Here is a 51,039-nt window from a genome sequence, read left to right as displayed (position 1 = left end):
GTTTGTGTGTGAACGAACGAAGACGAGATTTAATTATTTGTGGGATGGTCGACATGAAAGATTGATATATTTCATCGTCTCTAGGCTGGCATATAGATGCTGGATGATCAATAATGGTGATTGAATCGGGTTGTGGTCCTGTGGCTAGTGTCTCGGATTCACGGACCAAAGGTCCGTGGTTCGAATCCTACTCTACCCCAACTTGATTCCCATTTTCTAATGGTGAGTTATTTACAACTCGTTGAAAATGGCCCTCAAAATTAAATATTCAGGTAAATCATAAGAACGCAAATATTTCTTTTTAAAAAAAAAAAAAAAATATAGATGCTGGATTTGATGCTCAAATGCAGTGTTCTATGCACCATTTGTTGTGGGATGAAAAAAATATGGATTCATTGACTAGACTTGTATGGAGAATAAAAAAAACAGTTCTGTTTTTGAAATATAACCAGAATTCCGGACGACTTTTTTGGCTTGCTGGTAAAAATCCTCAAGTGGAGATTCGGCATCACGGTGTACTGGTAAGTATGTCTGCCTGCCACGCTTGAGGCACTGGGCTTGATTCCCAGCGGGATTGAAGCGAATCAATTGTTTAATGAGTGAGTTTTTACTACTGTATTTTACAATCCTTGGACAGGATCTGAAGCGTAAAACTGATCGCGTTGCCTTTGCGAATTGTATGATCAAGAGAAGCCGCAATAGAATACCAATACAGTGCCCTATGCACACTTAGTGCGGCTTGATAAATGATTGTGCAAAAGAAAACAAAAAATAATACGATAAAAATCGATTCACTGTGATTTTACCGTGCCGTGTGGATTCGTAAGACCTGTCTAAAATAAGCCTAATATTTATCAGTAGTTTTAATAACCCTTGCAAGTCCAGAAATAATGTATTTTATTAAAAACATTTTTTATTAATTCTTTTATTTTATGTTATTTAATTTTTATTTATCATGGTTCACAAACAGTAAACAACACTTACGACGTTGGCATATTGAATCATTATTTAAATTTAAAGCATTTACTTTGTGGTCAAACATTTGACTAAATGTTATTAAATATTTGTATGTAACCACTTAACGACTTTTCTATGTCTACCGGTTTCGAGACGTACCCGTCTCTAGAAAACTAAAGAAAAAATCAATCAGACAATTTTTATATCCTGTAATTATAATAAATGGAAAAGATTTTTTTACGTAAATACTGTATTCAATTTTATACCAAATAATGTCAGTGCTTTTTAACCGATGTTTAGAGGAAAAATACACTCCTCCAGACTGGAGAAGGGCTATTTGTTATGCCTCTATACAAGGGAAAAGGATCAAGGGCGAAATGCGGAAATTATAGAGCAATCAGCCTTTTGAGCGCTGTTGGCAAAATATATGGAAGGAGGATGAGAGAGTAAGAAAAGTTACTAAGGATAGAGTGTGGGATATTCAGAGCGGTTTTATGAATGAAAAAGGAAGTATGGATCAAGTATTTGCTTTACGAAACACGACAGAAAAAAATCTTGCTAAAAACCAAAAGGTTTCTGTACATTTGTCAATCTGCAAAAAGCGTTTTATATTATAGAGTTGACAGAGAAAAAATATGGAAGGTGTTATCGGAGTATGGAGGGAGCGGAAATCTGACTCGAGCTATTGCTTCTCTGTATAAAGACAGCACAGCATGTGTTATGGTAAATGCATTATACGCATCATGGTTTGACATGTAACATGTCCAGCAAAGTTATTGCTTTAACGAAGAAACTCGTTTACGAGCAGCAAAGTATTTTTTTCTGATCACGATCCGGATATTTGGTAACCCGGAGTCATCCGATTGACTGAAGTTAGAATAAACGCACGTAGAGAATATTAAAAAAAAAACAAATTAAGTTTCCTCATAAATATGTCAATTTTCCACTTTTTTTTTCCTGCATAAAGAAATTGAGTGGAGTATAGTCCGCTTCGTAGGTTAGGTTAGTATTTGGCGCGTTCGCCTACCATTCTTGAGGTCCCGGGCTCAAATCCTAGGAAGTTCGACATGAAATATTGATTTGAGAAGTGGATCCACACTGCAATATTTGAGCATAAGCATAAGGCTGATAACCGTATTTTCATGTAACAGATGATTGACATACTCTGCATTTATATGTATTATCAATGCACCATCGGGTGCGGACAGGGGTGTGATGATGATGGTTTTTTTTGTCGGGGGCTCTCTTGAGGCAACTTAATTGGCATAGTCACATTAGACCCCTGGCGGGGCCTAATGTGACTATGCCATAATACAGTCCTATACCTATCACACAGAATAAATAATAATAATTATTATGGATAACTTACATGGCGCCATTTTCGTAATATAATACCTCAAGGGCGCTTTACAAAGTGATTATATAAAGATAAAAAAATAATTTTAACTTTTTAATTTAAGAAAAATAATGTACTTTTTCATATTACTTTTTCGCCACATGCCAAGAATTTATTCAAATGATTTAGAGAACAAGTGGGTTTAAAGTTTCTTCCGAAACATCACTTCACTCTCACAGTTTCGGACCTCTGCTGGGAGAGCATTCCATGCCGTAGGGCCTGCGACCGCAAATGCACGTTCCCCGCATTTAGTGCGCTGTTTGCGTAGATGTATAATAACTTTTCCTTTCGACGTAGATGTAGCTGATGCAAGCGTAAGACGTCTGTCAGCTAGTTCATCTGGAATGTAGAGTTCCCTTAGATATTCTGGAGCAGAGTTGTGCAGTGACTTATACATAAGCCAACAGAGTTTGTATTCCACCCTCTGTGGAAAACGTAGTCAGTGCAATTCCCGAAGTAGTGGCAGAAGCAGAGAAAAAATAGCCATTTATAATATTATGTTGGTACTTTAAATTTATTAATTTTATTTTATTTATTTTATTATTTCTAGCTTACCTATTAAAACAGTTACCGCTCGTAACTGCTTATTGTAGCATAAAAAACGGATAATCTATAAGTTATGACTTTAACCTAATAAATCGCAATTATGTAACACTAAAAACTTTTAAATATATTAATTAGCAAGAACTTATTAAACATGTCGTACTTAAAAATATATCGCACATCCGATAAAATAGAGTAGTAAATTAAAAAAAACGATGTTAAGTTAGATATACCTAAAATAAATTATTTAAAAAACCGAGTATGTAACGCGTCCATTCTCAAACAGTGTCCCATTATTTTATATTATTATTTATTTATTTACAGGCGACGTGGCGCAGTTGGTAAGGCGGCTAACTGTGAAGCTGGCGTTGCGGGTTCGATTCCTGCCAGTTGCAAGAAAAAAAATACAAGAAAGATTTTTTCCCGATTGGTCTGGGTGTTGTGGTGTATTTTTCATAACCTCCTTTTTAAAATTAATTTATTTATTTATTGACGGACTTGTGCAGTCCATTCTAACAATGGTAAATACAATTTATTTTAATAAATAAAGGTCCTAATAAAAAAAAATTTAATGTGCCAATATGTCTTCTTGCCCATACTGATCATTGTGGTTTCGGATGTGACAGGGTTTAAAGAACAACCCGTATTATACATATATTAAAAATCAACAGATTAAATAATCGAAGAAATGTAGATCTTTAAACATACCCAGAATGGTGAATATTACACAGATATTCTACATCTCTGTTGATACTACGACAGCCCCCTCGCTCTGACGGCTCTCCTGGGCATTAAAAGCAGTAAATGTATATATTATTTCAAAAACGCGAATATTTTGTACACAATGAAGTTTTTTTTTTAAACTCCGTTCATTACAGCTAAAAAAAATGATGTACATTTTATCACGTTCTTGTCATATCAGTTCATATCAGAAAAAAAAACAGTTGTGCAGATTTTCGTACTGATAATTCGATTTTACTTTATGGACAGCAATCCCTGGGCCGTGCAGTCTAAACGAATTAAATTACATTTTTCCTATATATTGTTTGTCAGCATAGTGTCCTATGCATTATTATATTCAGTAGTCCAATCACAAATAACTATCAAAGTGGTAATAAGCGACGTGATGACAATTTCTCACCACGGTTGTTTATCGTATTCGCGATCACCATGCAACATCCGTGAACATCTAATATTAAATGTCAAAATATTTACGTTCCTCGACGTATAATCCTGCTGCGCAATCACATATTTGAATTTCACCGGTGTAAATATGGAAAATATTCCGAATCTGCTTTTGTTATTTATTTATTATTTATCATGCTATTAATTGCATTTAGCTGGCGGTTGGCAAGCCAAATGTCAAGAAAAGCAGTCGCCATAGTAATTGTAATTTAATTTTAACTTTTTTGTAAAAGATACTTCTTTTATTTTGCAAATGCAATATATTGTATTATTTTTTTATAGTAAACGCTGATTTTTGCCACTAAACTGTATTTATTTACAAAGAAAACAAAAATCAAACCGACACGAGCGTTGACTTAGAGATTACACACGCGTTGACTTATGACTGCGATAACTTAAGCATGTTCATTATTATTCATTGTGATCGCTTAAATGCTTAGCATGTTTTTAAGCTCGATAGTTATTTGTGATTGAGCTACAGATAAGATTATTAAGTTAAAAATAATGCATTGCCTTATTAATCTGTAAAAAAAAAGTAGTACCCGTGTTTTTCCCTATTCAAATTACGAAAGTGGAGATTATTTGATCTTTGGATTTAAGAGAAAATCTATTTACTTAAGCGAAAATATTTGATAGGAATGTTACAAAATATGCCCATTTTATGATGTATTTTATGGTCGTTTTATGAGAATTGCGTACATCGATTACATTTATTGATTAAAAGTAATTCATTTAAATATGTGCGAGTATTTAGAGCTCCGTTAGTACCGCGAGTGAAGCTGTCGGAAGTACGACATACTAGGACGGTGTATAGTAGAATAGACAGAGAATGGAAGATCCCTTTAATGTTGCAGAGCCTAGAAATGTCGGGGAAGGCGTTAAGACAAGCGACGGAAACGAAAGACCAGAAAATAAAAATAGCATCGGGCAGTTGAAAATTACACGTGAATTTACGAAAGCTGAAGATGATCCAAACAAAAAAAAAATACAAGGTTTATCTGATAAAAAAGCTAAAAGAAACGTAAAACATTATCCCAAGAAGCAATCGAGGAAAAGTTCTGCCATAAAAGTGATTGGATCTACCCCAAAGCGCAGGTGACACCAGATGTACTATTTTAAAATATACAAATAAACGAATTATGATTCTAGGTTTAGTTAGGGTTATAGTTTTGCACAATGTTTACCTATTATTTAGATTAATATGAAATATTTTATTGATAACATTCATAACAACAACGCAGAATAGCTGTCACAAAATAGTTAATGTAGTATTTTGTTGAATCATAATTTGTGGTAATATTATAACAAATACTTCACAGGGAAACAGTAAGGCGTTGGCACGGATGGGGATACAACGATACGGGATTTGAACTCGACCAAGGGATTGCCCGTCTCACTGGAAACAAGTACGTAGCCAAGTTCGTTATCGGTATTTTAAAATTATTTGTTTGTTTAAATTTGTAAATATTTTTATAGATACCTGATTTGCAACAAAGAACTTCCTTATCTTTGCGAATACATAAAAGAAAAGTTTGATGTGGTATTGGATGGAACCATGAAAGGAAAGGATCCCACTTTACCGAATGAAGAAGATTACCCGCGAAGCAAATTCTCGGAAGAAGTCTTAGAAGCTATCGAAGCACTCGGAATCGATGTATCGACAGAAGGAGTTTTAAGACTAACCAGGTCGCAAGGCCAAGCCATAGACGACGTATGGAAGTTAAGAAAGAAGCTGATGATCAGAATACCCGATGCGGTAGCTTGGCCGACGTGTCACGAAGAAGTTGTAGAATTAGTCAAACTGGCTGACGAAAGGAACTTCGTGATAATCCCTTACGGAGGAGGGACTTCCGTGGCCGGAGCTGTAGAATGTCCTAGCAACGAGAAAAGACCGATTTTGGCAGTAGACACGACAGCTATGAATGAGATTCTGTGGATAGATCACGATAGTTTGATTGTGTGCGCCGAGAGTGGGATTGTTGGGCAAGACCTAGAAAGGGAGTTGAGAAAACTCGGTTATACAACAGGACACGAACCGGACTCCATTGAATTTTCCACTCTGGGAGGTTGGGTTTCCACAAGAGCGAGTGGTATGAAAAAGAACACATATGGGAATATCGAAGACTTGTTGGTTCACGTGAGAATGGTAACACCGAGAGGAGTCCTAGAAAAGGGTACACGAGCACCTCGATTATCATCTGGACCAGATTTCAACCACATTGTTTTGGGTTCTGAGGGTTCTTTCGGTCTTATTACAGAAGTTACCCTAAAAATTCGCCCATTTCCTCCATATCAACACTACGGGTCTTTAGTGTTTCCAGATTTTGAAACAGGAATCGTTTTCATTAGAGAAGTGGCCAAAAGACGCTGGCAGCCGGCCAGTATAAGAGTCTTAGATCACGAACAATTCCAAATTGGACTTTCTTTGCGCACTAGAAGTGGATTTTTAAATAGCTTGGTTGACGGATTGAAGTTCAGTTATATACAAAAAATTAAAGGATTCGATCTTAAAAAAATATGCCTTACGACAATAGTTTACGAAGGAGATAAAGAAGAGGTCCTGGAGCACGAAAAGAGGATTCATACATTGGCGCTGGAGATGAAGGGCATTCCATCCGGCGGGACAAACGGTCAGAGAGGATATATGATGACGTATGTGGTGGCTTACATTCGGGTGAGTGGAACGAAAATTTGAACTTGATAATTCACAGATGTGAGTCAATGTGAGCTAAAGTGAAATACTTTTTCAGGACATTGCGCTAGAGTTTAACGTGATATCTGATACGGTTGAGACATCCTTTCCATGGAGCACTGTCACCCAGGCTAGTCAGAAAGTTAGAAGGACCGTATCAGAAGAATGCGTTAAAATCGGGGCTATTAGATCCTTGTGCATGATGAGGATTGCGCAAACATACGATGCTGGTTGCTGTCTTTATATCTACTTTTCCTTTAGAGTCCACATGGGCTCCGACATCATTAGTATGGCAGACCACCTACACAAAGCGATCAGAGAAGACGTTGTGTCTTTTGGAGGTGAGTTGTTCACCACAATACACCATACTAACTTAGTCTTTAATATTGTGACAATAATAACAATAACGTGAAGTCGAGTTAAACAATAAATAAAAAAATACCCCATCTTCTGTAAGTCTTAGATTGGTTATGTTTTTACCATTGATTATGCCATTTTTCCGTTTATTGCAGGGTCTATTTCTCATCACCATGGAGTTGGAAAACATAAGAAGAACTTTTATGAAGCAGCAGTATCTTCCGTGGGGGTCGATTTATTCAAAGCTGCTAAAAATACTCTCGATCCAAACAACGTTTTTGGATCCGGAAATATGCTACCAGATAATAACGAAAATGACAACACAAAAAGCAAACTATAGACTTATCCAGCCTGTATTGTAATGTATTTTTTTCCCAACTTAATCATTTTGTTTTCTCTCACGATTCCTTTACATATTCATTTTTAAGGTGGTAGAAAATTTATATTTTTAAATGAAATACCAAAAGAAGCTTCGCATTTACCTTGTGACTGAAAAACAATCCAGTAGCTCCATCCAAATAACCATCGTTAAAAACGTGCTAAGCATTTGAGCGATCACAATGAACAATAATGAACATTGTTTGATTACGTCCAAACGCCTGCAGACTGGCTGAATTTTCTCCCCGGGGAGTTGTTCATATTTAAATTAATTTCAACAGAGAAGGAAAACATTTTTGAGAAGGGAATATGGAAGTCTATTGAGAAAATGTGGATGTTCAAACATGGGCAGAATGGTAAATGTTACACAGTGGGTAAAATGGCCACTTAAACCAGCCAATGACAGGTCATAAGCCCAGTAAATGCCTAGACTTCCATATTCCCTTCTCAAAAATGTTTTCCCTCTCTGTTGAAATAAATTTAAATAATGAACATGCTTAAGTTATCGCAGTCATAAATCATAAATCATCATAAAAGGAGCCTCATCCTCGGGGACCACTGGTTAAACCTGAGGATGTAAAAGCTCGCCTTCTACCTTCTACCTAAAAGCCCGATACTCTAGGGATCTAGGCTTGGAAAGGGAGATTTAGTAAAATGAGAATTCTCGCCTTCCACTCAGTAGACAGTAGCTCAATCATAAATAACTATCGACGTGCCTCAAAACATGTTAAGCATTTGAACGATCATAATGAACAATAATGAACATGCTTAAGTTATCGCAGCTATAAGTCAACGCGTGTGTAATCTCTAAGTCAATGCTCGTGTCGGTTTGTTTTTTGTTTTCCTCGTAAATAAATACAGTACACTGGCGAAAATCAGCGTTTATAGAAAAAAATTATACAATATATTGCATCTAATACAAAAAAGTGAAAATTAAATTACAATTACTATGGCGACTGCTTTTCTTGACATTTGGCTTGTCAACCGCCGACTAAATGCAATAAATAGCATGATTAATAATCAATAAATAAATAAAAATAGCAGTTTTGGAATATTTTCCATATTTACACCGGTGAAATTCAAATGTCTGATTGCGCAGCAGGATTATACGTCGCGAAACGTAAATATTTTGACATTTAATATTAGGTGTTCACGGATGTTGCATTGTGAGCGCGAATACGATAAGCAACCATGGAGAGAAATTGTTATCACGTCGCTTATTAGCACGTCGATAGTTATTTGTAATTGAACTACAGTGATACCATTTCCAAAATTATTTTACTCAGTTTCTTTCGAGAATACCTTGACAACCTCGAAAAAAAATAATTAAAAATTAAAAAATTAAATAAAAATTATTGTTAAAAAAAAATCATTAATTAAGAGAGTGAGAGATGTCTGGGTTTGCCGGGCGCCAGTTATTCGTAAAGAATAACAGTTAGATTAAAGTTGCATTCAGTTTAATTATGTCAATGTGGAGGGTAAGAAAGGAAATAAGATAAACGATGGAAATTAAATGTAATTAAATTAAATTATGAACAAAGTCTAACCTAACTTAGAATTAGCCTTAACCTACTTAAACAATAAACTTAAAATTAACCTTACGCCCTGATGCGGCGCGCGGCGTGGTGACGCGAAGGCGGCGTGGGTCCTTGGCGTGCGGCGTGGGCACAGGACGCGATGGGGGCGGCGGCGTGGTACATCGAAGGGGGAGGCGGCATCTGGCTGCGGCGACAGGGGTAGCTGGGACGGCGGCGTCCAGCTGCGGTGAGGTATGCCGCGAGGACGGCTCGTCATGAGCGGCGGCGTGGCTTCCTGTCCCATGGCGGGGCATGAGAAGTGACGTCGGGTGCGTAGAGGGACGCACGACGTGGGCGGCTCGTCATGAGCGCAGCGGCGTGGGCGCGTGGGCGCGTGGGCTGCGTCACCGTGGTGCGGCGACGTGAGCGCGTGGTTTGCGTCGTAGGCGGCAGCGTTGGGGCTACGGCGTCAGGGCTGGTTAGCCAGCGCGGTGGTTTCTCTCCTGGGCTGCTGACTGGGCTGCTGACTGGGCTGCTGACTGGGCCACGGGGATGGCAAGGCACCCGCCCGTGACCCTTGAGGTCAACTGACGCAGTAGAAGAGAGTCCGTAGAAAGAGTTTAAGTGGAAGAGAGTCTAAGTGGAAGAGAGACTAACAAGGAAGAGAGTCTAACAAGGAAGAGAGTCTAACAAGGAAGAGAGTCTAACAAGGAAGAGAGTCCGGGAAGCGGGCGTCACGGTTTTTATCATCTTTTAGACGTCCCCCCTTCCCGGTTGGTCTCGTCGCTCTGATTGGCGGGCGCACGCTTCGGTCGGGGCGGTCTTCTTTTCCCGCCGAATTCCGTCTTTCCCGCCAAATGGTGTTCTTAAAACTTATTCTACTAAACTTATTCTACTAAACTTAAATATTAAATTAACCTAGTCTTATAATTAACTTATGATAAGAATCGGAATAATCGGCGAGCGTGCACGAGAATAGGTATGAAGGTAGAAGAAGCGAAGTCTATTGGTTGAGATAGAGTGACGTGGCGTTCCATCCTCTCTACCTACTTTTACGGGGAAACGGCGTGATGGTCGCCGTTATAATTTTCATGTAAAATATAAATATGTTATTCATGGAAATAAAGTGATTTGGATTTTAAAATATAAATATTATTTTAAACTATTATTATTCGCGTTTTTAAAAGTGTCCTGAGCTTCACAAATATTGACATGTGGCCGGTTCTTGGGGGTGCCTTCTCGGCAAGAACAATAGGCTCCCGATTGCCTGGGCGAACGGACTTTTATTACCTTCAACGACCCTTGCGAAAGGCGCAATTCGGGTCCTTGTTGCTGACTAATAAGTCGAACGGTATTTTTTAAAGGAGAGACGCGTTCACAATAATTATTTTTAAACAAGAAATTATAGAATTGATGGATTTGGCACAGCGGTACTTTCGGTCTATATCAATCTTTACGGAAAATATCTGCAATAAATACATAATACTTAAAGCGAATAATTACTACATCAATGGCAACTACGTAGACGTATAGTATGTTGGAAACAGAACTTTGGAAAACAGAGAGCTGATTAAAAACGCGTATTAAGTCCCCTTTGTTATAATTTTTAAAAGTTTAATTAGAAATTAGGACAATACCTAGTAAACTTTATGTAAATTATGACCTTAGAAATTTAATTGGCTATTCTGAGAAGTTTATGTTTTCATCATACGATAGTTAATATAGCTGCCATTGAGGTGATATCAAATCATTTTAATTAAAACCTAATGTTAGCAAAAACTATTGGTTGAAGTAAATTGTAATTTTAATAAATTTACTAGGACTAAATTAAGGCTTGTTTCTTTCATCCATTTGAAGAATAATTTTTCAAAGAGTCTTCAGTCAAAATGTATGAATTTCAAAGTAAGAATGCCATTGTGTCATTAAATTCGTCACTATAAGGCTGTAAAATTTCACAGAATTCCTTGAAATGCCCTCAAAAATCCTTATTTTATTAAGAGTGTTTATGATGGCAGATTACCAAAATGTATTTTAGTGATCTGATTTGGACGATCGAGTCTAAAATCACTTTACCATGTCATATTAAAAAAACACTTTATTTGATTAAAATGGTCAAAACACAAATAACTGTTTTTTTTAATCGGGCCATTTTGAAAATTCACTCTTCATTTGGTTTCTCATCCAGCCACGTAATTACGACGACTGATCCTCACCGAGTTTCATAGAAAACGAGAGAAATAGAGAGCTGGGCGGCCCATGCGCCTCTCGTATACTTCAGCTTCTTTTTGTATCAGGTTACCATCATATATATTTCATAGTCCCCGGACTGGTACCTAATGCGTAAGACTGATTATCGTACCTTCATGTAATAAAAACGACACCATTAGGTGCGGAAAGGTAATGATGATGATAATCTATACTTCATTATATCTTTACTACACATTTTTTAAATAGTGTAATAAATATTAAATAGTTAAATAATGCCATGAGGGTCTCCTGCACGACATCATATAGGGAATGGCTGAGGGGACAAATTGTAGAGGGCGCCCCCGACGGGAATATCTTAAGCAAGTGTGCAAAGATTTAAACTGCGCCTCATATGTCGAGCTGAAGAGGGCTGCAGAAAATAGAGACCAATGGAGGACGAGATGCAGGACTTTGCTGCAAACCAATCCCCAGGATTGCGACTGCGAAGAAGATCGTTATAACCAGAGAAATAATAATAGAAATAAATTATTGTGATTTTAAAACATGTTTGGCAGAAAAAGTCGAGGGAACCTAAAATTCTAAGATTTTCATAGGCCTAAAGGCTACACGTTTTGGATTCAAGCAATTGCACAATGTTAATTTGTATTCTCCATTACATATGTGACATAACTTATTGTCAGATATGAAAATAGCATTATTTCTTCGTGATTCAATTGTTTTGTTTTTCATTAAACCCTTATCAGCAAATGGTGGTGAATTGGTAACTCCATCAGAAAAGTGAATGCATGTAACATGTGATCAAAATATATTTCGATCACGTGTTAGATGGAGTATCCTATTCACGATCTGCACGCGTCCCATTCGGGGAAATGCGTGGTTTTTAGAAAAACACATACAACAACGGGGTAATATTTTAGTGAATTTGTGGGGTTCATAGTCCATGATCGATGACACACACACGTGCTAAATAATTTCACCTGAAATTAAAATGCGACGACTGATAAAGCAAGTCGGCGTTTTCTATTGAATTCAATACATTACATTCTGCGAAATACGAAATCAATGTTCTGCAGTACATTAACATCATCCATACCATGGAGAAATGAACAATAAAGGAACGCGGCATAGAAAGTTATAGAAAAAAGAAAAAAGGGCGTGGCAACGCTCAGTTCAGTCAGTCAGTCAGTCAGTCAGCATCAGTCACTCAGTTCCAGCATGTAGTTTAAGTGCAGTGACTCCAACTCCTTATCGCCGTAATACTTATGCGACACAAATCATTATTAATTCGTATGTAATAAATACGCATCAAACAGCAACCTCGTGTCTTCTGTTAATCCCTAACTGGGGTAGGAGCTCCAACCCCCAGCAACCAAAATCCTACAAATTCGTTCAAACTTAATGTAAAATATCCTTAGAGAAACAACTTCAAATATTGTATATCATCATCATCATTCCCTTTCCGCACCTAATGGTGCATAGGGCACTGCATTGGTACACTAATCGCAGCGTATCTTGATCATTTTTGTTACATGAAAGTAAGATGATTAGTCTTACGCTTCAGGTGCCAGTCCAGGGACTATGAAATATTCAAGTGTAAAAACACTCTTTCAAATAATATTTCATATCAACCATGTCGGGAATCGAACCCGAGACCTCTTGCATGGTAGATAAATACACTGACCATTACACCACGAGGCTGACATATTGTATATAAATCTTGAATATTAATCGGTGCGCCTACACCGGTAACTGTACATGCACAAATTAAAACAAATTAACGCAACAAAAATGAGTTTTTTTACCAAAAAATCTTGAAATACATCTAGCTCGCTATACTGCCGGCAAAGAACTGCGGTTTAGAGGTTTATCCGATTTTTATCGTGGTGCTGATGTAGCATGTTTTAAAACTATTTTTTGAGAGAGTAGTTTTGGCTGGAAACCGATTGTCCCATTCACGGTCTGTCCCATTCATGGGCATACCCTAAACACGATTCATATAAAAAAAACTTCACCGCGGCAGATTTTCCATTTTCCTTATTCAGGACAATATTTATTTACTTATTCACTCGTTTAAATATTCAGTTGACTTATTCAGTTTGACTTATTCAGTCTTTTAAGGCTGTGCCTGTGTCAAGCCATAATAATTAGCAATAAAAAATACATGGTAAAATTATTGCATAAAGTGTGCGCATTTGCGTGCGCTTTTTATCACTTGTGTATGATATTTTACGCATCAAATAAAATAAATAATAATACTTCAGCTATTAATATAATTTATCTCCTTTTTATTCTGCATAACTCAAGAAATCAATTTATCAACTGTATAAATTAAATTAAAATACTTATTTTTTTCCTCATTTCACAATATTTGACAGTCATTGTCCGTTTTCAATGTTGACTAAACGACCACTTAAATTATTATTTTTATTTTGAGCCAAGTTTATTTTACAAGTATTCATTTATTTTTGTAATGCGCTGTTACGATAATTGCAATGCTGAAAACATATTGACTAAAATGCATAGTTATAGTAAATAATATTTGAAAAATAGGGTTAGTAAATGTGTAAAGTGTCCACTTAAACCAGATAATGGCAGGTCAAAAGCCCCGTTAATGCCTAGACTTCCACATTTCTATCAAAAATGTTTTTCCTATCTGTTGCAACAAATTTAGATCTAAATAACTCCCTAAGCGGGGAATCCAAACTGTCTACAAACATTTTAACATACTCAAAACATTGTTGTATCAACTAACTGGTAAAAGAAGTATAAAAATTGGAAAATTGTTTTCAGGCCTTGCCTAGTAGGTGAATTGGTTCAGCCGGATGAATCTCACCCACATGATAAAGGTTTCAGCTCTTTTACTTCACAAAAGTCAACAGATGGAAGAGTTGCGAAAATGTGGATGTTAGAACATAGGCAGAAAGGTGGATGTTACACTGTGTGTAACTGGCCACTTAAACCAGACAATGACAGGTCACAAGCCCTGTGAATGCCTAGACTTCCATATTCCCTTCTCAAAAATGTTTTCCCTCTCTGTCACAAAAAATTTAGATAAAAATAGCTGTATTTAAAATTTATCAATTTAAAAAATGTAGTTCATTTATTTTATATATATTTTTTTAAAAGTTGCGTATGTTTTTTTATTTGTTATGTTGTACATAAGTGGCAAAATTAAATTTACTATAAATGTATTTTGTATTTTTTTGCACCACAACGGGCCAGGAGGCCCAATTATAATAGATAATGGTTAAGTACAGAACATCCATTAGACGTACCTGTAGAAATTATAACGGACTCAGTATTGATGTAGACATTTTTAACTGCACGTTGCATTTGTACAGAAAATTTCTTCATGGGGTCGATTATTTGGGATAGTTGCTGAATGTGCATCTCGAGTGGTTTATGCTATGTATATGTGCCGCATGTAATGTATATGTTTGTGTATGTTTTATATGTGCGTTCATGTGTGTGCGTGGATGGCTCGGAGTGTACATTCGGTATTTTTATTTATTTTAATTTATTACCTCCATGGAAAACGCAAATGTCAACAATTATCTTTTTTTCACTTAAAATTCTTATTTATTTTTTGTCACATTTAATGTTTATATCTTTTTAATTTATGAAAACTTAATTGGTCTTTTTATGTTAAAAAATTGTTGTTTTTAATACTGATTTTGTATGACTGTATGTTTTCTAAATAAAATAAAATAAAATAAAAATAAATCCAAGCTTGAGAAAAATGACTTTTTTGTTTCGTAACCCGGAGCCGAAACGTGAATCCTCGCGTGAAGCAAGCTTCTTAGTCAGTATACCACGGGGCCTTATAATTTCGTGATAATGAATTGAATTCAATTATTTTAATAACTTGTATAATCATGCCTTTATATGAGCAGAACAAAATAAATATTACGTGTATTTTTTTTACGACTTGGAGGAAAATTCCTTAAAAAAGTTTATGGTTTTGCCACTAAATTATTTTATTTATTTAAATAAAAAAATATAGTTATTAACCTATTACAAAATTAAATGGCAGTGAAAAAATGAATATAAAAAGTAACACGATATAAAATAACTAATGCCCATTTCAACAAATCATATTAATGGGCCCATGGCGGGTCAAATGAACCGTCTAACAAAATGCCTAAACATTTGTATTCAAAGTTTTAACTTTTTTTCCAGTTTATTTCATTGCAATTTATTTATTTATTAACGAACATTGTCCATTTATACAATTTACAGGGTTTTAATAACACAACATAAGAATAGTTAAAAACATTTTTCAAAAAATAATAGAAGGATTGACAAACATAAGGGACATCAAGACAAGATCTGGACTATTTTTTTAGTACTCGTTTACATCGCTGTAAACTTAAACCAAAAAGTCCAGATCTTGTCTCGAGTTAACAATACGACAAAGACGGTTATTGGAGAATTAAGGCCATAGTTTGTTCTATGCTAATCGATGATCAGTACTTCGTTGTTTCTCAACCTACGAGTCGGAATATGGAATTTTACTTATCCCAGTAATGATGAAACATCGATTATACCATTAAGTATGCCGAACATATATATGGAATCAATATTAGTTCTACGTTTTTGTAGACTAGAAATATTTTACATTGACTCTTTATCAGCGTAAGAATAATTACCTCTCTCTAGTCCAAGCATCCACGCTACTTTTCGAAGCAAGCGATGTCGGACTGATTCAATGTGATTTATGCGATTCACATAGAATTGAAACCAGACCACGGAGGCATATTCTAGAAGAGGGCGAACAGTTAAGCAATAAAGAGTTTTGATAGTATGGACATTAGTAAAATCAGAGGATATTTTGTGTTAATGAAGTCCAATAATTTCAATGATTTATTTACTGTATTATCTATATGCTCGTTGTATGTCAGTTTATAGTCTAAAACAACACCTAAATCTCTGATGGATTTACCTACATCAATTTTGGAGTTTTCTATTAGGTACTCGAAGGAAATCGGTTGTTTTGTTCTATGAAATGACATTATTTTGCATTTTTAATATTTAGTTCTAATATATTGACTTTACACAATTGGTTAAAAGAGTTAATGTTTGATTGAAGAAGAAAACAGTCTTGTAAAGTTTGAATTATTTTGATATTTTTAGTTGACGTCGATGTTTCGTACATAAATATCAGGAAAAAAAGATTTTTGTATTATGCATATAACAGAAACGTAATATAAGCAAATGAGTTTACTTTACCTTTAAAATGTCGGTTAGTTCACTTCACTCGCAATAGGCAAATGGATTATGATAAAGGCGAAATTAATCATAATAATTATAAACAATATTTTGAGTTTGTCCAAATTTTTGTAGACAAGGACTGGATTCAACTCCCTGGGGAGCTGTTTATATTAACATATTACAACAGAAATGAAGAACATTGTTCTTCATCTCTGTTGTAATATGTTAATATAATAATTATAATTGATTTGTTTTGTTTAAGGGGCATTTACAAAAAACATAGGTACATGCTAATAATGTATTTTTTGGAAGCGACGTTTGTCCGAGAAATTCAGGATTTACTCGATTTTCAGATTTAAAAAAAAGAAATATTTAAAAAAAATGTTTCTCTAAAGTTTTGCGGTCTGGCCCTGAAACTCTGAAGTTGATGTGTTAGTGCCTGTCCAATTGTTTGTAGACAAGGACTGGATTCAGCCCCCTAGAGAGCTGTTAATATTAATATATTACAATAGAAATTAAGAACATTTTAGAAAAGGGAATATAGAAATCCAGACATCCATAGGACTTATGAAATTGATAAATATTCTCAGGCGTTCCCTAGTATGTGGGTGAAATAATTCAATCATATGAATCTCACCAGCAACAATAAAGGTTTCAGCTCTTGAACTTCACAAACGTCAACAGATGGAAGAATCGATGGAATATAGATGCTCAAATATAGGCAGAATGGCGGGTGTTACTCAGTGTGTAAAGTAGCCACTTAAACACTCCCCACTCTACCCCAACTTGATTTCCATTTCCTAATAGTGAGTTATTTACAACTCGTTGAAAATGCCCCAAAATCGAAATATTTGAGTAAATAATAAGAACGCAAATATTTCCATTTTATTAATTTAAAAAAAACAGCCAAAGACAGGTCATACGCCCTGTGGATACCTGGGCTTCTTTTTTACCTTCTCTAAAATGTTCTTCATCCCTGTTGTAATATGCTGTACAAGTTTTGTTTGTTTTAGGAGGCACACTAGAATATTTTAACTGAAAACGTTATGTTTCGCACACATAAGCAAACGTTTAGTAGATATTTCAGCGGTCTGTACCTAAATTATGTGATCTCAACGTTTATTTTATTTATTATTTTATTGTTTTCTATTCATCAATGATCTAAAAAATGTTTTTCTTACTTTATCAATTTGGCTGTTTGCCGACGACACTAAGGCCCGGTTGTTTGATCGTTAGTAATACAGCTTACCCACCACATACCGCACACCGCATCTGAGGACATAAGTCTCCTTGGCGGTGCCCACATACACGGAAAATTTGCTCGTTGTCAAACGAGAAAAGCTGCCCGAAGGAGCTCTCTGAAATCTGGTAGCCTTAGCATCTTTGTGCTGAAAGAAAGTAATCCAGAAGTACATAATATGTACTTCATTGGATTGAGAAGAGAGGGAAGTGAATTCTTCACTGACTGGGATTAAATTGATTGGACATGATCAATTCGCCGAAATGATTACAAAACTTTTTAAAAGCCTTGAAATTCTTTTTAGAAGCCACCAGATCTGTATATCCGACAGGACCTATAACAGGGCCACGGATAGTAGCGAGAAGCTCCATTCGGTAATCATAGAGAAGGGGAAAGGGACAAGACCACAGGATGTGTTCAGAAGATTGGTTAGGATATCCGCAGCAGCACGAAGGAGAGTCAACAATATTAAAAACAAATAATTTTTGATTAAATTTACCATGACCTGATAAAAACTGCGTAGTCCAGTGATCGGGGATAACCCAAGAAGATTCTAGGCGCTGACGGATCGAAGGAAAAAAAAGAAAGGTAACCCTCCCTGAAGAGGAAGATTCCCATCGCGATTGCCAAGCATTAAGAAGAGCATTTAAAGTCATTTTTTTAATATTTGATTGAGACATTCGTTCAGTTGGGAGTAGACGGACGCCACCAATAACAGAGGAACGCCTTCTTTTTAGGTGGAAATTTGCAGATCGTCGCTGAACCTCCAGATCTAAAGGAAACAAGCCCGTTAGAACCGGGAGTGCATCCGTTGAGCATGTCCTATATGCTCTAGAAAGAGCCAGAAGAGGTTGCCTTTGTCCGCTTAAAATAATTCGCCTGAAATATTGCAACTCACATCGGTGTGCCCAATAGCCAGCTGCATAGCATACGATACCTAGGAAAATGGATTTATAATAGACCGTTGAAGTTTCAAAAGACAATCCCCAGCTGGCTCTGGCCAAGCGTGCAACTTTGTGGAAAGCCATCTTTCCCAAATTTACGGCTTTCCTAGCATGGGAAGTGTAAGATAAATTTCTTTCAAGGATTACACCAAGGTTTGAAACCGAATTTGACGCTCGAATAGAAGTGCCCATAAATTTGATTGAAGGAGGACACACAAAATTACCTTTTAAAAGTGAGAATTGAGTTTTTTGAGGAGCAAAACTTAGTTTATTTCGAATACCCCAATCGGATACTTTATTTAATGCATTAGCTGCGTCGCCCTCCAGAGATCTGCGGCTATTGCCCTCAATCAAAATACATCCATCATCGGCAAAAGCCTGAATCATACATGATGAAGGAAGGGGAAGTTCGAGAAAATCATCAAACAATATATTCCACAAAAGTGGTCCCAAAACAGAGCCTTGAGGACAGCCACATGAAATCTCACGGGATAAAAGTGAACTGCCACCGGGATACACAACGTTTCGATTTGAAAAATAGCTTATTATAATTTTAAACAAGTTTGCAGGTATTTGTCGAAGACGTAGCTTGGAAAGAATCATTGGCCACCAAGCATGGTCGAAGGCACCTGAGATATCAAGTAAAATAATGAGAACATATTTTTTGTTTGAATTATTAACAAAATTGCTTATCGAAATTATAGCATCTTCAGTAGAAATATTGGATCTGAACCCAAATTGCTTAGCGTTTATCGGTTGAGTTACATTTAAGTGAGACTCAAGTCTGTTACATATTAGCCGTTCCAGTATTTTTCCCAGAATAGGCAAAAGGGTGATTGGTCTGTACGCTTTAGGATCAGTACTTGGCCGATCGCAGCGCTTAGGAATAATTTTCATCAATCCTGTTTTCCAGCAATCTGGGAAGACACCTTCGGAAAGGCAAATATTAAACATGGTAAGGAGTTCAAATGGGGCCAAGGACCAGCACCTTTTTACAAGCGCGGGATCAATTCGATCTAGACCAGATGCTTTATTTAGATTGAGATTGGAGACAATTTTTCCAACTTCTAATGAAGAGATAGGTAGTGACGATGAAGTGAGCGGAATTGTTAATGCATGTTCTCTAATCTGTGCATGATGAAGAGAATCTGAAGCTATGTCATCAGAAGGGATAAGTGCATCAAGCAGAGCTGAAGCCGTGTCTACTGCAGTGAGTGTAATGACACCGGTCAAAGGATGTTTAATACCAGTAATGGGCTTATCTTGCAATTTATTAGAGGAAATAAATTTGTATAGAGCACCCCAGGGATCAGATTTTGAAAGTTGATTTACTAGGTGGCGCCAACAAGTCTTTTGGCTTTATCTATTGCAGTTTTGTATTGATTGTCTGCCATTCTAAAATTAGCATGTAGTAAAGACAATGTTAAAGGATTACAACCAGTTCGGCGACCCCTACCGAGAGCTCTTCGTGCACGATTTGAAAGTGTTTTTAATGCCGAAAGATTGGGATTCCACCATTTGTGGCGAGTCAAACGAGGAAGGGAAGTTCGTCCTAGCGCATTATCTGCACAATCAATTATCGCTTGAGTTATACAAGACGCCACTTCCTGAACTCCAATGTCCATTCTAGCTATTCGATCCATTTGATTCGTGAACTGAGCGTCAAAGTTTGACCAGATCGTTAGTAATAGTAAAAAATCTGTAGCAATAGTTAAAAATGGACAAAATGGGTTGTTTCATCTATAGTAACTAACAGTGGATAGTAAAAGTCTTTAACCATTAGTTAAAAATTTAACCCGCCAATGTTGGCGAGTAAAACGTTTTACTATAGTAGAATAATCAAGATGGCGTCCTTTTTGACGTTTACCGGTTGTCGTTATTTGCTCACGTCTCTCAGTATAGCTTTTATTTACGGATACGGAATGGATTACGCTTATTATGATCAATATAAATCGGAGGGTTCTTTCAATGATGAAATTTTGTACTTATTGCCAAGAAAACGAAAACATTTTGAAAACAATTTGGCAGTATTATTCCACCAAACCTCGGGCAGACAATTATGTGGCAGTCTAATCTTGTCTTCTTTTTAAAAATAATTCGGTTAAAGTTTTAAATAATAATTAGGATATTTTTTTAAATTATTAATAATGGCATGAACAAAGAACATATAAATATTATATTATATTCCCACATTATAATATTCCAGAGCTAAAATTTGCCATCTTGTTGGATTGACAGTATTTTAGTTGTCATTTAATTTTTCTTATCATTCTTGCTTTCAAAAAAGATATTATAATATTGTTATTGTAACTCGGATTTTATTTTATTAAATTGAAAAAAAAAAAGAAGATTATGTTAACCGATATTATTTTGTTGCGTTTACTCAGTACACATGCCATGTTGTCACGTGGTTTAATTTGTTCGGTGTTTTGACGTTTTCAAACTCACATTCCACAGTGTAACCATTTGTAAAAAATGAATAAATAATAATATTCAATTTTTGAGCTTTGGAATCGAAAAACCGGTGGATACATTTTACTATAGTGAAGATGCGGGTGAAACAACGCACTGATAGTAGAACGATAGTAAAACCAAAATCGTTGGTAAATTAAACTATAGTAAAACTCTACTTTTACTAACGATCAAACAACCGGGCCAAAGATTCTCAAACAGATTGACAGCCCTTCCGATCGTTCACTATTACAACCTGATTTACTGTCTTTTAGCACCTGGTGCTCATTCAATAATAAAAAAGGTTATGAAATTTTTCGTTTGAAAAATCCAATCATATACGACTACTCACTGAACGATAAAATATTATTATCTGTATCTAGTATACGAACTTTACGTATTATACTTGACACTAAACTTTATTTTACTATTCACATTGAACATGTTATCAATAAATCTCTCGAAACTTAAACTTAAAATCCTTAAAACTCTCTTCTGTTCCCTAGTTCGCCCGCACCTAGAGTATTCCTCTGTTATCTGGTCATATCAAGAAATTGAATCAGTTCAACATTGATTATTGAGAAAGATAGGCTTGAAGTTGGGCTTATCCAGAGACTAATATACGTATAATGAGTTAGAAACTAGCTTAAATATATCTTCTCTTCAAGACCATCGAAATAAATCCGACCTTCTAGTCCTATTTAAGATTCTGAACTCACTCTTTGATGCACCTGAACTACTGAGCTCAATAAAATTAAATATCCCAACTAGAAACCTCAGACAAAATTTACTCTTTCATACCGATAACCATAGAATTAACTATGGTTTTCATTCCCCTATGCCCAGAATTCTTAGGTCTGCCAACAAACATATTAGTCTTGATTTCTTTGATAACAAGTTGTATAAATACCACCCTCCCGCTTCCACTCCCACCGAGTCTACTATATACCATTGTGTCTTTCTACTTTCCTTTATAATAATTTTCTATGAATAAATATGTCCTTAAAAATGCACATTTGGCGTATATATAAATAATTAAATAAATAAAACCGTTTCCTTATATTTCATTTACACAATGTGTTATAAGGATTTGTTTCAGCAAAATTTAATCAACAGGAAAATTTTTATTTTTATAATAATAAAATTAAAAATAATAAATTTAAATAAAATAATAAACATAATAATATATGTGATAACGTAGGCATGACAGCTAAAACACATAAACAATATATTTGGCAGTATAAAATTGCTAATTTGATAAAATAATCCATAAAAATATGAACAATAAACATTGACGATCAAATGCGCGTGTCAAACTACGGATGTGGCAGAGCAAAAAAATAATGAAATATGCTAAAAATTGAGGAAAATGTGAGCTGGACTAACACATGGTAAAATAAATACTTTGCACAAATATTTAATACATCAGTATTATATCTGTTCCTTAGAGGGTAAAACTGTCACTTTTTGCCTGATCTACAGCCCAAAAGCCTAGACTTCCATATATACATATATTTTTAAAAAAGGAATAGCCCACTAAGCCTCTATTTTTGAGGCTTGTAAGCAGGTGGGAAAGAGAGGATATGGAAGGTGGTAACGAAAAATACACCACAACACCCAGACCAATTGAGAAAAAATCTTACTTGGATTTATTTCTTGCAACCGGCGGGAATCGAACCCGCGACGCCAGTTTCATTCTGTGACGAAGTGTTTTCCCTCTCCGTTGCAACAAATTTAAATAAGTATAAAATTATGATTTTTTGTTCAATTATTTTATTTTGTATTTTTATTATCTGAACTTCGTTATATTTGATAAACCTACACTTGAATATGTAAATTAGAACAAAAAACAGCAAACAGACCATCACTCCGTTTCCCTCTACGAATAGGTAGAGAGGATATAACGCCAAATCACTCTGTCTATGCACAGGTACAAACCTCGCTTATTCTACATTCGTACGTCTTTTCATGCACGCGCGCCGATAATTCAGATTTTTGACATTTCCATCTTCAAGTGTTTGGTCTCGCCATGTCTTTCTCGGTCTTCCAATATTTCTGCGTCCATCAACATTCGCATCGTAAATCTTTTTAGCCGTCCCTTCGCTGTCCATTCGCTCTACATGTCCCGAACCAACGCAGAGCTTTATAAGATTAAACCAATTATACATTATAAGATTAAATTAGTCGGCAAATTGATTGGGAACGGGAAAACATATGGGGTAATTTTATTAAATTATTAAAATGCAAGATTAAGTAAAGTGGATACTTGAGTGTGCTTGCCTTTGATAGCACGATTTGAATTATTGAATTACAGTGTTGATAAGGCAATAAAATATTTTAATAAAACAAATATCCTTTTATTGAAATTATCAATAAAAGTTCCCAGGTTAACCCCTTTCCTGGAAACTTATCATATAGGATACAATACATATTCTAATGGTTTCTCGTGAACTAATACACCAGCAAAACAGCATTCAGTTAAAAATGCATTACTGTATAAAACCGCATGATCACAATTCATAATCAACTTTGATTAAAATGAAAAATAAAAGATTTTGTTCGGGATTCTGAAACTTTTTTAACCATCAAATGTGGAAAAATGTTGCCTTGGCTTTACAAGGGTTAAGTTTTTCTTTGTTCAATTTGACCAAGTTTACGGCCAAGTAGGAAGAAACATATTAAGTAGACATGGGTGTTTCGGTTATTTAAAAGAAGTAGTTCTAACGGTTACCGTTTTACAAATAAAACTGTTTTTAAATAACTGTTAAGCAGCGTGGGAAAAATCTGGTACAAGCAATAGCTGGAACAGTTTCACAAAAAAACATATAACACTGTTGTTGTTAACAACAACATACATATCTACCAGGGGCGAACCGTGTAAAGAAGCGATTATGCTCAGCTTACCATTATATTTGATTAACCATAATAATGTTTTATTGTAACTTTATTTACAGAAAAACAAATAAATAATTACCATTTATTTTAAATCATTTCCACCGTTAGTATTTTTATCTTTATATAAATATTAATATTAATAAAGCGCGCCCAGCGCCTGCGGTGAGCCAAGAAACTAGCTGATTATTACAGCTTACCTTTTCATCCAAATAAGTATGCAATATTTAATGTCCTAACCCCAGTGCGGGTTTTTTCTCCTAGATTAAACTTGCAGATTACACAAAGTATTTGAAAATTCTTAATTTGGAATACAGTATTTTAAACATTGTTTCTTAAGGACTATTTTTCTTTGAGATGGTACTTTTGACATAAGACCATAATTACTTTCATGCGTCATATTACAGGACATATAGCGCGCGACGCGGCCGTTTTTATCACTTTTAATTAGTAGAACATTCGGCCAGTTGACATTTCAATTGAATACCTAATATCGACTGAATTCATAGTGGTATTTTTTATTTATTTTTGAATTAATTATGTATTAAAGTAATAGATAATATGTCTATATCATATAATATATCACGAAGTTACATCCTTTGAATTAATTTCATGGATGAGAGTTGTTGTATCACACAGAACCACAGAAAAATATCAATTTATAGTATATATTACTTACATTATATTATGTATAGCTTATCTGTAAATAAATATTGTTGTATAGCTTACCTGTAAATACAATCACCATTCGCCACTGATATCTACATACCACTGGCGACTCCTGACCGAAAACATTGGCAGTGCATTTTTTTTAATTTTGTCGACTTATATATTAAGTTATATAATATTATAATAATATGAAAGGTCTGACGTGATAAACGAGCAATCGGAACCAGAAACGCTAAATGCGCCCAACATAATACGCACGTTATAGGCAACTAAATTCGTACTAATATCATGTCACTACGCATGTTCAAAGTGAAATTACCAACGAACTTCAAACTTCAAAACTGCACATGCGTTGGCAATGCCAGGAATATGTATATTATCTTCTCATTCGCACAATTCATTGGTATGAAGCGTTGTTTGTCTCGGTCAAATGTCAATTTTAAGAGATATGGCACATTTCATACAAATTCAGGGTAAAGGATTGTGCAAAACAGAATTGCACTGGGACGATTGCGCATGCGTCGACAAGATGAGAAAATCGTCCGCTAGAGTCGATTTCGCTAGATCTTTTGGCGCTAGTACTGAATACTATGATGTTTACGAGTATAATATTGCAACGAATCCCTGTTTTTTTGTACCTACCTGTAACATAGTTTTACTAGTAGTCAATTTTTCTGACAAATATCATTCTAATCAAGCTATATTTTAAGGACTATACATATCCTGACAAGCTCATTCTATCATAGATTTATTTTTCCAAGTCCTAAGCTTAGAGCCACATTACTAATATTTATGTACCCATATTTGTAATAAACCAGTATAAAGACTCTGCCATATTATTTCAAATATTTTCGACATGCAGATTCAACAATATACACGCAACTGGAACTCCCTTAATTATTATTTTCTCGCCCTCTGTAATGTATGTGAATTTTGATAAACTTTCTATTGGTTGAAGTCTAATGGCTACAAAAATTTGCACAACCTCAAAATATTGTTGAATAAATAACGTTTTTAGAAATCGACATTGGCATTGGTTCGTTCAAGAATTTCACATGGCATAAAATAAATAGTTTCTTCGAAACCGCGATAAGAAATTTGATTGGTTATCTCAAAACTGTATTGTATGTATTTGTTGAGTAATATATTGTTGTTTTATAATAATCAAATCAAATTATTAACAATAAGAGGTGATGCCAGCAGCTGCCTCCGTGGCGCAATGGGTAGCGCGTTCGGCTGTTAACCGAAAGGTTGGTGGTTCGAGCCCACCCGGGGGCGATTTTTTAAACTTATTTTTTTTTTAGTATCGACATTATTCCTTGCAATAAGTCGATGTCTTCTTCTTTTTCCATATCCGCTCCCAAGTGCAGCACGTAAACATCACTCGACGCCTCCGGGAATCCTATTGCCAGCCGGCTCTCTCACCAGTCTCACCTCCTCTTGCATCAATCCAGCGTCCCTTAGCTCCGCCGAAAGCCGAAAGATCGTCATCGACGGACTTCCGGGATGGCGGGACTTCAATGTTAGTTACGAATTTGAATCACATATCCAAGAACTGACTCTCAAAACTTAATTCAGTTCTGGTGGATTTTTTAAAGCTGGCGCGTTCGCAATACTTACCTTACGTCATTAACATTTGAAATAATTCTCATTTATATTTTAAATAGGCTTCTGTAATAAAAAGTGCTTACTTCAAAGCGATTATTAGCGACGACAAATCCCAATTCAAGCAAAGAATACTAGCTTGAACATGAATTTTGCATGACTTTTAGAAATCACTTAGACGGTACGCTTAACGATCGTCTGTATGTATCTACCGATCGACTACAAAGCTAGCTCCTTTAACGTCTCGATACATACACTCGGGAAGATAGTAAAACAGATGGAAAAAATATAATAACTAAATATTTTTTTTAGAGTGGTAACTTTCTGACGCATATAATCTATGTCTGACGCCTAGATACTCTTATTTGTTAATAGGACAGAACCTAGCAACATTGTTTTCACATCTAGGCGTTCGTTTTATTAAAGTAAAGGTTATGTCGGAATTTAATTCGACTTCAAAACTAACTTATTTCTCTCTCATATTTTTAATAGGCTTTTAAGAAAAAAAGTTCCAACCTTAAAACGATTAAAAATTTTAATCAATCATAATTAAAGGAAAAATTTCTCGGTGGAGCAAAATTTTTGACACTTTTAATGCGTAGATAAACGGTATTGAGTGGTTCTAGACCCGTCGGTATAAAACGATGTACTTACATCAAAACTTGATGGTGAGGATCGGTACTATACCTTTGTAGTCGGTCGGCAGACTTTTATCTTCAACTATGACGTCATACTGAGGCTATGTCATTTTACAGCGTAGATATGTGTACCGTGACGTACGCTTCCCCTTGATTCATATCGATGTACCTACCCAAAACTTGAAGGTATATATCTTTATAATCGCTTGAGGGAATTTATCTTCAACTATACCGTCAAGGTGAAGGTATGACGTCTTTATCTTCCCATCATAATCGAGGCTCTGGTATCTAAGATAAATTTTGGGTTCAGACAACTGTCACCAAGCAGAGGCGATATGGTTGTGCGAGCGCTCTATCGCACTCGATGGTGGATGGATTAACGTCAAGAATTGAACCTAGGACCTCAGAAGGGAAGCGGACTTATTTCCACTGGATTTCTTTTTTCAGGAATGTCACCAGAGAGTAGCCATCAACCATCCAGGATTTTATTTCGTTCATAGAACTGTGGCTTGAAACCTTAAAATATTTTTTTTTCACATCTTTATTTGATTTCAAACGTTAAAAAATAATGAATTAAAAACTTTACAAAAAATAAACGTGTATCTCTACACCCCACCGGTTATTCGAGAGTTGGCAATTATGAATCGATAAGTTATGATCATGAGGATATAAATGGTCGGAAATCGAGATATTTCTGGGTGAAACAAGGTATCCGAAACTAAATTCCGTAGAGTTAATTTACTTATTGGGGACCACAAGCCCCGGTGGCTTAGTCAGAGCTCGTCTGTCTGCCTACCGAGGCATGGGTTGCAGTGTGGGCTCGGCAACGCAGGCCAGCGTCATGCTAGGGGAGATCCGACTGGAGAAAGGGAGGGTAAGAGAGGATGTGTCTGACGAGAGGGATAAATCTAACTACGCCAGGAAACAATCGAGAGGGAAGAACGGAATCATTGTCAAAGGCACTGTACCGAAAAACAGGTTTGTTCCTAAGATCGAAATTTGTATATTTATGTGACATATTAATCTAAATTTGTTTGCATAGCAGAATTATTTGGTGTATTTCATCACATTACCCTAAATAATGTTTGTTTATACAAAATATTTATTTATTTTAATTAGAAATACAAAAATATGTATGAACTTTAGCGGATTTATTGCTAAAAGCAATATCTTCCAGATATCCAAAAACAGACTGGTGAAAAAATTGGTTAAAATTTGTACGTAATTTTTAAAAATATATTAAATTCCTCGCGTCGCGACGCGTCGTTGATATCACATGTGGAAGAATGTCTCCCTTATGGGAGAAATTAGTTTATCAATAAGCTATGTCGTTTAACATTAAGAATTTATCAAATAATAAATAATTGCATCAATTATAATTTTTTTAAATTTTTTATTTTTTTATTTTTACTTTTACATTATCTGTATTCTTTTTTTATACAGAATAATGTTCCCTCACTGGGGTGTTCCGTGCCGAGGGAAACATTTTACAAAAAGTGAAACATGCCTTAAATTAGTTATTTAACAAAGTTAACATAATAATTATAATAAAAAACGTAAAAAATGTAATTAACCTAATTATCATTAACATAATTTCGTAAACATTTCTTGTATACCCTCGAACAGGCCATGCCTTTGTGAGATTTTTTGTTAACTATTTTTACTGTTAATATGTATTTCATTTCTATGTAATTATCCTTTATTTTTAATACTCTGTTTTACCTCTTATGTATACTGTAAAAAAAAAGAGATTGCAAGTGGACAAAAAGATGTGCGAAAATATATATTTTTCTTTTTTTGCATTTATAGGCTTTAGAAAACCTTTTCCTTGTTTAATGCATGTCGTAAATGATAACTTTATATTTTTTTACTAAAAGCGCAAAAAATAAAGTGTCTTTATTTTTATTTTCGGTTAAGAAACTATAATTTTTTTATTCAAGTAGAAATGTACAGAAAATATAAAAGGAAAAATAATGAAACCCACTAAACCGCGAAACCGGCTTGTCAGCAGGTAAAAAAAGTTTAAAGTTGATCGTTTTTTGGTGGTTGTTAAATATCAAAAAACATGTTTTTAAAATAAATAAATTGCATAAATAATTATAAATTGTGAATTTTAATTATTAAAAAAAATAATTTAAAAAAATAATTAAAAAAACACAATTCATTTTGTACACAATCGTTCATATGTTTTAAAGTAAATTATATTTGGATGAATATTTTGGATTTTTCAGAGAGGAGGTAGTAAAGTGGTACGGGTGGGGATACAACGATTCCGAGTTCACGTTGAAGGATGGATATCTTAATTTCACTGGAAACAGGTAAAAAATGAATAAATAAAAATATTTACCACTAAACGCAAGAAAATAATGTCATTAATAATAAATTTTCTATCGTTTCTAGATACCCAGTATGCGACCACCACCTTCCTTTCTTCTTGGACTATTTAAGAGACAAATTGGGAATATTCGTGTCCGGGGATATGGCTAAGGGTGAAGAACTTCGACTGCCTCTGGAACACGAGTATCCAAAAACCAGGATGAGCGAGGAAACGGTCTGCGCTTTTAAGAAACTAGGAATCGACGTATCAGTCAAAAATCTCGACAGGTTTCTGAGGTCCCAAGGACAGGGAACAGATGATATCATCAAAATTAAGGAAAGATATCTTAAAAGAATTCCAGACGCGGTAATCTGGCCGACTTGCCACGAAGAGGTGGAAAAAATAGTCAGTTTAGCACATGAAAATAATATCGTAATTGTTCCGTTCGGTGGAGGAACTTCAGTCGCAGGATGCATCGAGTGCCCCGAAGATGAAGAAAGACCCATCCTCTGTCTCGACACCACTCAAATGAACGAAATCCTTTGGTTAGACAAGGACAGTCTCGTTGTTTGTGCGGAAGGAGGAATTATTGGACAGGACCTCGAAAGAGAACTGCAAAAAGTCGGGTATACGGTCGGACACGAACCGGACTCCGCGGAGTTTTCAACCCTCGGAGGGTGGGTCGCAATGAGAGCCAGCGGCATGAAGAAAAACGCGTACGGAAATATAGAAGATTTGGTGGTCCACGCTAGAATGGTCACACCGACGGGAACTTTACAGAAAAGCAGCAGAGCACCGAGAGTGTCTTCTGGACCAGACTTCAACCACTTGATCCTAGGGTCGGAAGGAAGCTTCGGCGTGATAACGGAAGTCTGCTTAAAGATTCGACCTCTACCCGAGGTGCGAGAGTACGGATCCCTCGTCTTTCCGGACTTTCATTCTGGAATCCATTTCCTGAGAGAAGTGGCCAAGAGGAGGTGGCAGCCGCCGAGTATTAGATTGTTGGACAATGAACAGTTTCAGCTCGGGATGGCCCTCCGCGGTCCTTCGAGCCCGTGGAAAAAGTTCATGGAAGAGTTTAAAATTTCGTTCGTTGAAAAAGTTAAAGGGTTTAATAGGAACAGCATGTGTTTGACCACCATTGTGTACGAAGGTGATGCGACAAGTGTTAGGGCCCATCGGAACAGAATTAATTCTTTGGCGACGAAGTTTGGAGGAATACCGGCAGGAAGTGAAAATGGGAAGAACGGATACCTGATGACTTTTATAGTTGGATACGTCAGGGTAAGTGGGATATTTCTGATTAGTTAAATATAAAAATACAATTTAAATCACACAGGAATATGTTTTATCCGGCTCGAAGGACCAAAAAAAATGCATGGTCAGTTCAATGCTTTTCAGGCAATGAGCACTGATATGTTTGTTGCGGGATTTAGAGTTAAGTGGACTGTATTGAAATATTTACCCACTTTTAAAGTTCTTCCGATTGTTTCTTAAATGAAGCACTTCACTATTGCTGTAGCACAGATACCGGTATCGTATCGAGTAAAGCATCACATTCACATATGATGTGTTTAGTGTTTAGGTGTTTCCTCATCTGCTCTGTAGAACCTACATCTAGAAGATTCGGAAAGGTTTATTTGAGCAAGGTGTTTGTTCAATCTGCAGTGCCCTCGAAGGGCTCTGGGCAATTTTCAAGTAAGTAAATAAATAAATAAGCCCTGTAAATACCTGGACTTCCACATTTCCTTCTCAAAAATGTTTTTCCACTCTGTTGCAATAAATTCAATAGGAAGCTAATTTATAATAGAATATTTTATATTTGTCCTATCCGCTTTAGTTCACAAGTTTTTATTTTTATTTTTTTATATGGGAGTTGCTTTATTATTTACCTTGCTTATAATATACAAGGTTTATACTTCAAAAAGTGGATTTTTCTGCAATTAAATATCTTAAAATTTATCTAAACTATTGGGATCAGGAGGGATATATTGATGTGGGCTAGTTCACAAGTGCATGTTGAAAGTCAAGTGGATAGTTTATATTAATTAGGACGTTATGAATATTGCGAAACCATTATTTATAAAATATTGTGCAAAAGACCCATTTTAAATAATTTGCGTGAAATAAGCGGAATATTATTACAAGAATATAAATATTAGAGTGACGTAAATAGTTTTTATCGTTATTCATTTTATTAGCAAGCGAAAAGTATTCGCATTAGCGTGTAAAATGCTAATAATATTGATGTATTTTGTTGATTTTTCTTGATAAAACTCCATAGTTAATGATTATGATAAAATTATGAATAAACTTATCAATGAAACTTCTTGGTTTAGTTTTACTTTTTATTATTTTGACCAACGAGCGCTTTCGCCTAAGTAGGCATCTTCAAGACTGGTGAATTGTTTACAACGTTTACAGTTTTTTATACTATTCTTAACATTTTTGGAGATAAGATCAAATAAGTATTTTAACAGTCGACAGAAACATAAATATTTAGAACTAGTTTGCTAAACAGTTCATTTTTGGGAGTTTTTTTTTGGGAGTTTTTGGACCGAAATTCCCAAAAAACTTTGTAAATGTGGCGGGTCGACAACGACGGCACGAGCCGAACATTGCCGAACGCCGACGTAGAGCGTACGAACGGGCCAAACCGGCGGAGAGAAAACTACCGGATTCCGACCTCACCGCACGCGTCTTCGAGGCACAAAATTACCGCCAATTTAGATTTACCAACTTCATTTTATTTTGCCTAATATAGTTATTAGAATCCTTCTTTCAATGTGTTAGCTTCAGTAGTTTAGTTTCGTGAATAAATCTTTGTGTAAAACGTAAGTACCCTGTTTTACTTGCTCTCATTCTGTGCACCCACATAACTTTGTACATCACAAAATTAGGCCACCAACTAGGTGCCTACATAAAGGTGGTAACAACACCACTAAAGTGGTATACCCCGACGTTTGAACACGAAAACACAACATTAAACAATCAATCACGGTGACCCCATTCAAATTCCATAAAAATTGCGCAAAATTTCAGACAGAAATATCTTCGCTTGACAAAATTGTACAACAATTACTTTTTTTCGGTCGGTACATGAAAAATTTAAAATTTCATTTTTAATTTGATTGCACTTTTAATTTATTTGTAATTAATCAAGGTTAATCTATTTCAAGGTTAACTTATTGTAAGGTTAATTAATTTAGTATAATAGAATTATATTATAATAATTATAATATATAATAGAATTAGATTTTTCAAAGACCGAGCGAATCGAGTGAATTTTTCTGTCGGTAACAATCTTCAATGTAAATGTAACTAATGTAAATGTAATTAATGTAACTAGTGAATTGATTAAACTGTGATTAATTTCTTAACAATATTACTCGGCCGGGATTAATTCAAACAGGTGATTCATAATTTAACTAAAATTATTATAAACAAACATAATATAATACGTTCGAGCGACTCGCTCACCAAAAATCGCACGCCGAGTAATACATTCCTACAACACATTTCTTGAGTCGAACACACAAACAATTCACACGAACATTTACATAGGGTGCCAGATTGAGTAGAGGTACTTACAGGGTACCGGAAAATAATTGTTATTTATAGTTCTTAAATTTTGTTTTTTTTTTTTTTTTTTTTCTCAAAAATCCGGTACATAATTATTTTTGACAAATATTATATGGCGAGACAAGCGTGACGTAGGCATCCGAAAGTTTTCTCCTTGTGAACGCACTGCGGGAGTAAGTTTTTTTTTACCAGCGAAATCTATCGGAAATATTTTTCAGCTGGCGCAGTCGTTCACAATACTTGCAATTTGTAAAATATTATTTTTGTAAACAACTTGAAACTATCAAACAAACAGATATTCGGGCGGCTAAGCCGACGAATGTTTAACTTAGTACGTGGACATTAGTATCCATACTTTTTTTCTATATACATTATATTGTGTGACTGTACTATATATGTTTATATTTTTAACCTAGGCTATGCATGTTATTATGTGTTACAGATTTGAAGTTTTACCATAAACATTTTTAAACTTGATATATTGTACAACGGACAATCATTAAGGAATATTAATATTGAGGGGACCACTCAGGCTTGGAGAATACAAGTACCTAATAGTTGGAAAATGTGTTCCGCCGTATGGTAAAATAATTATTTAAATTTTCTGTTTTTAATTTTCTTTTCTATAACTTGCACAGTACATACATAACAAATAGTGACTCTGACATTTAAAAAATAAATATTTTTGTTTGAAATTTAAATTTAAATTTAAATTTAAATCTAATAATTTAAACTTAACTTTTTAATACAACTACACTCATTATTGAATACTTTTATTTCAATATTTTAACTTATACTGTAATCATTATTACATACATTTTTCTGAATTTTTTTTTAAAAACGAATATTTTTAAACTGTAAACAATGGCTAACAAGGACAACACTGACTTGACAAATATCAACACAGCAAACAACATGTTCCACACGGATAGGATTAGCGTTAAACTACCACAGCTATGGGTGAACAACATCGAACTTTGGTTTAAACAGATAGAAGCACAATTCGAGTTGGCAAACATAGTTTCAGAAGACGCACGTTATAGTCACTTAGTGTCAAAACTTGAACAAACGCACATAGAACAAGTTTCAGATATTTTACTCATGGAACCGAACCGAGCAAAATATACGAGGCTGAAGGAAGCTATAATCCAACGCATGGGCTGTCCACAGGACAGAAGGAGAGAAAAACTGTTTTCTTCCTTACAGCTTGGGGATCGAAACCCATCCAGCCTACTTAGAGAGATGCGGACGCTAGCAATAGGTTTACAAATAGACGAAACGACGTTGCAATACTTGTGGATACAACAACTGCCCAAGACGATCCAAGCGCATTTAGCCATAAGCGAAGATGACTGGGATAGGCAAGCGACGATAGCAGATCGCCTAATACAGGTGTACACACAGGATAATGTAGCGGTAGTAGGTACCAACAATAAAAATAACATTTGTAGTTTAGAACAGTCCGTACAAGCTCTAACCCATAAGGTAGAGAGTTTATTTCACACAATCAACAAACAGCATAGTCACAACAACAATAACAATAGATTCAAACACACAACAAGTAACAGCAGTAACAATTTCAATAACAACAAATACAACAACAATTTCAACAAAACAAGCTATAGGGCCAACGGAAATAACAAGAAAACTATTCTTTGTTACTTCCACACAAAATTTGGCGATCAAGCTAAGAAATGCGTCACACCATGTGAATTTAAACCGCATCTAGCTTCAAAAAACTAGATGGTCGAATCATAGCGGAGGCGGCTGATTCAACCAACACAACACGTCTCTTTGTTAAAGATCGTGATACCGGTGTGTCATACCTCGTTGACTCCGGATCGGAAATATCATTAATTCCTAGATCTTTACACAAACGCCATGGAGAAAAGTCTAAGCTAATTCTCTATGCAGCGAACGGGACTACGATCCAGAATTTCGGAGTTACCACGGTAACACTGAATCTGGGATGTAAACAAATGTTTACATGGAAGTTTATAATAGCGGATACGACACGCCCTATTATAGGAGCAGATTTTCTCCACAACTTCCACCTGTTAGTAGATGTTAGGAACAAACGGTTAGTAGACAATACAAACGGCAAGATAGTCAGAGCATTTGACATCTCCACAAACAACAACATAACATGTTCCATATCATTAACAGACAAAACCAACATTTACCACTCACTCATATTGAAGTATCCACAACTAGTAGATATCAATAAACCATACGCAGGGCTGGATAAACACAACACAATCCACCATATAGATACCCGTGGCAAACCCGTTATGTGTAAGACTCGTCGGCTGTCCCCAGAACTACTGAGGCAGGCGAAGCAAGAGTTCGATCACATGGTGGCTCAAGGTATTTGTAGACCCTCCAAGAGTGAGTGGGCCTCTCCATTGCATATGGTGAAGAAGAGCGATGGTACTTATCGCCCTTGTGGCGATTACCGTAGCTTAAACGCACAGACGGTACCTGATCGTTATTCCTTGCCACATATCCACGATATATGCAATGACTTATTTAACGGTAAAATTTTTTCCAAAATTGACTTACAACGAGCATATCACCAAATTCCAATTAATGAAACTGACATTAAAAAGACAGCTATAACCACACCACTCGGGTTATTTGAATTTGTAAGAATGCCATTCGGACTATCATGCGCTGCACAAACATTCCAACGTCACATCAACGAAGTCACAAGAGGTCTAGAAGGAGTACACGCATATATCGACGATATATTGATCGCTTCACCAGACGAAGAAACACATGTGGAACACTTAAAAGCTTTGTTCCAGCGACTTCAAGATCATGGAATGGTGGTAAACCCATCTAAATGCGAGTTTGCCAAGAAAACACTGTTATTTCTTGGTTATGAAATTTCGGCTGAAGGCATCGGACCCTCGCCAACAAAAGTGGAAGCCATCACGAACCTCAACAAGCCAGAAACCATTAAGCAGTTGAGAAGATTCTTGGCCATGGGAAACTTCTACCGAAGATTCATACCACGAGCAGCACACAAATTGATACGACTACACGATTACCTCAAGGGAGCAAAAAAGAATGACAACAGAAAAGTAGAGTGGAACGAAGTCACTACACACGATTTCGAAGAGGTCAAGAACTCGCTGATCAACGCCACTAAGCTTAGCTACCCAGAGGAAAGCAGCAAGATGTCAGTGTGGACAGACGCCTCAGATTACGCAATCGGAGGCGTGCTACAACAAACCACAGACGGCATCAACTACAAACCGATAAGTTTCTTCTCAAAAAAGTTGAACAAGGCTCAGTGTTCATATAGTACGTACGACAGGGAACTACTAGCCATTTTTGAGACTGTAAGGTACTTTCAACATTATCTGGAGGGCAGAGAATTCTGTATATACACGGACCATAAACCACTACAATTCGTGTTTAGAAGGAAAAGTCACGACAAAGAAAGCCCCAGACAACTCAGATATCTAGACTACATCTCACAGTTCAGCACGGACATCAAATACATAAAAGGAGAAGACAACGTCGTCGCCGATACCTTATCAAGAATCGACATGATCGAACAAGAGGCAAACATATCGTTCGAAAAGATCCATAAAGAACAAAGGCAGGACAACGAACTACTCGCACTCTTGGACGACAAGAACACTGCTCTGAACCTGATCAAAACCAACATGCAGGGACAAGAAATCGTCTTCGATCTCAACAAAGGCAACATGCGACCGTACATCCCAAAAACGCTACAGAGATCTTTCTTCAACCAAGTGCATAACCTCAACCATGCAGGAGCCGACGCCACGACCAAGACCATCAGTCAAAGAGGCGTCTGGAAAAATATGAAAGCAGACTGCGCAGCTTGGACGAAGGCCTGCATACCCTGTCAGAAGAGCAAAGTCAACAAACACACGAGGACACCGATCATCAAGATCGACATGCCGAGACAGAAATTCTGCGTGGTCCATGTCGACCTCATCGGACCTTTTCCACCATCAGAGGGACTGAGGTACTGCCTCACATGTATCGACCGATACACTCGATGGGCGGAAGTAATCCCTATCGCAGATATCCAGACCCACACAATCATCAGAGCCATCTGGGACAACTGGATTGCGAGATACGGCGTACCGGAGAAAATTATAACTGATCAGGGTAGGCAATTCATGTCTACGGACTTTAACTTGTTTTGTTCCAGATCAGGCATAGCACACTCCAACACGACGCCTTACCATCCACAAAGTAATGGCATGATCGAGCGATTTCATAGAACGCTGAAGACGGCCATTAAAGCTCACCACCCTGTTCCGTGGACAAAATCGATCAGCACCATACTACTCGGACTGAGGGCCACACTGCGCACGAATGCAGAGCACTCAGTAGCAGAGATGCTGTATGGGTGCAAACTAAAGTTACCAGCAGACATCCTGGAGCAGACGAACGACTACATTGACCCGGACTCCTACACTAGGCAACTGGTAAATTTCATGCAAAACGTCAAACCAAGGCCAGTCGAGCACCACAATAAAGGTAACGTTTTCATCCACCCGGAACTAAAGAGAGCCACACACTTGTTTCTGAGGGACGACAGAGTGTACAAACCCCTGATGCCGAACTACAAGGGGCCCTACAAGGTCATCACCAGGGCGGAAAAGACGGTAACACTGGACGTGGATGGCGAACATAAAAAGGTTTCGCTGGACAGGTGCAAGCCGGCGTTCCAGACAGCGGAAGAACGAGCCAGTCCAGCAGAAACGGAAACACCAACAGAACAACCGGCATACACAACGCGTAGCGGCAGGAGGGTGATACAGCGTCAGTTTTGAAAAACAGATTTCAAAACTTGGAAGGGGGCTGTGTGGCGGGTCGACAACGACGGCACGAGCCGAACATTGCCGAACGCCGACGTAGAGCGTACGAACGGGCCAAACCGGCGGAGAGAAAACTACCGGATTCCGACCTCACCGCACGCGTCTTCGAGGCACAAAATTACCGCCAATTTAGATTTACCAACTTCATTTTATTTTGCCTAATATAGTTATTAGAATCCTTCTTTCAATGTGTTAGCTTCAGTAGTTTAGTTTCGTGAATAAATCTTTGTGTAAAACGTAAGTACCCTGTTTTACTTGCTCTCATTCTGTGCACCCACATAACTTTGTACATCACAAAATTAGGCCACCAACTAGGTGCCTACATAAAGGTGGTAACAACACCACTAAATAAACAATTCACCAGTATTGAAGATGCCTACTTAGGCGAAAGCGCTCGTTGGTCAAAGTAATAAAAAGTAAAACTAAACCAAGAAGTTTCATTGATAAGTTTATTTATAAATTTATCATAATCATTAAAATGCTAATGTTAATGTTTCTCATTCGCATTACTGCTACTGCTAATATTTTGATTAATTTTACTAAAAGTAAAAAATATGGATATACTTCAGATCAGAAACGCTTAAAAAATGGATCCCTTAAATCAGATTTCAAATAACTATCAACAGTATTTTGAGTTTCACCAAATGTTTGTAGACAAAGCCTGGATTTAATCCCCTAGGGAGTTATTAAGATAAACATGTTAGAACAGAGATGTAGAAGGAAATACGGAAGTATAGGCATTTGCGGGACTGATGAATGGTTATTGACTGGTTTAAGTGTCCACAAGAATCAACATTAAAAGCCCTGCCCGCTTACCCGGGTCTGTTTTTAAGATCTTGAGGCCTGTTTTCAGGTCCGCACATTCCAAAAACCAATTTTAATGTTTTTTTTTTACAAAAGATTCACGTAACTACCTTGATGTTACAAAAAAAATATGATAAAGATACACTGCGATTGGTGTAACAATGCAGTGCCCTATGCACCACTAGGTCGGAAAAGGAATGATGATGAATAACCACAAAGTTAGTGCTTTAGACATACATTTTTTAGTAAAATTTTAATTTGGTATTTAAATTAACGCCAAAAGCTTTGCAGAAGGGCACAGCGTATTACATTCGTCGCCATATTTGATTAAAACCTATTAATTAAAATTAAATAAAGATCAATTCAATCAAATATGTTATATGAAAATGAACCTCGGTCGTTTAAGATTAACGAGATTGCGTGGGATTTCATTTCGATAAAATATTTATGGAAACCCAAGGATAAGTTCACATCTTTATAAAATATGTATAATTCTTTTGCATAATCAATTTAAGATGATCACAATAGCATTTCTTTACATTCAACAGACGAGACGTACAAGTCAATGTAGTTATGCAGAAAGCAGCCAGTTCACAATTTAGAAAAAACTGTATTTTGGTGTTATCATATTCAGGAAAGTCAACGCTATGTTTTGCTTAAAACAGTAAGGCCGCTTTCATACAAAACTGTAATAATCACCTTCTGAAAATTCCATGATGTCAAAATGTCTTGAAAACGTATGTCACCTCATACATTCTGAGTTTGTATGAGATTCGATTCCTGGCCGTTTTCTGCCAAAAGCATATTTTGGGTTGTGTAGTCAGCGAGACTTTAAAATATAACCTAAATTCCTTTAAAACATAATTAAATTATTTAAAAAGTTATTTTTAAAAATGAATTAAGTGATTATTTACGATTAAGTACACAATATAAACATAAAATAATATTAACAAATTACAACAGGGATGGAGAATACCTTAAATAAGGGAATATGGAAGTCTAGGCATTTACAGAGCTTTTGACCTGTCATTGGCTGGTTTAAGTGGCCATTTTACACACTGTGTAACATTCACTATTTTGCCTATGTTTAAACATCCATATTTCTTCAATTCTTCCATTTGTTGATTTTAGTGAAGTTAAAGAGCTGAAACCTTTATTGTTGTAAAGAGATTCATCTGACTGAATTATTTCACATACTAGGCAACGCCTGAAAACAATTTTTCAATTTTTAAACTTTTTCTTGGACCAGTTGGTTTCAAGGGGATGAAATCCAGTCTTTTGTCTACAAACATTAGGACAAACTCAAATATTGTAATAAAATAATATGACCAATTCAAATTGACATAATATTTCTGATTTCTGCAAAATTCACGTCTTAGGTTCTGTGGTCAGCCAGACTTTTAAAATCATTTAATCTTGTCATATACATAACTAAAATCGTTTTTGTATCACAAAAAAGATAAATGAGTGCATTATTCGGCTTTTGTCAAAGAAAAAAACAGTTCCACTTTCGTGTGTATTCGATTACTCGCCTATTTCACAAAAGTGCTATTATCTCAGTTTCACTTTTCTATGCCTGGTTGCTTTCTGCATAACTAAGTTCAATTTACGATTGGAAAGCAGCGCGTGTTACAATAATTATTATATACATTAATTATTTTATATATAGTTATTTATTTATTTAATGCCAGGCATATGCAATAGGGTAACTTGATTTCCTTTTGCTGGATTTTCACTTCGTGTAATGGTCAGCGCGTTTGCCTACCATGCAAGAGGCCTCGGGTTCGATTCCCGACATGGTTGATGTGAAATATTTTTTTAAAAGGGTGTTTTTACACTAAAAATATTTCACAGTCCCTGGACTGATACCTGAAGCGTGAAGTTGGTCATCTTATTTTCATGTAACCAAAATGATCAAGATACGCTGCGATTGGTGTACCAATGCAGTGCCCTATACACAATTAGGTACGGAAAGAGAATGATGATATGTTTTAGCTCTTATTTACAGTTTGCATTACGTGTTTATTTATTTATTATTTATTATTTATTTATTTATTTATTAACGGACATTGTCCATGGATACAATTTATAAGGTTTAAATATTACAATAAAAGAATAGTTAAAAACATTTTAAAAAAAGAAAGAAGCATTGACAAACATAAGGGACATCGAGACAAGATCTGGACTATTTATTTCGTGCTCGTTTAAATCGTTGTAAACTTAAACCAAAAAAATCCAGATCTTGTCTTGAGTTAACAATACGACAAACGCGGGTCATTGGAGAATTTAGGCCATAGTTTGTTCTATGCTGATTGATGAACAGTACTTCATTGTTTCTGAATCTACGAGTCGGAATATTGAATTTTACTTATCCCAGTAATGATGGAACATCGATTATACCATTTAGTATGCCGAACATATATATGGAGTCAATATTAGTTGTACGTTTTTGTAGACTAGAAATATTTAACATTGACTCTATTTTAGCATAAGAATAATTATCTTATTAATTGTTGAGTTGAACAGCTCGTAAAGTAATGCAGACTACAATTGTCCTGACGACACTTGTACTATTCTTATTCTTAGAGAAGGGGGGGGGGGGGGGGGTCAGAGCTATACTTTAAGCTTCTGACGTCACCGTGACCTGTGTAGATCTATTGTGACGGGTACCTGTTCTTGCCTTCCAAGTCCAGGTCTATAAAGAGCCCGGCTAATGTGTGGAAGGCGAGATTTCTGATTTTGCTAAATCTTCCCCTCCAAGCCCAGATCCGTAAAGTAACGGGCTATTGGGTAGAAAACAAGCTCTTAAGGTTTAATCAGTGGTCCCTCGAAGATGAGGCTTCTTTTATGATGTAAAACATCACAATCACATATACTGTGTGTTGATGTTTCCTCATCTCTGTAGAACCTACATCTAGAAGTTTTGGAAAGGTTCATTCTAGCAAGGTGTTTGTTCAATCTGCAGTGCCCTGTAAGGGCTCTGGACAATTGTCAAGTAAGTAAATAAAACAAATAACCCCTGTAAATACCCGGACTTCAGCATTTCCTTCTCAAAAATATTTTTCCACTCTGTTGCCATAAATTTAATTGAAAGCTTATTATGTGACAAATGTCTTGAAGTCAAAACGATACCCAAGTTTCGTCCATAGAGCAGCCAATTTCAAGATGGGTAAATCATTTTGCTGAACCCTGTGTTTGCGACCGCCAAACATGCGAAAGAAATGAACACTCAAATTAATGAGAGTCCATTTGCATTTTAAGTCCTGCGAAGTTTAGACTTCTGACATTCACTCCTAAAAGAGAGTTCTTCCCTCATCATCATCATCATCAGCCGTCTCTTGTCCAATGTTGAACATAGGCCTCCCCTTTAGTCTCCATATTTCCCTGAGCCAACCGCATCCAACCACTTCCTGCAACTTGTCTTATGTCATCAGACCACCTTGTCTGAGGCCTGCCGACACTTCTTCTACCCGTTCTGGGTCGCCATTCCAGGACTTTTTTGGTCCATCTAGAGTCTGTGATTCTGGCTATATGACCAGCCCAGCTCCATTTCTGGTTGGCAGCCCTATGGATCACATCGGTGATCTTTGTTCTCGCTCTAATCCATGTATTGGTTTTTCTGTCTCTCAACGAAATACCCAGCATTCTCCTTTCCATGGCTCTCTGTGTCACTGATAATTTGTGTAAATTTTTTTTCGTGAAAACAAAAGTTTCACAGTCATATGTCAGTACAGGGAGAACACAAGCATCAAAAAGTTTCTTCTTTAAGTAAATTAAATACTTTGGATTTTAGGATATATGAGAGCTTATCAAAGGTGGCCCATGCTAAACCTCGCCTTCTTTCTATTTCTACCTCTTGATTATCTTTGCCGAGCCTTATTTCATGTCCTAAGTATATATAACTATCAATTTTTTCTCCATTTACTAAGATGTTAAATGATTGGTTTGCATCACTCATTACTTTAGTTTTTGAAGCATTCATTTTCAAGCCTATTCTCAGGGATGCTGTATTAACTTCGTTTATCATTTTTTCGTTTATCTTCGTTTATCTGTTATGAGTTCTTCCCTTAATGATACTAATCGTGGATCAGATTGAAATTTATTTTTATTTTCAGGACGTGGCGGTGGAGTTTAACGTAATAGCCGAGTCTTTTGAAACTGCCGTGCCGTGGGACCGCGTGCACGACGTGGTCCGCATGGTCCGACAGCGCATACAGCGTGAGGCTCTGCGCATGGGGTTACTGCGCAGTGTCGTCATGTTTAGGTATTGATAACAATATTACTATCGTTTCTGTGTTAATTTATTTATTTATTAACGGACATTGTCCAATAATACTATTTATAGGGTTTTATTATTACAATAAAAGAATAGTTAAAAACATTAAAAAAAAAGAAAGAAGCATTGACAAACATAAGGGACATCGAGACAAGATCTGGACTATTTATTTAGCACTCGTTTAAAACGTTGTAAACTTAAACTAAAAAAGTCCAGATATTGTCTTGAGTTTATAATAAGACAAGGACGGGTCATTGGAGAATTAAGGCCATAGTTTGTTCTATGCAGATCGATGAACAGTACTTCATTGTTTCTCAACCTACGAGTCGGAATATGGAATTTTACTTGTCCCAGTAATGATAGAACATCGATTATACCATTTGGTATGCCGAATATATATATGAAATCAATATTAGTTCTACGTTTTTGTAGACTAGATCAGCATAAGAATTATTACCTCTCTCTAGTCCAAGCATCCACGCTACTTTTCGAAGCAAGCGATGTTGGACTGATTCAATGTGATTTATGCGATTCACATATAATGGAGACCAGATCACTATTCTAGGAGGCATATTCTAGGCGAACAGTTGAGCAATAAAGAGTTTTGATAGTATGGACATTAGTAAAATCAGAGGATATTCTGTTAATGAAGCCAAGTTTGAAGGTACTGTCAATATTAATCAACAATAATTCACCCAGGACTTGTGCTAAACTGCTAATATTTCCCAGTATCGCTGAAGTGAGATTTTTAAACTTGTAAAAATTTCTTTGGACGTTATAAGGATTTATTACATTTTTTCCCTAGTTTGCGAAGAATCTCCCAAAGATTTTTTACGAGTTTCTTTAAATTCCGCTTCTTATTATTTTATGTAAATGACGATATGTATTTGGAGTTGGGAAAATTCTGGCAATCATTTTTCAAGTTTTAAAGAATTTTCTTCCTTCAAAGATAGTCCTGAACTAAAGTTTGCGGTTCTTCAAAGCTTTTAAATTTTGATTTATTTTTAGTATTTTATAAGTTTAAAAAAAATAAATCCATGGAAGTTGATGCTGATGAATTAAATCGTTATGCTATATTCAATTGTAAATTCACGATGCTGATGCTGATGCTGCCACACCTCCACCCCTATGTTTAGGATAGCGCAGACCTACGACGCCGGCTGTTGTGTGTACATCTACTACGCTATCACCATCCCCGCCAACAGGACGATGCTCTCCACTATTGAGTACTTCCAGAAGGTTGTCAGGACGGACTTGATGAAGGCTGGCTGTAAGTAATCCTGGAATACATATTCTCGAAAAGTTCTACAGCAGATTCATTCTTGTTGTATTAACTATCCCTTTTTGGATGTTACGTTGGTGTTATTTTAATTTGTTGATACCTTGATTGGAAAAACCCATTTAAGGATATTATATACCTAGTATGTTTATAAGCAAGGTTAAAATTACTATTAATCTCATCTTAAAAATTCTGGAGAATTAAGGATCAAAATGATATTTTTTTAATTTTCTACAAGAAAGAATTAAGATCACCGCTGAAATAAAATAAATAACAAAAGTCCCACAGTATTTCCCTGTGGTACACCGATATTAATGTCCAGATAATGCTTTCTATCTATTGGTGCATTTTTCGCGTACGTCCACTGAGTTTTTTTTTATTTAAGTATGAAACCGAATTTTGTATATAAACACCTTTAGCGTGTGCGAAATGATTTATTTTATTATAAATCTATACTTTTTCATGGACCAGATGGATTTATCAACAATATTTTGAGTTTGTCAAGTAGACAAGGACTGCATTCGACTCCCAGGGGAGCTGTTAATACTAACATATTACAACAGAGATGAAAAACAGTTTTGAGAAGGTAATATAGAAGTTTAGGCATCTGCAGGGCTTATGACCTGTCATTGGTATTAAAAATAATTATTTATTATAATTTGTTTTAAATGCTTTATTTGACTAATAATTCTACTTGAACTTATATACGTTTTTGTATTTGCAACTAATATGTAAAAGGCTCTAAGTGTCGTTTATTCAAATGAAAAAAAATATTGTTTTAATTTTAGTTGAATTTTGAGTTTAGTAGTAGGTGTGTTACGTGTCACGTGAGGCTTGAAGTGGAAGCGATTTTAGATTACTGATTATATTTTATTATTATATTTTATTATGCACTGGCTACGTTTCCCACTGATGGTGGAATACAAATTCTGTTGGCTTATGTATAAGTCACTGCACAACTCTGCTCCGGAATATATAAGGGAACTCTGCATTCCAGATGAAATAGTTGACAGACGTCTTACGCTCAGATCAGCTACATCTACGTCGAGAGGAAAAGTCATTATACCTCTACGCAAACAGCGCATTAAATTCGGTAAATGCGCATTTGCGGTCGCAGGCCCTACGGCATGGAATTCTTTCCCAGCAGAGGTGCGAAACTGTGAGAGTGAAGTGATGTTTCAGAAAAAACTTAAAACCTACTTGTTCTCTAAATCATTTGAATAAATCCTTAGCATGTGGTGACAAAGTACATTGTTTTTCTTAAATTACAAATTAAAAAAGTTTTTTTAATTTTTTTTAAAATCACTTTGTAAAGCGCTCTTGAGGTATTATATTACGAAAATGGCGCTATATAAGTTATCCATAATAATAATCATCTAAAATAAATACATTACAATACAATCCTCTGTTTCCAAGGGCTGCGGTAGTTTTATAGAATTGCCGAGTACGAGAACCGAGTTCCCGAGACATAGAATTAAGAATAGTCCAGAAACCGCATACGCACATTTAACAGAAGGCGACTCAACTACTCATAAATGAGTAGGTTTACGTTTTGACCCTTTAGTTTCTTTGTAGACGTCGCTCAGTACGCAACTCCTGATTTGAATTCAAGTATGCCGTATTGTGTTCTTTTAAAGTGTAGAAATACTGCTAGGACCTTAAAGAAACAGGATGCAATCACATTTCATGTGTAATAAGCAAATGAATGTGTATGTAACAAATGCATTACTTAAAAGTCGAATTATTTTTCCAGATTGTCGAAGAATGATGTAGTGACAAAGCACATTGTTTTTCTTAAATTAAAAATCAAAAAGTTGAAATTAAAGTTATTTCTTTATATAATCACTTTGTAAAGCGCCCTTGAGGTATTATGTGACGAAAATGGCGCTACATAAGTTATTATTATTAATAATTATTATTCCTGCTGTAAAGGTGCGCTTCATGGTTTCAGGTTCTCTCTCTCACCACCACGGAGTGGGCAAGACCCGGCGAGACTGGTACGAAGACTTCGTGTCTTCCACTGGGTATGGCCTGCTGCAGGCAGCCAAGGCGCACCTGGATCCCAGGAACATCTTCGCCGTCAACAACATCGCCAAGAAGTGGAATGTTCCAGAAAGCAAACTCTGAATTGTCCCTTACCTTTGTACGAATAACAGGGGAATATTTTTTAAGTAATAAAGGTCTATGAAATACTGTTCAGCAAAAATATTATTTTTTTGCTAATTATTAGTAGCATAAACTATATTTTAAAATGTGTAATTTTTAATTCCCGCAAAAACGGTCATTCCATTGGCCACGCCTCTTATACGTCACGATTCATATTTATTTCTTCCCGACCATTGAAATTTGTTTAGAATATTGTCACGAATCTTGACGTCACAACGGTCAAGGCCAAACATGTCACGTTCTCTGGAGCAAAGTATTTTTTTTAAACTTCTTTTTTTGTCTACGTATGAAAACATTTCTCCACAATATCCATATTGATTTTGAAAAAAAAAAAAAAGTATTCTTAATACATTCCATATATTTTTATCGGTATTCGTAGTATGTGATATTTCCCTATTATTTAAGAAAATAATAACAAGAACTTTAAAAAAAATGTCTCGAACAAGTGGAAAAATTTGAGTATCTGGGAAGCATGTTTTCATGAGATGGAAGAGCAGAAAAAGATGTTGAAAGGAAAGTGAATGCGGACAACATAATTTATTTATTTATTTATGCTTCATTAAGTAAGTTCATAACATCTTAAGAACTAATATAAACTTTTAAAAACATTACAATTTTTTATCAAAATTCCTCAATAACTTTTTTTTTTTATTAATTTGAAATATTTGGATCTTTTCTATCTCCTTTATTCCTTCAGGTAACTCATTGTACAGCTTCAATCCCTTGTAAAATGAGTTTTGAGATTCTGTTTTTCTCCTCATTGGTAATCTTATCTTAATGAACGCACAACGAAGTTTTAGTCCCAACACTTATGTATGGAAGTGAAACATGGAACTGGCAGACGAAGGATGAAAAACGAGTGAACGCGGTTGAAATACGATCTCTTAGACGAACGTGTGGGAAATTAATGTATGGCAGGGTTACGAATGATGAAATCAGGGGTGAGTATAAATCTGAGTTAGGCATAATTGATATGAATTAGAAAAGGTCTCTGAGATGATTTAGTCATGTAGAACAAATGGACGACGAAAGAATGGTAAAACAAGTATATTTGGCGAAAATGAACAGTAACGTGAGACGAGGACGACCAAGGAAGACGTGGCATGATCAGATAAACCAAAATCTTAAGTGTGGTTAAGTTAAAAGCAGGCAGAACCGAAGGGCGTGTATGACACGATGTATGAATGTGGAAGAAGCTAGACATATACGCCAGGATAGACGTGTGTGGCGGCCCATTCTCTCTGCCTACCCCTACGGGGAAATGGTGTGATGGTAGTGGTAGTAGTAGTAGAAGTAAAAAAGAAGTTCAGTACTTTTTTAAATTTTTTTTTTATTTGTCAATAGACAATTAAACTAAGCCAAAAAATGGACAATTATTTTTATGTGTCGTATTGTCAGCGCTGTCGGCCTCATGGTATAGTAGTCAGCGTGTCTGCCTGCCATGCAAGAGGTCTCGGGCTCGATTCCCGACATGGTTGATGTAAAATATTTATTAAGTTGTTTTTACAGTAGAATATATAGGTAGTACTAGTTTTTAATAACATTAATAATTAATCATTTTAATAACTGATCGGGTTGTGGTCCTGTGGCTAGTGTCTCGGACTCACGGACCAAAGGTCTGTGGTTCGAATCCCACTCTACCCCAACTCAATTCCCATTTTCTAATTGTGAGTTATTTACAACTCGTTGAAAATGGCCCTCTAAATTAAATATTTGGGTAAATCATGAGAACGCAAATATTTATTATTTCTATTAAAAAAAAAAAAAACATTTATTTACCAAAAAAAATATTTATACATTAGTTGATTACAGAGACACAGTTTACAGTGAAGACACAGTTTACCAGGAACGAACCATGCTTGTGAACCTGCCCCGACTCGCTAGAAAATCCGTGTCAAGTCGGGGCGCTTGCAATGCATTCATAAACATACATACACATACATACACACCCTCACACATACATATATATTCACACTTAATACTTGAGTTCTTAATATTTACTCATATATTAACATTTTCAGACCATTTCCTCAAAGTTGTAAATAACTTGTTAAGGAAAAATGAAAATCGAGTTGTGGTAGAGTAGGATTTGAAGCTCCTATCTTTGGCGCATGAGTCCACAATACTACCATGAGACCACGACCCAGTTCAAAAATATATTTGCATCTTATAATTTACACGTAAATATTTAGTTTATAAATATATATGTATATCATACAGAGTACCTGGTCAGCCCCATGCGAAGGAACTGATAAAAGGGTACTCGCAAAGGTTTGCCTTCGGCCTAATAAAACTCAGCCTCATCAAGTGAGGGTTATCACTAGAGCCCGCCCAGGGCACTGCAGATTGAACAAACGCCTTGCTTGAATGAACCTTTCCGAAACTTCTAGATGTAGGTTCTGCAGTGCAGATGAGGACACAAACACCTATACACATTCTATGTGAATGGGATGCTTTGCATCATAAAAGGAGCCTCATCCTCGGGGGACCACTGGTTAAACCTAAGGATGTTAAACAGCTCGCTCCTTACCTAATTTATTTATTTATTTATTATTTTTTTTATTATTTTACATATTTATTACAGCAATATACAAGTAATTATTTATACAACAAATTAATTCAGTAGTAACAGTAAACATACATATTTTTTATTTTTGCTGTTAGTTCATCTAAACTGCCTAACTAGGGATAGCTTCCTCGTTCTAAGGCAGTAAATTATGTATTTTATAATGATATTTAAAAGTATTTACAGTTTTATCATAATGTGTGCTTTTTCAGTCTTAAAGGTAAACAATGAATATCCAGAAAAAACATAAATAATACCAAAATCTCTATATCCTAAGTCCCAAGTCATTACTATTAAAACAAGCAACCAGCTTACGTCCTTCTACATCGGACAACAAATTCTCTGACTCCCTCCGACCAATATGGATTAAGAATGCAGTCAACACCTTCCTCAGCCTGGCAATCCCACCACATTTCCACGAAACTAGGATAAGGTTGTATACCCTCGGGCTTATATAATATTGCTGCCTTTGAGCTAAAAAAGTATTGACTCCTCTCTGTAGAATCAGATCCTTATTGGAGTGTCTAGTATTATGAACATGACAAACCCTTGCGTATTTTTAATAGCCTGATACTTTACGGATTTGGGCTTAGAGGGGGAGATTTAGCAAAATGAGAACTCTCGCCTTTCACACAGTTGCCAGGCTCTTTATAGACCTGGGCTTGGAGGTCACAATAGATCTTCACAGGTCGCAGTGACGTCAGGAGCTTAAATAGCACTGACCCCCACCTCTAAGAATAATAATGTATATCATGCTACATATATTATATTACGAATATTATTTTTTTATTTATTTTACATAATACATCTAGGTATCTATATAAACATGGGAAAAATATAAATTTATATTTTTTTTATGGTGGCAACATTTTTTACGCTTAGATACTCTTAAATGTTAATAGGGCAGGATCTTGCCACATTATTTATTGCATCTAGATTTTTTGCGCCTGGGCGTTCGTTTTGCAAACTGACAGTTATGTCGGAATTCGATTCGACTTCAAAATTTACTTTTTTCTCTTATATTTTTCTTTCGGTTCGATTCCCGACAGGGTGATTATGAAATATTTATTGAATAGTTTTCACATTAAAATATTTCACAGTCCCTGGACCGCTACCTGAAACGTAAGACTGATCATCTTACCTTCGTGTTACAAAAATAATCAAGATACGCTGCGATTGGTGTACCAATGCAGTGCCCTATGTACCATTTGGTGCGGATAGGGAATGATGATGATAAAAGAGTTACTGAAATGCTCCATTCGGTATTTATAGAGGGAAATCTGATATTCATAGAGGGGAAAAAATATTTTAAAAAAACATCCTACATCAACCAGGCAAAAGCTTTTATGATTAATTGTCCATATTTCCTGATTTATAGAAAAATGTTGTGTAGAAAAGTATTGACGTACCCTCAAAATACAGCCTTGGTTTTGTTAAACTGGCTGGAGACAATTGACGATGCTTAAGCCATAAAAATGATTAGCACGCTTTTCAAATATATTCAATTTACTGCACTTACATCATCAGTGATATGCCATCAATAATAAAATATAATTAGTTACACTGCTGACAGTTTCTGAAAAACAATAACTGTAATGATTAATCATCGGAAGAGTAATTACTGTATCATTGTAAGTAATGTTCCCAACCTGTGAAAATTGTAAGTAAAATCATTGTTCACAGATTGCACCCGGAGATAACAGTAGCACAAATCAAAAAACTAGTTTTTACAGGAGACCAGTTACACACATATCCTCGCTGTCAATAAACTAACCAGCCAACTTGAAGCTCACTCGTGCCATCTAGATTTAAATGTTTTCAAAAAGAACAATCATTTTATCATTTATCATTTTATCATTTATTTATTCATATATATGTACATTACAAAATAAAATATCTTAATTCATACATATAGAAATAAATAGGTAAAATTAGGTATATTTTTAAAAAAAAACACCTTAGTATACATAATTAATTAATTTCTTTTTTTTTATGCAAAGTTTCGCTTTTTATTTTGCATTGCAGTTTGCTTTTTATTGTTTCTACATGTATATAAAATCTTTTTTTATTTCTTTTAATGTGTTGTGTATTTATAAAATTATTACTTTCTTTGTTTGTAGTTACCTGTATATTTATTTTTATACTTATAAGTATATGAAAATGTATTTATTTTTTTGTTTGAATTCTTTACAAGTTACTTACAATTTGCTTTTTAATTCAATTACTTTTATTATATCCATATAAAATTATTTTTTTCTTTTTTACTATGTAAAGTTTCACTTTTTATTTTGCATGGCA

At 35.7% G+C, this 51,039-nt stretch overlaps 1 protein-coding gene, 1 non-coding gene and 1 pseudogene across 2 annotated transcripts; all 3 read left to right on the top strand.

The window, feature by feature from the left end:
- Positions 1 to 5,636: 5,636 nt before the first annotated feature.
- LOC148276347 (alkylglycerone-phosphate synthase pseudogene) lies at positions 5,637 to 6,776 on the top strand (annotated as a pseudogene).
- Positions 6,777 to 25,845: 19,069 nt separating this feature from the next.
- TRNAN-GUU (transfer RNA asparagine (anticodon GUU)) lies at positions 25,846 to 25,918 on the top strand. The gene has a single exon. It is a non-coding gene; the product is annotated as a tRNA-Asn (tRNA).
- Positions 25,919 to 27,654: 1,736 nt separating this feature from the next.
- LOC148276345 (alkylglycerone-phosphate synthase-like) lies at positions 27,655 to 46,512 on the top strand. The gene is made up of 6 exons (XM_088234394.1): positions 27,655 to 27,861; positions 29,115 to 29,201; positions 29,284 to 30,484; positions 42,570 to 42,718; positions 43,867 to 44,000; positions 45,961 to 46,512. The coding sequence occupies exons 1-6, from the start codon at positions 27,686 to 27,688 to the stop codon at positions 46,134 to 46,136; spliced, it is 1,923 nt and encodes a 640-aa protein (XP_088090520.1). The 5' UTR covers positions 27,655 to 27,685; the 3' UTR covers positions 46,137 to 46,512.
- Positions 46,513 to 51,039: the final 4,527 nt, after the last annotated feature.

Source organism: Micrasema longulum, unplaced genomic scaffold, assembly GCF_059751315.1.
Source record: "Micrasema longulum isolate JH-2025_06_02 unplaced genomic scaffold, ASM5975131v1 h1tg001235l, whole genome shotgun sequence".
Classification (NCBI taxonomy): Eukaryota; Metazoa; Arthropoda; class Insecta; order Trichoptera; family Brachycentridae; genus Micrasema; species Micrasema longulum.
The sequence above is the reverse complement of the archived record's forward strand: the minus strand, read 5'-3'. Positions and strand labels throughout refer to the sequence as shown.

Coding starts and splice junctions, on each gene's coding strand:
- LOC148276345 (XM_088234394.1), top strand. CDS start 27,686: ATGGGTTGCAGTGTGGGCTCGGCAACGCAGGCCAGCGTCATGCTAGGG. Junction 27,862..29,114: donor GGCACTGTACCGAAAAACAG/GTTTGTTCCTAA, acceptor TGGATTTTTCAG/AGAGGAGGTAGTAAAGTGGT. Junction 29,202..29,283: donor CTTAATTTCACTGGAAACAG/GTAAAAAATGAA, acceptor TATCGTTTCTAG/ATACCCAGTATGCGACCACC.